This window comes from Salmo trutta, chromosome 27 (assembly GCF_901001165.1).
Source record: "Salmo trutta chromosome 27, fSalTru1.1, whole genome shotgun sequence".
NCBI classification, from domain to species: Eukaryota; Metazoa; Chordata; class Actinopteri; order Salmoniformes; family Salmonidae; genus Salmo; species Salmo trutta.
Window position 1 is genome coordinate 31,623,508 of NC_042983.1, and position 72,089 is coordinate 31,695,596.

Genomic DNA, 72,089 nt, shown 5'->3' on the forward strand with positions numbered 1-72,089 from the left:
GCTACATTGGTATAAGGTTGCCGTGACCCAGATCACACAGTTGGGATCTGCAGTCTGCTGGGGTGGCTGTGAGAGAAGGAAAAGGTGCAAGGGGGTGAGTTGAGCAGTCTGTTAAATGGCTCAAGATGAATAAATTAATTGAACAGTCATGTTTTTTGTAATCTGTAATGTGGCACCACCATAGAGATCAAATGAAATTACTATTCTAATTTTAATTGTACTACGGGCACCACTTGTCTTAGAATGACTTAGACCTAGTGTTTACAATGGCTATGCCTTCATATTAGCTCAACTAAAATATCAGAACTAACAGGCTAATTTATGAGGTGGTACAGTAGAATCCCCAATATCAGGTCACACGTACTACAGAATCAATATGAATACACTGGTTTTCTTTTCAACCATTGATTGAAATGTTGCATCCATAGTCCATCAGGCCACATTAGACCACAGGATACAGTACAACCCACTGTAGCACATAAGACAATTTTACATCCGTAATTAGCAAATACCAGACAATGTTCACCTCATGAACAAAATTGTTCAAAAACACTGCACATTCTCCAACTGTAGTTATAACATGTCAATCCTGCTGGGTTTCTTAACTGTTGACAGACCGGTGAAAAGAGCTTCTTCTTCTTCGTTGGTGGGGTTTAATGGCGGATGGCATCCAATATGTTGCATTACTGCCACCAACTGAATTAGGCTAGCTTTTTCAAACAGAAATTTGCTTCCTGTAGCACTACTTCCAAAAAGTTTTGGGACACTGTAAAGTCAATGGAGAGTAAGAGGAAACACTGTCACCACTGATAAATCTACGATTATCAATCATTTCAATAATCATTATTCCACGGCTGGCCATGCTTTCCACCTTGGCTACCCCTACCCTGGCCAACATCTCAGCACCCCCTGCAACTTGTAGTCTGGATGTAATCCGTGTAATCACCAAAGCCCCATATACTACCCACCACTGCAACCTGTATACTCTTGTTGGCTGGCCATCATTACATATCCGTCGCCAAACCCACTGTCTCCAGGTCATCTATAAGTCTTTGCTAGGTAAAGCCCCGCCGAATCTCAGTTCACTGGTCACCATAGCAACACCCACCCGTAGCATGCGCTCCAGCAGGTTATTTCACTGGTCATCTCCAAAGCCAACACTTCCTTTGGCCGCCTTTCCTTACGGTTCTCCAGTTCTGTCAATGACTGGAACGAATTGCAAAAATCTCTGAAGCTGGAGCCTTATATCTCCCTCTCTAACTTTAAGCATCAGCTGTCTGAGCAGCTTACCAATCACTGTACCTGTACACAGCCAATCTGTAAATAGCACACCCGATTACCTCATCCCCATATTATTACTTACCCTCTTGATATTTTGCACCCCAGTGTTTCTACTTGCACAACATCCTCTGCACATCTACCACTCCAGTATTAATGCTAAATTGTAATTATTTTCGCCTCTAGGGCCTATTTATTGACTGCCTCCCTACTCTTCTACATTTGCACACACTGTACATAGATTTTTATGTTTTTCTTTTATTTTGTGTTTTAGACTGTACGTTTGTTTATGTGTAACTCTGTGTTGTTGTTTTTGTCGCACTGCTTTGCTTTATCTTGGCCAGGTCACAGTTGTAAATGAGAACTTATTCTCAACTGGCCTACCTGGTTAAAAAAAGGTGAAATATATATTTTTTTAAAACAACTGTAGTATAAATCCATTATACTTTGTGATACAAAATGGGAAAAGGGGAAAATGTACTTTGCTGCAGCTGAACCACATTGACCACAACATCTATTTTTATGTAACTAACATTCCATCTCTATGGTACATTTGATAACCATTGCTATGAACGCTAACAAGCCAACCTTACAGAAGCATATATCACTAGTTGGCCTATCCCTCTGTGCTGGCATAGATCTACTACTCACAGGGATCCTCTCAGAATCCCTCCCCCTTCATCCATCCTTCTCTACTTTCTTCACTGCTTCAGCATACAACAACTTCTTGTCACCTCAACCTTCCTCTCCTGCACCGGACACCTCTGATCCCCAGCAACATGGGCACCCCAACAGTTGACACACACAACTTTTCCCCCCCAAAACTACACATTCCTTTGTCCCATGTCCTCCTGCACATTTCCCACATTCTGAAATCTCCCTCCTACACACTGCTGTGACATGACCGTAAATGTGGCACCTGTAACACCGCAGTGGTTTCAGCACAAAAACTTTAACAGCATAACTCAAATATCCTAACATGACTTTGTTAGGTAAGACTGATTCAATGCTCCAAAGAACAGACTGTGTCACTTCTGTTTCACCACGCTCCCCATAAGCGTCACAAACACCAGGAATCTTAATATTCAATTGCTTCACCTCCACACTTAACGCTACCCCAGAAATCACTCCCTTCAATGGTGCACTGTTCCTAAAAGCAAGATACAGATCAAGTTGCGTCACACAGAATGCCCACTCCCTCTGGACAGAGGAAACACAAACTAACATCACAAGTCCACTTCACTTCGGGTTACCTTCACCAACTCAACAGCGCCCAACATCTTTTCCACCCAACCTGATGCCACATATGGATCAGCCAAAAGATCTGGATCCACTTTCTCCAAAAATCTCATTCCCACTGGACCAAACTCATCTTTATCATAACCATGTCTACCGATGCAAGGCTCGGGCTCCAAGCTCCTCACCACACCTTCCACCTCACTTAAATGTCCCTCATTCAATTCCATTTAGTCTCCAGAACTCAGGTCTAGCACACAGCTCTCTATGTTTGTACTTAACCTCATTCTTCTTCGACACACCAGCTCCCCCTCTATCGCCATCCCCACCAGATTCAAACTCAACCTCTGCTTTCCTCACTCTCTTCTTCCCCTTCTTCCTCTTTTTCTTCCTTCCCTCTCTGAAATCCAACTTTCCGTATCCATGTCCCAGAACTAATCTTCTCCCGGCTTTGCTAGCATCCCAGTTTCCCATCTTAACTCCATGATGAAAGATAAATTCCCCAAAGCAAAACTAAATAGGATGTTTGAAGGAGAACAAAAATGATTGAATAATGAAACAGAAAAGACAAAACAGAGTATTATTATTCATATTTATGCCTTGGAAAGCTGTGGTGTCATTTAACAACAAGGAACCGATTTAATAAATGCACTTCATTTGCTGCTGCAGCTGCAGGGAGAATGTGGGATCAGTATCATGCCAAATGTATTCACAAATGTAAATCACCAATCCACAAAGGTAAATCACTTTCCACAAATGTAAATCACCAATCCACACATGTAAATCACTTTTCACAAATGTAAATCGCTATCCACAAATACATTTCACTATCCACAAACAAACACCTTTTGAGTTGTATTTGTAAATCGATATATAAAAAAATTATAACTACAGATATGCAGGTCATTTCCAAGGGCCTTAAGTAAAATGACTGCCATGAAGACAAACAAGTTCTCACGCATAGAAAGCATATTTTTAGTTGTAGAAAAAAAGTTGATCCCATAAAAGTTGAACCCATTGATGCTGTTGTTGACCCGGATCACTGCGGAAAAGGAGGCGGTTAAAGGGGTGAGTGTAACCGGTGTGAAATGGCTAGCTAGTTAGCGGTCAATGCTAATAGCGTTTAAATCGGTGACATCACTCGCTCTAAGCCCTTGAAGTCGTTGTTTCCCTTGCACTGCAAGGGCCGCGGCTTTTATGGAGCGAAGGGTAACAATGCTTCGAGGGTGACTGTTGTCAATGTGTGCAGAGAATCTCTGATTCAAACCAAGGTTGGAGCGAGAAGGGTGGAAGAAATACTGTTACAAAGTCTGATCCCATATCCCCTACATCTTCCTTCTACCTTTTGCATGCCTCTCCTGGGGAAATGGTTAGAGGCCTCAGGAATATTTATCTTAATGCTCGTGTGGTGAAATATGGAGTAATCTAGGGCTTCGATTATTTACGTTGGACATACTATGGTTACACATATTATGGTTACCATACTATAATTTCTGCAGCCTTGAAAGGCAGGCATCAACATGGCCAAACGAGACTACCAGCGATTTATATAAATCGCTTTCTGTGGGTACAAACCTTTTTTCTATGAATACAAATCGCTTTCTATGCGTGATAACTTCTTGTCTTTTTCTTGTCCGCAAATCCCTGTCAAGTCAGGTGACCTAAACGCTTCCAAATATGGAGTTGCAGGTTTGCCATATCTGTCAAGTTTGCGCATATCTCTCCTACGTGCAAATCTGTACGGCAGTCATTTTACTTAAGGCCCTTGGAAATGACCTGCATATCTTCAGTTATACAATTTTTTATAATATATTTGCAAATACAAATTAAAAGGTGTTTGTTTGTTTGTGGATAGTGAATTGCATTTGTGGATTGGTGATTTACATTTGTGGATTGGTGATTTACATTTGTGGAAAGTGTTTTACATTTGTGGATTCAAATCAAACTTTATTTGTCACATACTCTGAATACAACAAGTGTAGACTTTACCGTGAAATGCTTACTTACAAACACATAACCAAGACTGCAGTTCAAGAAGAGTTAAGAAAATATTTACCAAGTAGACTAAAATAAAACGTTATAATAAAAAAGTAACACAATAAGAATAACAATAATGAGGTTATATACAGGGGACACCGGTACCGAGTCAGTGTGCGGGGGTACAGGTTAGTCTAGGTAATTTGTACATGTAGGTGGGGGTGAAGTGACTATGCATAGATAATAAACAGCGAGTGGCAGCAGTGTACAAAAGGGAGGGGGAGGGGTGGTCAATGTAAATTGTCTGGTGGCTCTTATGGCTTGGGGGTAGAAGCTGTTAAGGAGCCTCTTGGTCCTAGACTTGGCGCTCCGGTACCGCTTGCCGTGCGGTAGCAGAGAAAACAGTCTATAACTTGGGTGACTGGAGTCTGACAATTTTATGGGCTTTCCTCGGAGTTCCTGGATTGCAGGAAGCTTGGCCCCAGTGATGTACTGGGCCATATGCACTACCCTCTGTAGCGCCTTACGGTCAGATGCCGAGCAGTTGCCATACCAGGCAGTGATGCAACCAGTCAGGATGCTCTCGATGGTGCAGCTGTAGAACCTTTTGAGGATCTGGGGACCAATGTCAAATCTTTTCAGAATTGGCGATTTACATTTGTGGTAAGTGATTTACATTTGTGAATACATTTGGCATGATATTGATTCCATAGAAAACCGGGAGGCGGTGGAAAGGCGCGCAAGTGACGTATGCACACACACTCAGCAGCAGCCGGCGGAGCTGCGAGCAGCACAGCAGAGCGGGCACAAACACAAACAGGGAAGTCGCTTCATCAAGCAAAAGTCGCTGGGGCAGCCTTATAAATTTGCTACATTTGTCGCTATACACTTTAACCAATAAAATTCGCTGGAGGCGTCTGAAAAATCGCTAAATCTAGCGACAAAGTTGCTAAATTGGCAACACCATCTCCCAGCTCTAAAATAAATGTCACGTGTACCTTTACGTTTTCCGTTTTAGGGTCCATAATGCCGTAATAAAATCAATACAATACAGTAGAAAGTATGCAGTATCTCACTGTTCTTGAATACGGTTTTAAATACAAAGCCAAGTGTTTTGTTTAAAGGAAAATAACGCTCACATCGGTCATACTGTAAACTGGCATATCCAGTGACGCCTATTAGCATGACCTCTACTCCAGTAGAATACGGTTTCCACTAGTTACCCCAGCCACAAAATATAAATGGGCTTTATCGTAAATATTTATGAAAACAACCATTTGCTTTTTGGTTCTAATTTTAGGGTTAGGCTTGAGATTAGCAGTCTGGTCAAGGTAAGGGTTAAGATCACATTTTAAGAAGATAAATTGTAGAAATAGTCGGGGTTTATGACTTTGTGGCTGTGTCACCTAGTGACGACCGTTCAAAACACTCGGGAACCGAGGTTGAATGAATGGATCATTTAAATATAATTGCAGCAACCGGGAAGCAGTTTGATTTACAAATTCATTACTCTTAAATATTACTAACTTCAGAAAGGGCTTATGTGCTCCGCGACGCTCGATTTTCGGCGTTGAGTCCTTTTCAGCACCACTGCATCAACATGGTGAGTATCCTGCTATGGCTACAGTAGCTAGCTATTAGGCGTTAGCTTGATATCAGAACTAATACAGCTGCACTTCAGCAATGGTTCGCAAATTGATATAGCTAGAACATGCTAATAGTGTTTCACAACCAGTTGTAATATTAGCAAAATGTGCAGTTCATGTGTTAGCTAAATTAGCGAACGTTAGCTTGGCATCTCCCTTGCTAGTTAGTAGCTAACGTTAACTAGCTAACGTTAGCTACTGTAAGAAGCAACCGACAGGTAGTAAAGCAAATTATCTAATATCACTAACCAATGTTTTTATCCATCGTTTTCTGACAACTGCTTAGATTGCTAATTTGGCGCTCGTGATGCGCAGCAAATAGAAACGTGCTGGTTTGCTGGCTTCACTTTGTTTATGTCGCTCATTGAGAACGTTCAAGTATGGAAAGGTGTTTTTCTCACATCTATAACACTCGTTTTGACCTCAGGTTGACCTCCGTGAGGTGGTATGCTTTAGGGTTATTTTCTACCTATTCAGAGCAAAATGTATACACTGTAAAACTGTTTTTTGATGAGCCATACACTGTCCCGCATTCTTGTATCTTATAATGTTAGGGTACTGGTAATGTTTGCAAAATCCCCAGGGCAACCTGTTAAGAAGACCTTTTGGCACTGGATGTTCAAAAGACGCAACATAAAAGCAGGAGCAGATGCCATAGCATCCCTTGGCTTGTTATAAACGTCAAATGCACTACCAAAGACCCAAACAGTACAATTAAAACATTTTGAATGGGAAGATGGGCCTACCCTCTCTGGTTTAAATGTAAATGGACTCTTGATGTCCATTTAATGTTTAGGTGAATTGGGTGTTATCATAAGGTCTCCTAGACTATAGGCCTAGGTTTGCTGAAAGAGATTAGATTTCTAATTTAGTAGGCTACACCAAAGCGGCCTCATCCTTTTCAGAAATGTCTGTATTTAATTTGCGGAATTCTTCCACTGCTCTACGATTCGTTACATACATCATTCTGAGACTGCGACCATTTGAAGTTGTTTGTGATAATGTCAAAATGAGCATTGTTGTACAACACAAAGTCATAAGCGATTGGATCATTTCTAACCAATCAGAATATCAAAGCCAATGACACATTTTCAAAATGCTGCTTCACCCATATGTGTTCTGGCCCAACCCATCGATTTCTGGACCAATCAGAATGGTTAGAATGTGTTTGCGTTCTAGAAATTGTCAGGGATGAACTCCGATCCAGACTCATTGCAGAGAAGAAACTAACGTCCGTGGGCGTGGCGTAGTTAGCCAGGCAAGTAATTCATGACAATTTTAAAAAGGGACTCGGAGGAAAGCACTCATGTTTTTTGTGTAATGGAAGCACAGGTGTGAGATATAGGAAACCTGTTCAGTGTCACTAAGGATGAACTCACTCACTAAATTTGGTGGTTAATATGCCAGTTATAAGAGGTTTATAACACAGCGATTGGAGATACCATTTCTAATGCAATTTGTGTCTTATGATGCCTAGGCTTTTCACATTGGACATTTAGATAAACTATTAGGCTAAATTGTAATCTGTGATGGTCAGTGGGACTGACTCAAAGTCACTGATTTGCCTTTTGTGAGCTCGCTGCTCTCAAGTTTGCTGTAGTAAGCTGTTTTAACGGGATGCACTATGGCTGCACAGTAGTAAATAATATGGATAATAGCCTAATAATAATCAATCAATGTACGTGTAGCACACCATGATTGTGTTGTTCAAAAGTGGCATACAGTGCCTTCGGAAAATATACAAATCAAAATATTTTTGATATTTGAGATTCTTCAAAGTTGGCTGCTTTTCCTTCCCTCTGCGGTCCAACTCATCCCAAACCATCTCAATTGGGTTGAGGTCGGGTGATTGTGGAGGCCAGGTCATCTGATGAAGCACTCCATCACTCTCCTTCTTGGTCAAAAATCCCTTACACAGCCTGGAGGTGTGTTGGGTCATTGTCCTGTTGTAAAACAAATGATAGTCCCACTAAGTGCAAACCAGATGGGATGGCGTATCGTTGCAGAATGCTGTGGTAGCCATGCTGGTTAAGTGCTTTGAATTCTAAATAAATCACACAGTGTCACCAGCAAAGCACCCCCACATCACCCTTGTCCTCCATGCTTCACGGTGGGAACTAGAGGTCGACCGATTAATCGGAATGGCCGATTAATTAGGGCCGATTTCAAGTTTTCAGAACAATCGGTATTTTTGGCCGCCGATTTGGCCGATTTATTTATATATATATATTTTTTTTACACCTTTATTAAACTAGGCAAGTCAGTTAAGAACACATTCTTATTTTCAATGACGGCCTAGGAACGTTGGGTTAACTGCCTTGTTCAGGGGCAGAATGACAGATTTTTACCTTGTCAGCTCAGAGATTCAATCTTGCAACCTTACGGTTAACTAGTCCAACGCTCTAGCCACCTGCTTTACATTGCACTCCACGAGGTTACGCGAATGCAGTAAGAAGCCAAGGTAAGTTGCTAACTAGCATTAAACTTATCTTATAAAAAACAATCAATCAATCAATCATAATCGCTAGTTAACTACACATGGTTGATGATATTACTAGTTTATCTAGCCTGTCCTGCGTTGCATATAATCTCTTAGGTACACGTTGCTCCAACCATAAACATCAATGCCTTTCTTAAAATCAATACACAAGTATATATTTTTAAACCTGCATATTTAGTTAATATTGCCTGCTAACATGAATTTCTTTTAACTAGGGAAAATGTGTCACTTCTCTTGCAAACAGAGTCAGGGTATATGCAGCAGTTTGTGCCGCCTGGCTCGTTGCGAACTGTGAAGACTATTTCTTCCTAACAAAGACAGCCGACTTCGCCAAACGGGGGATGATTTAACAAAGGCGCATTTGCGAAAAAAGCACAATCGTTGCACGACTGTACCTAACCATAAACATCAATGCCTTTCTTAAAACCAATACACAGAAGTGTATATTTTTAAACCTGCATATTTAGTTAAAAGAAATCCAGGTTAGCAGGCAATATTAACCAGGTGAAATTGTGTCATTTTGCGTTCATTGCGCGCAGTCAGGGTATATGCAACAGTTTGGGCCGCCTGGCTCGTTGCGAACTAATTTGCCAGAATTTTACATAATTATAACATAACATTGAGGGTTGTGCAATGTAACAGGAAAAACGTTTTGTTTTCGAGATGATAGTTTCAGGATTCGACCATATTAATGCCCTAAGGCTCGTATTTCTGTGTGTTATTATATTATAATTAAGTCTATGATTTGATAGAGCAGTCTGACTGAGCGGTGGTAGGCAGCAGCAGGCTCGTAAGCATTCATTCAAAATAGCACTTTCCTGCGTTTTGCCAGCAGCCCTTCGCAATGCTTCAAGCATTGCGCTGTTTATGACTTCAAGCGTGTCAACTCCCAAGATGAGGCTGGTGTAACCGATGTGAAATGGCTAGCTAGTTAGCCGGGTGCGCGCTAATAGCGTTTCAAACGTCACTCGCTCTGAGACTTGGAGTTGTTGTTTCCCCTTCCTCTACATGGGTAACGCTGCTTCGAGGGTGGCTGTTGTCGATGTGTTCCTGGTTCAAGCCCAGGTAGGAGCGAGGAGAGGGACGGAAGCTATACTGTTACACTGGCAATACTAAAGTGCCTATAAGAACATCCAATAGTCAAAGGTATATGAAATACAAATGGTATAGAGAGAAATTGTCCTATAATTCCTACAATAACCTCAACCTAAAACTTCTTACCTGGGAATATTGAAGACTCATGTTAAAAGGAACCACCAGCTTTCATATGTTATGAGCAAGGAACTTAAACGTTTGCTTTTTTACATGGCACATATTGCACTTTTACTTTCTTCTCCAACACTTTGTTTTTGCATTATTTAAACCAAATTGAACATGTTTCATTATTTATTTGAGGCTAAATTGATTTTATTGATGTATTATATTAAGTTAAAATAAGTGTTCATTCAGTATTGTTGTAATTGTCATTATTACAAAAAAAAAAAAAAAAAATCGGCCGATTTAATCGGTATCGGCTGTTTTTGGCCCTCCAATAAGTGGTATCGGTATCGGCGTTGAAAAATCATAATCGGTCGACCTCTAGTGGGAACCACACATGCAGAGATCATCCGTTCACCTACTCTGCATCTCACAAAGACACAGCAGTTAGAACCAAACATTTGGACTCATCAGACCAAAGGAAAGATTTCCACCGGTCTAATGTCCATTGCTCGTGATTCTTGGCTCAAGCAAATATCTTCTTCTTATTGGTGTCCTTTAGTAGTGGTTTCTTTGCAGCAATTTGACCATGAAGGCCTGATTCACGCAGTCTCTTCTGAGCAGTTGATGTTGAGATGTCTCTTTTAAATTTATTTGGGCTGCAATTTCTGAGGCTGGTAACTCTAATGAACTTATCCTCTGCAGTAGAAGTAACTCTGGGTCTTCCTTTCCTGTTGCGGTGCTCATGAGAGCCAGTTTCATCATAGTGCTTGATGGTTATTGCGACTGCACTTGAAGAAACTTTCAAAGTTCTTGACATTTTCCAGATTGATTGACCTTCATGTCTTAAAGTAATGATGGACTGTCGTTTCTCTTTGCTTACTTGGTCTTTTACCAAATAAGGCTATGTTCTGTATACCACCCCACCTTGTCACAACACAACTGATTGGATCAAATGCATCATGACTACCTCATGAAGCTGGTTGAGAGAATGCCAAGAGTGTGCAAAGCTGTCATCAAGGCAAAGGGTGGCTACTTTGAAGAACTTCAAATATAAGATATTTTTTGATTTGTTTAACACTTTTTCTGGTTACTACCTGATTCCATATGTGTTCTTCCATTGTTTTTGTTGTCTTCACTATTATTCTACAATGTAAAAAAATACCAAAAATTAAAATCCTTGAATGAATAGGTGTCCAAACTTTTGACTAGTACTGTATGTAAATGTGATATTTCAGTTTTTATATTTTTTATACATTTCCAAAAATGTCTAAACATCTGTTTTTTGCTTTGTCATTATGGGGTATTGTATGTGTGGATTGATGAGAAGAAAAAAAAGATATAATACATTTTAGAATAAACCTGTAAAGTAACACAGTTTGGACAAAGAAGGGGTCTGAATACTTTCCGAATGCACTGTAGGCCTACACAGAATTATTTGACCACTTTTGATGAGATTGTATGTTGTCTCTTTGAATCCATATTGCTAGTAGTGAGAAACATTTTCTGTGTGGAGAACCTTGAAGCTTCCCACAACTGCTAGCTTAACTAGAGAGCAGGGGGCACCCAGGGCTTCCCTCTCTGGGCTCTTGTTGTTTTCAGGGGCAAGATGGCAGGCCTTCAGTTGGGTGTTTGAGCTCTCAGGCGTTGGTTATCTCCCGTGTGTAATCGGAGCCAGACAGCTAGGTGAACGGAGAGAGAGGATGGATCTTGGTGGCATTTGGTGTCTGGCTCTGCTTTTGGAGGTGATAATTATAATTATATGGGAGAGTTATAGCTGCTATGCAATATGTTGTATGGGTTTCTGTACAGCTGATGTAAGAAGGGCATTATAAATACATTTCATTATTGCCTATGTAATATGCCCAACAAAAAACTCTGAAGTGTGCTATTCAAAGGCCTATATTCTCCAACACACGTGTGCTGATATCACTAAGCCCACTTACTAGGGTAAAAGTTGGACTACCCTACAGTGAGGGATAAAGTAGCAGCACAATTCTAGCCAAACTATAAGGGAATATTGATCTATAAGGGTTGAAATTGAACACCCTGTGCTAAAGCTGGCTATCACTGTCAGCTCTCCACTGTTGACTGCTGCTTGTTCTCAGCTGAGCATCACTGTCAGCTCTCCACTGTTGACTGCTGCTTGTTCTCAGCTGGCTATCACTGTCAGCTCTCCACTGTTGACTGCTGCTTGTTCTCAGCTGAGCATCACTGTCAGCTCTCCACTGTTGACTGCTGCTTGTTCTCAGCTGAGCATCACTGTCAGCTCTCCACTGTTAACTGCTGCTTGTTCTCAGCTGAGCATCACTGTCAGCTCTCCACTGTTGACTGCTGCTTGTTCTCAGCTGAGCATCATGGGTGCTGAGAGTCAGACACTATTTTTTTGTATTGCACTGAGGGCATTTTGTGCAAGTGCCTCAAACGTGCCAATAAAATGCTCTCACGTCTTTGTTACTGCAGTTGTATATCATAAGGGAAGAAGTAGGGCTGTGGCTGTCACGGTAATTGACCTTTTCATTTTCATAAACACGTTTAGCATCTCGTCTCTTCCATGCATAGCCTACAATCCACTGATGGAGACCGTTGGAACATTTAAAACATCTAATAAATCCATTTAATATAACCTAAACCTTCACAATAAATCCATTATTTATTTTAGACAGGTCTAAAGAAACATGATATGAAGAATAGGTAGCCTATTTCAGAAAAACAGAATAGCATATTCTGAGTTGTCCTTGTTAGGCCCTGATCTGGCTATGCCATATGGCTGTGGGCTACACTAGTTCATTTAGCAGACAAGATTTGTTTAGAATTCCATGGCATTATTTTACAGTATAGTTGAATAAAATAGAAAGGATTTTTTTTCTCCAAAAGATTTGAGGGAGTGTGCACATGCAGCTATTCTGTGTTGAGCGGTTAACAAAGAAAAATGTCCTCCTAGATGCTTAATTTAGAGTTATTTATGCAACTTTACTTGTGATACAAACCTTAGGCTATATGTTTTGATTTTTAAAACATTCTAAGGCTGCATGATGATTTGAAAATAGGACCATGCTCTGTTTCTTGTGCAGCCCGCGCACCATCAATCTCATTCACAATAATTTGACAAGCACTTGATGATAATCTCACCCATCAGACTATTCATAATTTAATCTGGGCATTACATATAGCCTATGAGTGGAATAATATTTTATTTAGAATGGACCACAAAAAAACAAAACTCATCCGTAGCCTGCAATTGAGGTTAGGTGGCAAAATTATATAGCCTACTCCTGTCTACACAGTAATAATAAAAAATACTAAAGCATGATTTGGCCACAGAGGCCCATTTACCTGTTTTAAAAAAATAAATTGTGGGTTGTTTTCAATCGTATGACCTACAGTCGGAAGGAACGCAGCGCTCTCAATATGGGTAGATTATTGTTGAGTTGTGACTGTCTGTGAAAAGTAGAGATACCAGGCATATCGCAATAGTTTGGAAAGCAAATGGTTATTGCTGTAAAGAGTAGACTGCTCCTTTGAACTATGGTATAAATGGATGAATTTTCGGACTTTGGGGGGAGTGTGCTCTTCTGTATTGTACAATGTATAAATCAGAGGAGGCTGGTGGAAGGTGCTATTGGAGGACGGGCTCATTGGAATGGTTCGAAGGGCATTAATGGAACGGCATAAAACGCATCAGGTGGTGACACGCATCTCTGCGTGCCTGGCAGATACAGTGGCAAGAAAAAACATGTGAACCCTTTGGAAATACCTGGATTTCTGCATAAATTGGTCATAAAATTTGATCTGATCTTCATCTAGGTCACAACAAAAGAGAAACACAGTCTGCTTCAACTAATAACACACAAACAATAATATGTTTTCATGTCTTTATTGAACACACCCTGTAAACATTCACAGTGCAGGGTGGAAAAAGTATGTGAACCCTTGGATTTAATAACTGGTTGACCCTCCTTTGGCAGCAATAACCTCAACCAAGCATTTTCTGTAGTTGTGGATCAGACCTGCACAATGGTCAGGAGGAATTTTGGACCATTCGTCTTTACAAAGCTGTTTCAGTTCAGCAATATTCTTGGGATGTTTGGTGTGAACTACTCTCTTGAGGTCATGCCACAGCATTTCAATCGGGTTGAGGTCAGGACTCTTCTGTTGAAGCCATTCTGTTGTTGATTTACTTCTGTGTTTTGGGTCGTTGTCCTGATGCATCACCCAATTTCTGTTGAGCTTCAATTGGCAGACAGATAGCCTAACAGTCTCCTGCACAATGTCTTGATAAACATGGGAATTCATTTTTCCGTCTGATAGCAAGCTGTCCAGGCCCTGAGGCAGCAAAGCAGACCCAAACCATGATGCTCCATCCACCATACTTTACAGTTGGGATAAGGTTTTGATGTTGGTGTGCTGTGCCTTTGTTTCTCCACACATAGTGTTGTGTGTTCCTTCCAAACAAATCAACTGTAGTTTCATCTGTCCAAAGAATATTTTGCCAGCAGCGCTGTGGAACATCCAGGTGCACTTTTGCAAACTTCAGACATGCAGCAATGTTTTTCTTGGACAGCAGTGGCTTCTTCCGTGGTGTCCTCCCTTGAACACCATTCTTGTTTAGTGTTGTACATATCGTAGACTCGTCAACCGAGATGTTGGCATGTTCCAGATATTTCTGTATGTCATTAGCTGACTCTCTAGGATTCTTCTTAACCTCATTGAGCATTCTGAGCTGTGCTCTTGCAGTCATCTTTGTAGGACAGCCACTCCTAGGGAGAGTAGCAACAGTGCTGAACTTTCTCCATTTCTACACAATTTGTCTTACTGTGGACTAATGAACATCAAGGCTTTTAGAGATACTTTTGTAACTCTTTCCAGCTTCATGCAAGTCAACAATTCTTAATCGTAGGTCTTCTGAGATCTCTTTTGTTCGAGGCATGGTTCACATCAGGCAATGCTTCTTGTGAATAGCAAACTCACATTTTGAGTTGTTTTTTTTTTTATACGGCAAGGCAGCTCTAACCAACATCTCCAATCTTGTCTCAATGATTGGACTCCAGGTTAGCTGACTCCTGACTCCAATTAGATTTTGAAAAGGTTATTAACCTAGGGGTTCACATGTTTTTTCCAACCTACACTGTGAATGTTTAAATTATGTATTCAATATAGACAAGAGAAATGTAATAATTTGTGTGTTATTCGTGTGCTTAAACTATGTTTGTCTATTGTTGTGACTTAGATGATCAGATCAAATTTGATGACCAATTTATGCAGAAATCCAGGTAATTCCAAAGGGTTCACATACTTTTTCTTGCCACTGTATCTCAGCTTGGATGTCAGCTCTCCACCTCAAACTCAACCTCGACAAGATAGAGCTGCTCTTCCTCCCGGGGAAGGCCTGCCCGCTCAAAGACCTCTTCATCACGGTTGACAACTCCACAGTGTTGCCCTCCAGAGTGCAAAGAACCTTGGCATGACCCTGGACAACACGCTGTCGTTCTCTGCAAACCTCAAAGCAGTGACTCGCTCGTGCAGGTTCATGCTCTGCAACATCCGTAGTAGAGGTCGACCGATTATGATTTTTCAACGCCGATACTGATTTATCGGAGGACCAAAAAAAGCCGATACCGATTAATCGGCCAAATTCTTTTATTTTTATATATATTTTTTCATTTATTTATTTGTAATAATGACAATTACAACAATACTGAATGAACACTTTTATTGAATGAACTGAATGAACACTTAATAGAATACATCAATAAAATCTTTTTAGCCCCAAATAAATAATGAAACATGTTCAATTTGGTTTAAATAATGCAAAAACAAAGTATTGGAGAAGAAAGTAAAAGTGCAATATGTGCCATGTAAAAAAGCAAACGTTTAAGTTCCTTGCTCAGAACATGAGAACATATGAAAGCTGGTGGTTCCTTTTAACATGAGTCTTCAATATTCCCAGGTAAGAAGTTTTAGGTTGTAGTTATTATAGGAATTATAGGACTATTTCTCTATACCATTTGTATTTCATATACCTTTGATTATTGGATGTTCTTATAGGCACTTTGGTATTGCCAGTGTAACAGTATGGCTTCCGTCCCTCTCCTCGAACCAGGAACACATTGACAACAGCCACCCTCGAAGCATCGTTACCCATCGCTCCACAAAAGCCGCAGCCCTTGCAGAGCAAGGGGAACAACTACTTCAAGTCTCAGAGCGAGTGACGTCACTGATTGAAACGCTATTAGCGCGCACCCCGCTAACTAGCTAACCATTTCACATCGGTTACACCAGCCTAATCTCGGGAGTTGATAGGCTTGAAGTCATAAACAGCTCAATGCTTGAAGCACAGCGAAGAGCTGCTGGCAAACGCACAAAAGTGCTGTTTGAATGAATGCTTACGAGCCTGCTGCTGCCTACCACCACTCAGTCAGACTGTTCTATGAAATATCAAATCATATAATTAAGTCTAACATAATAACACACAGAAATACGAGCCTTAGGTCATTAATATGGTGAAATCCGGGCAAATCCGGGAACTATCATTTCGAAAACAAAATGTTTATTCTTTCAGTGAAATACGGAACCGTTCCGTATTTTATCTAACATCCATATGGCATCCATATGTCTAAATATTGCTTTTACATTGCACAACCTTCAATGTTATGTCATAATTATGTACAATTCTGGCAAATTAATTACAGTCTTTGTTTTGAATAAATGGTCTTCACACAGTTCGCAATGAGCCAGGTGGCCCAAACTGCTGCATATACCCTGACTGCTTGCACGGAACGCAAGAGAAGTGACACAATTTCCCTAGTTAAAAGAAATTCGTGTTAGCAGGCAATATTAACTAAATATGCAGGTTTAAAAATATATACTTGTGTATTGATTTTAAAGAAAGGCATTGATGTTTATGGTTAGGTACACATTGGTGCAACGACAGTGCTTTTTTTCACGAATGCGCTTGTTAAATCATCACCCGTTTGGCAAAGTAGGCTGTGATTCGATGAGAAGTTAACAGGCACCGCATCGATTATATGCAACGCAGGACAAGCTAGATAAACTAGTAATATCATCAACCATGTATAGTTAACTAGTGATTATGTTAAGATTGATTGTTTTTTATAAGATAAGTTTAATGCTAGTTAGCAACTTACCTTGGCTTCTTGCTGTACTCGCGTAACAGGTAGTCAGCCTGCCATGCAGGCTCCTCGTGGAGTGCAATGTAATCGGCCATAACCGGTGTCCAAAAATGCAGATTACCGACTGTTATGAAAACTTAAAATCGGCCCTAATTAATCAGCCATTCCGATTAATCGGTCGACCTCTAATTTGAACGCCCCAACCTTGCCACCCGCTGCATTCCCAGACACGTTCATGGCTGAAAAGAGGTGGACCATTCAGAATCCCCCCACACAGTCTTTCGGAGCTGCATGCTGGATACTCACTGGTTGGAGTGTTGAGGTGTGGTCTGGGTTGGTGCTATATCAGTGTCTAGCTAAGCACGTCGCATAAGGATTGTCCACGTCTTATGGGCCAATAGTTTGACTACACCATCCATCCGTCCCGTTATGTTCCAATGCTGCTAGAGACGACTGCTTTTTCTGCAAAAACCCATAACGCCCTTTAGGTGAATCATTTTAGAAACAGTGGAATAAATTCCAATACTACTGTATTTTGCCGCTCTCTATTCTACAAAGTTATTCTCAATTTAGCTGTTACTTGATCACTGAAAATTTGAGTGATGGATTTCTGTGTTACATACATTTTAACTTTTTACAAAGAGGATGAAACACCATGATTTAATGACTCGTTTCCATTTGGAAGAGTGTATAATATGCGTGCTATACACTGAGTATACCAAACATGAGGAACACCATCCTAATATTGAGTTGCACCCCCTTTTGCCCTTCAGAACAGCCTCAATTCATCAGGGCAATGACTCTACAAGGTGTTGAAAGCTTTCCACAGGGATGCTGGCCCATGTTGACTCCAGTGCTTCCCACAGTTGTCATATTGGCTGGATGTCCTTTGGGTGGTGGACCATTCTTGATACACACAGGAAACTGTTGAACGTGAAAAACCCAGCGGTGTTGGCGTTCTTGACACACTCAAACTGGTGCGCCTGGCACCTTCTACTATACCCCGTTCAAAGGCACTTAAATATTTTGTCTTGCCCATTCACCCTCTTAATGGCACACACACACAATCCATGTCCCAATTGTCTCAAGGCTTAAAAGTCCTTCTTTAACCTGTCTCCTTCATCTACACTGATTTGAAGTGGATTTAACAGGTGCCATCAATAATGGATCATGGCTTTCACCTGGATTAACCTAGTCAGTCTGTCATGGAAAGAGCAGGTGTTCCTAATGTTTTGTACATATTAGAATATAATTTGATTTGTTTTCCCTCCCTTAGGGTGTGATCGGTGTGCAGCTGGTGGTTACCATGGTAATGGCTAGTGTCATTCAGAAGATCATACCTCATTATTCCTTCGCAAGATGGCTGCTCTGCAGCGGAGGGTAATGTAGAAGTCTGTACCTGCTGTTTCTGACGGTGTCTTTAAGAGCCATGATTTAATCTCCTCACTGGTTTACCCTTCAGAACAGTTCATTTCAAAGGATGCTTAACAATGTGGAACAGAGTGTTTACAAGTTGAGCAAACAGTCTCTCTGTTTACAAGTTGTCTGCTGAAAGCAAATTTTCTGAAAACACAAAAAGCAACAACAGAATTAGTCGTATTGCATAGACCAAAGGGTATCATCAGCTATTGGGACGACCCAAGAGGACTGGGAATTAAAATAAAGCGCCCGCCTCGTTTCATATAATTAGCGCCAGATGTGTTTTTGAGTAAACAGCTCCTCAGAACACACTTAATAATTCATGAGTGCTTTTTTCAGGGGGCTTTTGAAGCATAAAAAAATCTTTGACGCAAGCTGGTGGCCCATAGTGTCGCTCCAGAGAGATCCGCAATTAAGTTTCCCCTAATAAACAAGGCAGCAGTAAACATGTTGTGCCCCACAAATGATGCAGCACCCCCTTGGGCCAATTGAGGTATCCTGTGTGACTAAAAAATTTCAGTTATCGTGTGTAACCACAGATTATCCATTATTTTGACCAGATACTCAAGTGGCCACTCTAACAATGAAAATAAATGTCTCTAAAAATGGAAGGCAGTTCGCCTTGGTACAAGTCGCTTTAGCTAATCCTCTCCCTGTACGCCATGTGATGTGCCAAAGAGACTGGCCTTTCTGCCATCTTCAAATATGAACATTCTATCATTACTGTGCTCAGGGAGAACAGAGGCTTTGATCCTGATTCGATCACCCTCACAGCTATCGTCCAATCACAACAATTATGCAAATATTGGAACTCATCACTTTCTCCACAGAACAAGTTGTATATGGTTGCTAAGCAACCATTTTTTTTTTGGTCCAGATAACAGTCTGTCAAAAGTTGCTAGCTCAAGTCTAAAGTAAGTAAATACATCCTGCAATTCCAACCACAAAATGTTTTAGTTTTAAGACTCAAAATACATTTTGCCTAGCTAACAGCAACATTTTTTACTTTTCTTATAAATTCCAATTACTTTTTCAAGTCTCCACATGTTGTCATGGAAAATATGTTATTTCCAACAACCAATGAGAAACTTCACCATAAATCCAGGACTGGAATGTTAGCAAAAGAGACTGGGAGGAGGCAAGATCAGGTAGGACCATTCTAGCCAATGAGGGGCAGATACGTGTGTGAACAACAGGCACAACTCCGATATAACATATTTTTTCAAAAAGTTGCCAGGATGTGATGTCTTACTTATCAGTACACTCGTAATAACCTAAGTACTACGAAACTTCTATTCGATCAAATAAGCCACACGTAGCAAATAAGCCATTAAATGTTTTGTTAGCCAAATTCTACACTCATTGATCTGTGTGTGTGGAAAAACGCTCCCTGCTGGATAAGACCTATTTTGGGCCCAGTTATCCCTCTCTATCTTCGCCTCTTCCTCTCTGGTGTGACTCACAAATTTCAGTTAATCACTATAGCTCGTGCCTTGGGCCAAGTGTAATTTTATAAATGGCAAGATGCATCATTAGGGCTCCCGAGTGGTGCAGCGGTCTAAGGCACTGCATCTCAGTGTTAGAGGCATCACTATAGACCATGGTTCGATTCCAGGCTGTATCCCAACCAGCCGTGATTGGGACTCCCATGGGGTGGCACACAATTGGCCCAGCATCGTTAGGGCTTGGCCGGGGTAGGCCGTCATTGTAAATAAGAATTTGTTCTTAACTGACTTGCCTAGATAAAGGTTAAATAAAAAAATTCACCAAGTTTTCTGAAAATCAGGACAGTGGTGTTTTGAGATATTGTGTGTGTGACTAACGTATGAATGAACGGACAGACAAATGGATGGACGGACGTACGAAGACCGATCCACAGTCAGTTCCCAAGATGAAATCCAAGCCCTCCACCCCTCCTTCCCTTATGCCTCTCACAGCTTGTGACAAGTGGGTTTCTAAACAAAGTTAGAGGTTGTGTGAAATCTTAGTCTTCAAAAGGCTGCGCTTAAATTGGCTCTTTTTTATTTTTAAGTCCAGTCCTCAAGGAACACAATAACTAGCCTCTTTGCTATCAGGAGTGTATTAGTTGATTTTAATATGTTAAGATGATTTGAGGGTTGTCTTTGCCCTATGTGTGTATTTTGTTAGGTAAAGGATCTCAAAATCCAGCTCATTTGCTATGTGATGGTCCTAATCATGTTCAATCATGTAGGCCTGGAACGACAAACTGTTGTCCTATAAATCATAAACGCCTACTTTTTGAAGCCATTTTCCTTTTTTGAGTATGATGATGGATTATGTCACCAATACTGGGTCCTGGAGGGTCACAACCTATGTAGAATTGTCTATATTGTTATTGCACAGCACTAAAACCTCCAATCCACATTACTACTGTCATTGATGATTATTTTATTTAACCTTTATTTAACTAGGGAATTAAGTCAATTAAGAACAAATTCTTATTTACAATGACGGCCTACCAAGATGCAAAATGCCTCCTGCGGGGACGGGGGCTGGGATAAAAAAATCTAAATGTAGGACTCTCTGCTATTAATTGGTTAATAGATTGAGGTGTTTCCTTGCTAGGCTTCAGAGTAAAAGCCTGCCTACCCTGTATCCCTTCTGAACCAGGACTGGGGACCACTGGTGTAGTTCTAAAGCTACCTAGATTACTCACTTGTCTCCTTCCTTCCTCTGTCTCCTCTCTCCTTCCCCAGTCTTCGGTGGTACCAGCACCCGACGGAAGATGAGTTGAGGAACCTTGCTGGAAAACAACAAAAAACAAAGAGCAAGAAGGACCGGTAAGAAGGCAGACTGAGGAGGGTAGGGTTGAGGAGGGTAGGGTTGAGGAGGGTAGGGGTGAGGAGGGTAGGGGTGGGGGTGGGGACGGCAGTGGCACAGAGGGGAGCGAGTGGTGCCTTTTGGATCAGGCAGGAATTAAAAGAGGAGTGGCAGACGTTTGAGAAGGGTGGAGAACACAGTCGCGACAACGGAGAGATGAAGCGGATGTGTTTAGGAGGCTTGTTTAAGGCCTGAAGTATTTTTGTTGTTTGTTTTTGCCCGTGAGCAAAGCTAGCCTTTGCTTATCAGAATGGGCTCTGACTATCTTGTGGTAGTGAGTTAAAGGGATACTTCAGGATTTTGGCAATGAGACCCTCTATCTACTTCCCCAGAGTCCGATGAACTCGTGGATACCATTTTTATGTCTCTGTTAGGGTTGACCCCATTTAGTCGACTGGTCGAATGTTTGATCAATAAGCTGTTGGTCGACCGAGATTTCTTTAGTCGAGCAGTAGCAAACACCTGTCTGATTCGTCTGAGTGCACTAATCCATTGTGGAGGCCGTGGGGATGGCACATTCCATCAGTCTAAGACATTTGCTACTGAAATTGTATATGGTTATATTATGTAAAATGAAAAATATTTTATGACAAACACGCTTTCTCCCACGTTGGATAGTGGTCGCTGTGGTTCTGAAACACATCAGTGCGCTGTTGAATTTACACCTTTTCCTAGACCATGTTGCTATGTGCATAATAGCAAAGTTAACCAGCATATTGGTGTTGAGAACAATGCAGCGGAGTCAGCAGCGGAGTTAGGAGACGAGAAAACAGCCCTTGCCTTAATTGTATAAGAAAAGTGAGGAGAGCGGAAACCCCAAATGAATTAGGTCTATAATCAATAGCCTAACTGTTGAATGTGCCTAGCTTTATCAATCAACCATATTCAGTACCAGTCAAAGGTTTGGACACACCTACTCATTCCAGGGTTTTTCTTTATTTTCACTGTTTAAAAAAAACAGTGAGTGACTGTGTGACTAGCACCCGTTGTCTTTCTCTCCTCCCTCCTCCAGCGACCACCACAGAGCATCAACAGTGTGTATCTCGCTGTCAGTGTTGCTGAAGCGACAACCTACAGTAAAAAAAAAAGTTAAACAAATCCAAATATATTTTGAGATTCTTCAAAGTAGCTATCCTTTGCCTTGACGACAGCTTTGCACACTCTTGGCATTCTCTCAACCAGCTTCAGCTGGAATGTGTTTTCAACAGTCTTGAAGGAGTTCCCCCATATGCTGAGCACTTGTTGGCTGCTTTCCCTTCACTCTGCGGTCCAACTCATCCCAAACTATCTCAATTGGGTTGAGGTCGGGTGATTGTGGAGGCCAGGTCATCTGATGCAGCACTCCATTACTCTCCTCCTTCAGCCTGGAGGTGTGTTGGGCCATTGTCCTGTTGTAAAACAAATGATAGTCCCACTAAGCGCAAACCAGATGGGATGGCTTGTCATTGCAGAATGCTGTGGTAGCCATGTTGGTTAAGTTTCTTAAATTCTAAATAAATCACAAACAGTGTTACCAGCGAAGCACCCCCACATCATCACACCTGCTACTCCATCCTTCACGGTGGGAATCACACATGTGGAGATCATCCGTTTACCTACTCTGCGTCTCACAAAGATATGTCAGTTGAATCCAAAAATCTCTAATTTGGACTCATCAGACCAAAGGACAGATTTCCACCAGTCTAATGTTCATTGCTTGTGGTTTTTGGCCCAAGCAAGTCTCTTCTTCTTATTGGTGTCCTTCAGTAGTGGTTTCTTTGCGGCAATTCAACCATTTTAAAGCCTGATTCACGCAGTCTCCTCTGAACAGTTGATGTTGAGATGTCTGTTACTTGAACTCTGTGAAGCATTTATTTGGGCTGCAATTTCTTAGGCTAGTAACTCTAATGAACTTATCCTCTGCTGCAGAGGTAACTCTGGGTCTTCCTTTCCTGTGGCGGTCCTCATGAGAGCCGGCTTCATCATAGCGCTTGATGGTTTTTGCGACTGCACTTGAAGAAACATTCAAAGTTCTTGAAATGTTCCGGATTGACTGATCTTCATGTCTTAAATTAATGATGGTCTGTCATTTCGCTTTGCTTATTTGAGCTGTTTTTGCCATATCATGGCCTATTTGGTAAAAGACCTTCTGTTTACCACCCCTACCTTGTCACAACACAACTGATTGGCTCAAACACATTAAGAAGGAAAGAAATTACACAAATTAACTTTTAACAAGGCACACTTGAAATTGAAATGCATTCAAGGTGACTACCACATGAAGCTGGTTGAGAGAATGCCAAGAGTGTGCAAAGCTGTCATCAAGGCAAAGGGTGGCTACTTTGAAGAATCTCAAATATAGAATACATTTTATATTATACTTTTTTGCTTACTACCTGATTCCATATGTGTTCTTCCATTGTTTTGATGTCTTCGCTATTATTCTACAATGTAGAAAATATATTTTAAAAAAAAAAAAACCTTGAATGAGTAGGTGTGTCCAAACTTTTGACTGGAACTGTATGTTGTCGCTTCAGCAACACGGACAGCGCGATACACACTGATGTTCTGTGGTGGTCGCTGCAGGAAGAAGGAGAGAGACAACGGGTGCTAGTCACAGTCGCTCAGTTTTTTTGTTTTTTTTAACACAGCGCAGCAAATCTGAGCCAAGCCCAGCACAATCAAATCAATTGCGTCGGACCCATAGTCATTTGTCTTAATTATTTAATCAAACAGTTCGCTTAAAGCATCAGACAAGCTCAGTGCATATAGTTGATTTGATTTAAACACATAGGATGTGTCTATATATGGAAAAATACACATTTTTAGAGGTAGTTTTGCGAGCCAATGCTAACTAGTGTTGACCGAAAGTCTACGGTTATCTACTAGGATGGACACAGAGGAACTTAACTTGTGACTCTCTACTACAAATGTGGATTGGGGCATGTTGCCTCCTCTGCTTCCTGAAGTCACCAATCAACTCAGTAGTATATGAACAGCAGTTTTTTCAGACTCCAACAAAACAAGCTGTAACCCCACACATCAGGGGTCATGACGATGCTATGGCCAGTTCTGAAAATAGACATGCCATGTCATGTCTTTATTCATAATCTGTATGGCTGTCAGTGGTAAATGATCATATTCCATATCTACATTCTGTGTTACTGCCTTTAGCCTCACAGAAATCAAGGTGTGTCAATGTGAAATGTTCTGGAACATTTTGAGAATTGAAGTGTATGAAGTTGATGCTATCTAGATTCACGCTGGGGGCCACGAGTTAGTCCTAGACCATTCCTTAGGCTTCCATGAGGCAGGTCGTAGCTCAATGCCACACATTTGCTTATGGTTCAAAAGACGGATCACTGTCCTTTTGCCTACTTGTGCCATACATGTCCATTCCTTTTGTTGTGAAGCCCTTTTCTCCAGTCAGGTGCCACAGAATTGAAATGTGTCCAGGGCATGTTTGGCTCCAGTGTCTTGCCGAGGTATTGTCTTCTGAATCCAGCACACACAGAGCTGAGCAAACACTGCCCTGTGTCCCGAAGGCCCACTAGAAAGGTCAGTTGGTCCCAGGAACAGCTGGCCCAATCCCTGCCGTGTGCTACTCTTGCAGCCTCTCCTGCACGTCGCCCCCTTTAGCTCTATGACAAAATATTGGATTTATGAATTATATGGGCCCTAATCCGCACTACAAAAGAGAAAGCATCAGTGCTCAGTACCCCTTGGTTAGGTTGACAATAGAGACTAAGTTAAGGAAGACTCCCTCCATGACGCTAGCCAATTTGATGCTAGCAGATGCCCAAATGACCTTGTACTTGGGATGTGTAGTTATTTGAATATCTGAACGGACATTAGTATTTCAATACTTGTGAGTATTCGTTTATGTGTATATAGGCCTATTTTAACGTTGAAAAGGCTTTTTCTAAATTAAAATATCCATGTGACATTGTTACATACAAGAATATACCATGACATTTCAAATTATTAATTTAATAAAACAAAATTGTCACTATTTTTTTTTTAAATCACATGCACGTGAGCCCCATAAAAATACCGGTAGCTGACCACTAGCCTTCATGTGTTTAAGTTGGCCAATCAAAGAGGCTCAATGTGTAGCAAGTGGAGTGAGAGTTCACTAACGCAATGCCAGATGGAATAAATGATGTAATTAAAAGGGTGTGAATTGAGGAGTAGGCTACAACGAGCAACCAACAGGTAGGCTGTTTTTTTATTTGAATGGGGTTGGGCAGAAAGCACGGCATGTGGCCTCAATTAGCCTAACTACTATAGCTATCTTCTCTACTACTAGGCTACTCCAGTCAAGACGAGCACTGATAACGTTATGGGATGATAAATAACGTGGCTGTTACAAGGTATCTAGTTTTGGCTGTAGCCGAGTTGCCTTGGCATCTCTCTCCCTCCGTCTGCTCAGTGTTGCCTAACTATTTTTAAAGGAAAGTACCCTTATCTGTTGGTTGATTCATTTGTCGCTAGATGATATCATGCAGCAGTGCTCAGGTGAAATGCATGTATTTCGAATATCCCGATATCTGGCAAAATGATACTATTTGATCAGTGGAATTATTTCAAACCCCATCACTACCTTGTACACAGATCAAGTTTGATTTAGTCCAGGGTATAATGTATTGTTCTTTAGGGCAGCCAGTAAATGGACATGATAGCAGTATATTTGTATTAAGCAGTCTTTGCTGTGCACTTGATTAGAGGTGGAACAATGACCACGAAAAACATGAGTACACCTGCCTGCAACATGTCTGTCTGTCTGTCTGTCTGTCTGTCTGTCTGGTAATGATCTGGCACTGTCTTTTGTCCCAGGAGGAACAATGGCCACATAGATTACAAGCCTCTCACCATTCCCAAGGACATAGACCTGCAGCTGGAGACCAAGTGCATCACAGAAGTGGATACGTTAGGTATGTGGCCATATCTACAAACCCTATTCAATTATCATCTTATCTTTATGACCTTTGTTTTGTCTCTTAAACCTCAACAAATCTTCATAATTCAGTATTTCTGCACATCTACATTTCCCCCGAATATCAACATCCCAATCCAGAACTACTGTCATAAATCAACAAACTAATCCTCTTCCTGCTGCTCCTCCTCTTCCCCCTGCTCCTCGTCTCTGCAGCGTTGCACTACTTCCCAGAGTTCCAGTGGCTGGTGGACTTCACAGTGGCATCCACAGTGGTGTATCTGATCACAGAGCTGTACTACACTGTGGCCCAGCCCTCAGGAGAGATGAACATCAGCGTGGTGTGGTGCCTGCTGGTCCTTGCCTTTGTCATGTATCCTTCAGTCAATACATCGTTCAATACATCCTTCTATCTTTCAATCACTCTTTTTATATCAAATCAATTTGACATTTGTCTAGAGGATGTTGAAGGTTCAATTTGATCTCACCTAGTAGCACCGTCAAGCCAAATCAAACATTTTGGGGTTAAAGACCTAGTAAAAGCGTTTCAGTAGTATCCCCCCCCCCCCCCCCACACACACACACACACACACACACACACACACACACTGAGAATCATCCCTTCTGTTGCTGGTTAACAGAGAAAAACCTGAGAGAGAGCCTTGATTGTTTCCAGGCTCCATTTCAGTAGTCAGGGAGCATCAGGAGAGCAGGCAGTTAGTGGCCATAAAGTGACAGACACGGCTCCAACCACGGCCTGCCACCACCTGTCTCCCCCTACCTGTTACTTTCTTCCACCGACACGTCACTATATCATACGCATTATCCTTCGCCACAGTCAATCTTTCCCACACTCCCTGTCGGAACTGGCTGAGTGCGGTCGGAAGGCATGTCATTTCCTGCCTACCTGCTGAGGAAGATTGGATGCCCAATTTTCACAGCCCACCAGACTGATTTGCCTGGGAAAAGAAGAGACTTTGAGGAGGAGGAGGGGGGAGCACGGCTGGATGGATGATGAAGATGATGATGGGGATGCGATGGTCTGTGTGTTAATGCCACACTTGATTTCAGATTCCCATCTCCAGCAACCCTCTCGGGGTGGTCAAGAGCCAGAGGCTGCAGCCAGGCACCTGCTGTTAACCTCGACTTGACGCAACTCAGCCATGGAATGGAATCTTAAAACGGCTAAGTTTGAATGTATTTAGCAGATCAAATTTTTTTGTGCAAGTTAGGAAAAACACACAGGTTGCAGTGGCTCAGTATTAGAACTCATGATTGTTCCTGAGCTCTGAGTTTGCACCTAACAGAAAGGGTTTCTATAAATGTTGATGGCGTTGAATACCCACACTAATACACATCAAGTAGAAGTTAGTTAGCCTAGACTTATCAGGACAATCAGTGATGGTATAACTGGAATGGGCAAAAGCTACTCTTACAGAAATGCTGCTGCAATATTTGCACCTTACTTTCTGTGGCTGCTTCCCAGATAGTGTTTAGGGGTACGTTAGCAGCAGCCTCACCAACAGCTCTGTCAATGGGGCTGCATTGCTCTTTTGAGAGGCTAGGTCGAAGTTGTCAAGTAACTTTTTAAAATGCAGCCTTTAGTATCCCGGTTGTTACCAAACAGAAAAAAGTCCATTGGATTCCCCCATTCAGAATGGCCTGAGACATTGGTTTGTGAAATAAAGGCTGAGCTCCCCCTCCGTGGAGAGCCAGGCCAGCTCTAGAAACACGATGTGTCTTTACTTAGCCCACTATAATCACTACAGCCAGACATAGCAAAAAAATACCATTCAAGGTCTGAGGAGGCCTGGCCCATTGAACCCCAGGATAATGTATGACAGCTACTGTTGAGGAGGGAGACAGACGCTAGACTGTGTGTGTGTGTGTTGCGGGTCACAATGCAGTAGTGCTTCTGATACATCTGGTATATTATGTTAATGAGCCACCACCATTACTCCAGAAACATGTGTAGGATGCATAGTCACTTCACCCCCACCTACATGTACAAATTACCTCAACTAACCTGTATCCCCGCACATTGACTCGGTACCAGTACCCCCTGTATATAGCCTCGTTGTTGTTTTATTGTTACTTTTTATAATTGTTTGCTTTAGTTTATTTGTAAATATTTTCTTAACTCTTTCTTGAACTGCACTGTTGGTTAAGGTTTACACCTGTTGTATTCAGCACGTCACAAAGTTTGATTTTGATTTTTGATCTCTGCACAGCCTTGGTGCTCAGCAGTATGATTTGTAGGCTATATTTCATGAGGTGTGTGTTTCTGCTGGTGTGTTCCTTAACTCCCATGCCCCACAGTAAGACTCTGTTCTCCCTGACGGCCTTCTACTTCAAGCTTGAGGAGGGCGGTGAGCGCTCGCTCTGCATCACCTTTGCTTTCTTCTTCTTCGTCAAAGCCATGGCCATCCTCATCGTCACCGAGAACTACCTGGAGTTTGGCCTGGAGACAGGTGAGTGGGCCATGAACCGTCTGTCAGTACAGCTAGATAGCACTTCTTCAGTCCTGCGCCTGGAACCTATTCATTAGTGCAAAACGTTGCTTCCATATGAATATTAACCTTAGGACTGACAGGCTGGTCTGGCTGTTGTTCCAGCCCAGTGCTAACACATTCAACTCCCCAAGCTAGGTGTGTTAGTGATAGGATAGAATAGCATGTAAACCCTGTGGTTCCCCAGGACCATAGTTGAATCCGTTTTTCTAATATACTGTAATTGTTGTTTTTCTTGTATTGGTAGGACAACTTTTAAATATAGAGATGTTTTCATTTCCTTCTAGGTTTTGCAAATTTCTCCGAAAGTGCCACACATTTTTTAGAGAACCAGGGGTTGGAGTCCCAGTAAGTAAGAGCTTCTTCTATCAGTATGCATGGTGTCATGAATCTAAATGACTCCTGGACTGTGTGTTTTGACACATGAATGTAAAGTAGACTTTAACCCAGTATGACTGTCTCTCTGTTCTTTTCTGTAGGGGTCCCATATCTAAACTCACCTTTAAGCTGATCCTGGCCCTTCTCTGCTCTCTGATTGGTGCATTTCTCACCTTCCCCGGCCTACGATTGGCCCAAATGCACCTGGACGCCCTCAACCTGACCACAGCTAAAGTCACGCAGTGAGTTCCTTTCAGTCTTCCTTCCTCTTCATCCAGACCACAGTTCAACAGCTGCTGTTTTCCCATTCATCTATGAGTTTGCTGCAGTAGCTGTGTGATTGTTATGACGTTTTCAGATCAGTGCAGTTAACACATATTGGAGTGGGGAGACATCCAATGAGGACTCATTCACTTTTCTCAAGGACTCTTGGATAGGGCAAGGCTTTTGCTGACAAAAATGTGTGACCCATTTGTTATTCCTGTCTCCCAGGACCTTGCTTCATATCAACTTCCTGGCCCCTCTTATTATGGTATTGTTGTGGGTCAAGCCCATAACCAAGGACTACATCCTGAACCCTACCCTGGGGAAGGAGAGTGTGCCTTTGTAAGTTCACCTCTGGGTTGTTTCGTTTGTCATTTAATATTTTCCCAGTGCTTTTCAACCACATGTATGGTGATGACACGGCACACCCAAGGTCAAAGACACAGGCCTTCCCAAAGTTTGACATATTTGTAATAAGTTGCATCATGTAAAGCAGCTTCCCATCTCCTCTCTTTCCACCTCTCCCTGTCACCCCACCCCACTTCTCTTCTTTCCTTCTGTCTTCCTCTCACGCTATTGACTTGGGATGGCCAATCATTTTCCCTCACACTGACTCACACACTATTTCTTTCTCTCTCACACAGTGACTGTCTCTCCTCTCCCCACCAGGATGACTGAGGAGACGTACGATACGTTGCGTTTATGGACCGTCCTGCTGCTGTGCGTGCTGCGCCTGGCCATGATGAGGCACCACCTCCAGGCCTACCTCAGCCTGGCCCAGAAAGGCGTGGAGCAGATGAAGAAGGAGGCGGGACGCATCAGCACCGTCGACCTGCAGAAGATGGTGAGTGACACGTTGCAGATCTGAGCAATATGTAGAAAAAAAATCCATATCGCAATAAATTGACCAAAGTTCTTCGATAACAATAAATTAGCGATACATTATGCAAAAGTTTTTGGGTGGGAATTGTTAGATTTGGGCAATATGGACAAAAAGTAATATGATAAATGTAACTATTTGGCCCAATAACAAAAAATTTGTGTTAATATTTTTTTTATGGACAGTTATTAGTGGCAGGGCTCTAGACAATTTTTTCCCCAGTGCCAAGTAAGACAACTGAGATGGTAGCTTACTTTTTGACTCAGTCTTTTTCATCTAACATATCCAGGAAATGCATGATTTGATATTTCAATGTGCAACCTGTCAAAATAGGATCCAGAATGATCAGATTTATTTTTGGCTCTTCAGAGAAATGCCGACATCTTTGTGCATAGGCTATTAATGTTGACCAAATAATGGTTTTAGAACAATCTACAGGAACGTTATGTAGCAAATTTACAGACGTAAGAAAAATGCTTTGCTAACAAGGGAGGCAATGTCGGTGTCTAATTTTCAGTTTATCGTCCCAAGTCTAGCGCCTTGAATCGGACAATAATTTGGCCTTGACAGATGGGCAGGGTATGAGAAATCTAAAACCCCATTGTTTTTCTGGATGTAAAAGGGGCTTAACTGGTGTGTGTAGCAGGGGTGTGGTAATGGGCACGGTCGGCCCGTCTGTGCAGTTGAATTTCTGTAATAAAAAAAAAGGGAATTTTTAAGCCAATTTCCTGCGATTTATATACAGTACCATTCAAAAGTTTGGGGTCGCTTAGAAATGTCCTTGTTTTTGAAAGAAAAGCAGTTTTTTTTTTTGTACATTTAAAAATAACATCAAATTGATCAGAAATACAGTGTAGACATTGTTAATGTTGTAAATGACTATTGTAGCTGGAAACGGCAGGTTTTTTCTGATCAGTTTGATGTTATTTTAATGGCCAAAAAATGTGCTTCAAAAACAAGGACATTACTAATTGACCCCAAACGTTTGAACGGTAGTGTACAGTTGAAGTCGGAAGTTTACATACACCTTAGCCAAATGCATTTAAACTCAGTTTTTCACAATTCCTGACATTTAATCCTAGTAAGAATTATTCCCTGTCTTAGGTCAGTTAGATCACCACTTTATTTTAAGAATGTGAAATGTCAGAATATTTCAGCTTTTATTTCTTTCATCACATTCCCAGTGGGTCAGAAGTTTACATACAATTAGTATTTGGTAGCATTGCCTTTAAATTGTTTAACTTGGGACAAATGTTTTGGGTAGCCTTCCACAAGCTTCCCACAATAAGTTGGGTGAATTTTGGCCCATTCCTCCTGACAGAGCTGGTGTAACTGAGTCACGTTTGTTGGCCTCCTTCCTCGCACACGCTTTTTAAGTTCTGCCCACAAATTTTCTATAGGATTGAGGTCAGGGCATTGTGAGGCGAACTCCAATAGCTTGACTTTGTTGTCCTTAAGCCATTTTGCTACAACGTTGGAAGTATGCTTGGGGGCGTCATGATGCCATCTATTTTGTGAAGTGCACCAGTCTCTCCTGCAGCAAAGCACCCCCACAACATGATGCTGCCACCCCCGTGCCTCACGGTTGGGATGGTGTTCTTCGGCTTGCAAGCCTCCCCCTTTTTCCTCCAAACATAACGATGGTCATTATGGCCAAACAGTTCTATTTTTGTTTCATCAGACCAGAGGACATTTCTCCAAAAAGTACTATCTTTGTCCCCATGTGCAGTTGCAAACCGTAGTCTGACTTTTTTATGGCGGTTGTGGAGCAGTGGCTTCTTCCTTGCTGAGCGGCCTTTTAGGTTATGTCGATATAGGACTCGTTTTACTGTGGATATAGATACTTTTGTACCTGTTTCCTCCAGCATCTTCACAAGTTCCTTTGCTGTTGTTTTGGGATTGATTTGCACTTTTCGCACCAAAGTACATTCATCTCTAGGAGACAGAACGTGTCTCCTTCCTGAGCGGTATGACGGCTGCGTTGTCCCATGGTGTTTATACTTGCGTACTATTGTTTGTACAGATGAACGTGGTACCTTCAGGCGTTTGGAAATTGCTCCCAAGGATGAACCAGACTTGTGGAGGTCTACAATTTTGTTTCTGAGGTCTTGGCTGATTTCTTTTGATTTTCCCATGATGTCAAGCAAAGAGGCACTGAGTTTGAAGATAACCCTTGAAATACATCCACAGGTACACCTCCAATTGACTCAAATGATGTCAATTAGCCTATCAGAAGCTTCTAAAGCCATGACATCATTTTCTGGAATTTTCCAAGCTGTTTAAAGGCACAGTCAACTTAGTGTATGTAAACTTCTGACCCACTGGAATTGTGATACGGTGAATTATAAGTTAAACAATCTGTCTGTAAACAACTGTTGGAAGTTGGAAAAATTACTTGTGTCATGCACAAAGTAGATGTTCTAACCGACTTGCCAAAACTATAGTTTGTTAAGAAGACATTTGTGGAGTGGTTGAAAAACAAGTTTTAATGACTCCAACCTAAGTGTATGTAAACTTCCGACTTCAACTGTATATATCCTTTATTTTTGCAAATGTATTGAAAGTTAATTACAGAAATATTTATTTTACATAAGTATTCACACCCCTAAGTTAATTCTTTGTAGAAGCACCTTTGGCAGAGCTTTCCACACCTGGATTGTGCATCATTTGCTCGTTCTTTTCAAAATTCTTCAAGCTTTGTCAAATTGGTTGTTGATCATGCTAGACAACCATTTTCAGGTCTTGCCATAGATTTTCATGTAGATCAAGTCAAACCTGTGACTCGGCCACTCGGGAACATTCACTGCCTTCTTGCTAAGTAACTCCAGTGTAGATTTGGCCTTGTGTTTTAGGAAACAAAACACTTAAGAGGCCACCCTAAGAATTTCAATGGCACAAAAACAGCTGGGTTTGAAGAGTCTGTCTTTACTCTTTTCTTGTACTTTCCAGGTGGCCCGTATTTTCTACTACCTATGTGTAATCGCACTGCAGTATGTGGCACCCTTGGTGATGTTGCTGCATACAACCTTGCTGCTAAAAACCTTAGGTGAGTTTGGTACCATCATCAGAAATTATTGTCTGTACAGTATATTGAACGTTTTAACAGCAGTCTTTAGCCCACCACTCTGCTAACGTACCCCCTTACTCTCTGTGTTATAGGTGGACACTCCTGGGGGGTGTACCCTGAGGAAGACTTACCCTGTCCGCTGGACTCTGACCCTGCCATGGTGGCAACACCAACTGCAGCTCCAGGGCCGGAGGTGGAGGCACACCTGTCCGTGGCTCTCGGGGGCCTGCGGACAGTGTTCACCCCCCTGCTTTTCCGCGGCCTCCTCTCCTTCTTCACCTGGTGGATCGCTGCCTGCCTCTTCTCCACATCAATATTCGGCCTCTTCTATCACCAGTATCTTATGGCGGCATAGCAGCATTGCCCCAGGGTCAGAGGGGTGTCCCACAAGGCTCTGTTCCAGGCTCGTTCAGAAGTGACTGTGTGGGGCAGGTGCCCTAATGACAACTCCCCTCCTACAGCCCTGTCACTCATGATCCTATCAGCAGAGCTCCTCGTTCACCCCCAGTGCTTCCTCCATGGATGACTCTAAACCTTTTTTTACAACCTTATTTTTGAGAGCAGGATTCACAAATCCTTACCAAGAGACTAATGTAAATGAGAGTAATGATAATATACACTGAGTGTACAAAACATTAAGAACACCTTCCTAGGGGCTGTTATGGTGACCGTATTACCGCCACACTGGCGTTCATGACAGCAGTAAAATTCCATGTGACCATTTAGTCACGGTAACTAGGCTTCTCCAAGCTCTGGTGCTGATGGTCATTAGTAGCCAACCAAACTTGCTAACTGCCTGGTACTCAGCACTCTATTGTCCCTCTAGTCACTCTGACATCAATGCAAAGAAATCGAAAATCAAACACTCCATGTGAGCTCATGTGCAACATTTCTATAGGCTATGCAATTGCGTGAGAAAACAGAGTTTCGATGGCCTCTTTTTTTTTCTCACCTTTATTTAACCAGGTAGGCCAGTTGAACAACTTCTCATTTACAAATGGGACCAGGCCAAGATGGAGCAAAGCAGTGCGACACAAACAAGTCCCAGTTTGGACTTAGTTCTGGACACATGGGATAAACAAATGTACAGTCAATAACACAATAGAAAAATCAATATACAGTGTGTACAAATGTAGTAAGATTAGAGTGGTAAGGCAATACATAGACCATAGTGGTGAAGAAATTACAATTTAGCATTAACACTGGAGTGATAGATGTGCAGAAGATGAATGTGCAAGTAGAGATACTGGGGTGCAAAGAAGCAGCAAAATAAATAACAATATGGGGATGAGGTAGTTCGGTGGGCTATTTACAGATGGGCTGTGTACAGGTGCAATGATCGCTAAGCTGCTCTGACAGCTGATGCTTAAAGTTAGTGAGGGAGATAAGACTCCAGCTTCAGTTATTTTTGCAATTCGTTCCAGTCTTTGGCAGCAGAGAACTGGAATGAAAGGTGGCCAAAGGAGGAGTTGGGTTTGAGGATGACCAGTGAAATATACCTGCTGGAGCAAGTGCTACGGGTGGGTGCTGCTGTGGTGACTGGTGAGCTGAGATAAGGTGGGGCTTTACCTAGCAAGACTTATAGATGACCTGGAGCCAGTGGGTTTGGCGACAAATATGAAGCGAGGGCCAGCTAATGAGAGCATTGGTTGCAGTGGTGGGTAGTATATGGGGCTTTGGTGACAAGACGGATGGCACTGTGATAGACTACATCCAGTTTGATGAGTAGTGTTAGGGGCTATTTTGTAAATGACATCACCAAAGTCAAGGATGCCGAAGTCAAGGATCGGTAGGATAGCATGAGTGAAGGATGCTTTGTTGCAAAATAGGAAGCCGATTCTAGATGTAATTTTGGATTGGAAATGCTTAATGTGAGTCTGGAGGGAGAGTTTACAGTCTAACCAGACACCTAGGTATTTGTAGTTGTCCACATATTCTAAGTCAGAACTGTCCAGTGTAGTGATGCTAGATGGGCGGGTGCGGGCAGCAATCGGTTGAAGAGCATGCATTTAGTTTTACTTGCATTTAAGAGCAGTTGGAGGCCACGGAAGGAGTGTTGTATGGCATTGAAGCTCGTCTGGAGGTTTGTTAACACAGTGTCCAAAGAAGGGCCAGAAGTATACAGAATGGTGTCGTCTGCGTAGAGGTGGCACCCCCTGAGAGACTTTCAGAGGTCCGGACAACAGGCCCTCCGATTTGACACGCCTTGGCCAGGTCGATGAACACGGCTGCACGGTACTGTCTTTTATCGATGGCGGTTATGATATTGTTTAGGACCTTGAGCGTGGCTGAGGTGTACCCATGACCAGCTCGGAAACCAGATTGCAGAGCGGAGAAGGTATGGTGGGATTCAAAATGGTTGGTGATCTGTTTGTTAACTTAGCTTTCGAAGACTTTAGAAAGGCAGGGTAGGATAGATATAGGCCTGTTACAGTTTGGGTCTAGAGTTTCTCCCCCTTTGAAGAGGGGGATGAACACGGCAGCTTTCCAATCTTTAGGGATCTCAGATGATATGAAAGAGAGGTTGAACAGGCTAGTAATAGGGGTCGCAACTATTTTTTGCAGATAATTATAGAAAGATAGGGTCTAGATTGTCTAGCCCAGCTGATTTGTAGGTGTTAGATTTTGCAGCTCTTTCAGAACATCAGCTTTCTGGATTTGGGTGAAGGAGAAATGGGGGAGGCTTGGGCAAGTTGCTGTGGGGGGTGCAGAGCTGTTGACCGGGGTAGAGGTAGCCAGGTGGAAAGCATGGCCAGACGTAGAAAAATGCTTATTGAAACTCTTGGTTATTGTAGATTTATCGGTGGTGACAGTGTTTCCTAGCCTCAGTGCAGTGGGCAGCTGGGAGGAGGTGCTCTTATTCTCCATGGACTTTTTGGGGTTTGTGCTACAGGATGCACATTTTTGTTTGAAAAAGCTAGCCTTTGCTTTCCTAACTGCATGTGTATATTGGTTCCTGACTTCCCTGAAAAGTTGCATTTCGCGGGGGCTATTCGATGCTAATGCAGTACGCCACAGGATGTTTTTGTGCTGCTCAAGGGCAGTCAAGTCTGGAGTGAACCAGGGGCTATATCTGTTCTTAGTTCTAAAAATGTTTTTGAATGGGGCATGCTTATTTAAGATGGTGAGGAAAGCACTTTTAAAGAATAACCAGGCATCCTCTACTGACAGAATGATGTCAATATCCTTCCAGGATACCCGGGCCAGGTCGATTAGAAAGGCCTGCTCGCTGAAGTGTTTTAGGGAGCGTTTGACAGTGATGAGGGGTGGTCGTTTGACCGTGGACCCATTAACGGATGCAGGCAATGAGGCAGTGATCGCCGAGATCCTGGTTGAAGACAGCAGAGGTGTATTTGGAGGGCCTGTTGGTCAGGATGATATCTATGAAGGTGCCCGTGTTTACGGATTTAGGGTTGTATCTGATAGGTTCCTTGATAATTTGTGTGAGATTGAGGGCATCTAGCTTAGATTGTAGGATGGCTGGGGTGTTAAGCATATCCCAGTTTAGGTCACCTAACAGTACAAACTCTGAAGATAAATGGGGAGCAATTAATTCACATTGTGTGTCCAGGGCACAGCTGGGGGCTGAGGGGGTCTATAATAACAGTGAGAGACTTATTTCTGGAAACGTGGATTTTTAAAAGTAGAAGCTCGAGCTGTTTTTGCACAGACCTGGATAGCCTGCAGAGTTCTGTCATGCTATCTCTGCAGTAGATTGCAACTCCACCCCCTTTGGCAGTTCTATCTTGATGGAAAATGTTGGGGATGGAAATTTCTGAATTTTTGGTGGCCTTCCTAAGCCAGGATTCAGACATGGCTAGGACATTAGGGTTGGCGGACTGTGCTAAAGCATTTAATAAAACACACTTAGGGAGGCGGCTTCTGATGTTAACATGCGTGAAACCATGGCTTTTACGGTTACAGAAGTCAACAAATGATAGCGCCTGGGGAATAGGAGTGGAACTGAAGGCTGGGTTAACCTCTACATCACCAGAGGAGGAGTAGGATAAGGGTACGGCTGAAGGCTATAAGAACTGGTTTTCTAGTGTGTTGGGGACAGAGAATAAAAGGAGCAGATTTCTGGGCGTGGTAGAATAGATTCAGGGCATAATGTATAGACAGGAGGTAAACCTAGGCATTGAGTGATGATGAGAGGTTTCGTCTCTGGAGGCACCAGTTAAGCCAGGTGAGGTCTCCGCATGTGTGTGGGGTGGGACAAAAGAGCTATCTAAGGCATTTTGAGCGGGACTGAGGGCTCTACAGTGAAATAAAACAAAAACTAGCCAAGACAGCAGTAGACAAGGCATATTGACATTAGAGAGAGACATAGAGCAAACACAGATGTTGATTAGGAGATCTAAGACAACAATGGGTAAATGACTATGAATGGGCAGAGCTGGTCAGTTAGGTACTTACAGGACCTGAGTTTGGGGCTGGGGTCGACAGGTAAAGAAAATGAGGTACTGTGTTATTGAAACAGTCCAGGGGTCATCAGCTATGTAGCCGAGTGATCATAGGGTCAAATGAGCAGCAATAAGTGAGTAAGGGTGCCGTTCGGTAGTCACTACTACTCTAGGCGAGCAGGGGACACAGCGTTCAGAAAAGCTAGCGGGCCGGGGCTAGTAGATGGTTCTTCGGCGACATCGTAACAGAATAGCCTGTTGAGACCACATCGGGCGATCAAGTCGGCAGTCCAGTCGTGATGGATCGGCGGGGCTCAGTGTCGACAATAAAGGTCCAGACCAATTGACAAAGGAGGTGTTGTAACCCTAGAATTAGCCGGTATATGGGCCTAGCTCGAGGCTAGCAGGTGCTTGCTTCGGGACAGAGGCATTAGCTAACAGTAGCCACTCGTTTGCAACTAGCTAACCGCGATGATCCAGTGTAATGATCCAGAGCGGCAGGAATCCGGTGATTGGTAGAGAGAAGCAGTCCGATGTGCTCTGGGTTGATATCGTGCTGAGCAGACAGGCAGGTGTTGTCTGAGCCAAAGCTGGCTGGCTGGTGACTGAGAAAAAAGTGAAGACCGCTTGCCGTGGCTAACAAAGACTAGTAGCTAGTTAGCTGGCTAGCTCCTGATGGAAGTTCCAGTTATAAGGAATAAAAATAGCAGATCCGTACCACATTGGGTGAGGCGGGTTGCAGGAAAGCATATTTAGTTCGTAGATAGAAAGTGAGATTAAGATGTATACGAAAAAGACCGGCTATTTACACTGGATAAGACAAACACACATGTCCTACTGCTACGGCATCTTAGAATTGCACCATCCTATTCTCCTATTAAAAATAGGAGAATCCATCAGTTTTTTCTATAGGCTATGCATGCTATATTTATTTCTCAACTTCCCTATTATAAAGTACATTGCTTATCTTTACAACAGGAGTATAGCCTACCAGGCTGGCATGAAAATTAACCACGGGAAAAGCGTTTAAGTGCATAGATGACATGTAGTTTGTTCCCCCTGCCCCGGTTCCGAGACAGGTGCATAATAATGGTCCATTCTAAATCAAAACAAATTTCACACATATTACTTAGTATATGTAAAGATGAGATAAAATCAAGAATAGTCTGATAGGTGACAATATTAGCCTATCCCTTGTGAATGATGCCCAGCGTATGCAGTAAGGCAAATAGCACATGCGGGGGGTTTTTGCGACCTTTTCAGATTATAGTCGCACTGCTCATGTCGCCTAGCCCATAGGCCTGTATGTTTTGATAAGGTTTTATCACATCTAGAGTGGCCAGATAACTTCTTCAAATGAAGCATGTTAATCCTCTTTACAACCAGTGTAGTCCCCAAGTTTGGGGAAGATAATTTTCACCATAAAAATGCTACTTTATAATAAAGCATTACATGCATAATCGCATTTGCGGTCACTTTTGAGAACAGTGTTTTCCTGCTAATTGATTGATTGTATTTAGGAACATGTGCGCTTATAGGCTACTGCCGTGTGCACATTGCTCAGCTTATAATGTGAAGAAATAGCCTAATAATTGATCAACATTTTAAGTTAAACGTTCTGATCTGTTGCATCAGCCTCATTGCTTTTAAAATTAATTTTGAAGTGTGGCTGTATTAATTTGGGATCTATTGCATCCCACAACTGTCCCAGACTGTTTAGAATATTTATTTCTTGCACAGAAGGGCAAGTTGACCAATAGAATAGGTCAACCTTTGTGGTACGGTGGATAGTAGATTGACATAGGCTAGTGTTTTTGCTCTTCGTTCAGCCCACTCATCTTGTTGGCTGACGAAAAGTAAATGTGGACAGTTCTTCTAACATCTTCAATATGTGCCTCGGAATTCGGTAAGCGGGAGGAGCGCAGTTGTGTCCCCGATGTATCTGTCTTCACTTGTAGCCTACTTAGCTGAGATGCCTGTGAGAAGGACACGATCACATGACGGGCATTGGTTTAAAATAATTGAGATATCTGAGAAAGCCATGTGAGTGAGAGGTGCTTTGGAGCAAGGCGATTGGCAGCCGGGAGAAAATAATTATAATTATTATATTCAGCCCACGGGCATAACGTCCACTTTGGCTGCAAAAGGCATGTTTTTTTTTAGGGGGCATTACGTCCACACAAAGGGGATGCTGCTGGGAAATTCGAGGCCTGGTGATACATTTTATCAAGTGCTTGTCAAATTGTGAATGAGAGACTGATGAAGTGTGAGCAGCCTGCACAAGAAACAAAGCAGAGGTCATGCCTTTCATGACGTTTTTTTCAAATCCTCATTAGTCGCATCATGCAGGCTTAGAATATATTAAAAATCGAAACATATAGCCCAACGTCTATCACAACTAAGGTTGCAGAAATAACTCTAAATGAAGCGTATAGGAGAACTTTTCTTTGTTAAACTCTTAACACAGAATAGCCATGTGTGCGCTCTCCCACAGAAATCGTTTGAAGAAAATGGCCTTTGTGTTTTATTCAGCTATGTTCAATTGTATTCTTCGTACTGTAAAATAATACAACGGAATTCTAAGCAAATCTTGTCTGCGCCCAGAGCCATATGGCTAGCCAGATTCTGCTCTTCTGAAATAGGCTACCTATTCTTCATATCATGTTTCTTGAGACCTGATAATGGATTTATCGTGATGGTGTAGGCTATATTAAATTGATTTATTAGACTTTTTAAAATGTAGATGTTCCAAAGTTCTACATCAGTGGCTTGTTGGCTATGTGTGGAAGCCAGGAGATGCTAAACGTGTTTATGTTAATTGATGGCCAATTAGAGTGAGACCGGCAGTTATTTTCCCCAGCTGACAAAATTTCATGACCACCACAGCCCTACACCTTCCTAATATTGAGTTGCCTCAATTCGTCGGGGCATGGTGTCGAAAGTGTTCCACAGGGATGCTGGCCCATGTTGAATCCAGTGCTTCCCAAAGTTATATCAAGTTGGCTGGATGTCCTTTGGGGGGTGGACCATTCTTGATACAGACGGAACACTGTTGAGCATGAAAAACCCAGCAGCGTTGCAGTTCTTGACACACTCAAACCAGTGCGCCTGGCACCTACTACCATACCTCGTTTAAAGGCACTTCAATATTTGGTCTAGCCCATTCACCCTCTGAATGGCACACATACACCATCCATGTCTCAAAGCTTAAAACTCCTTTAACCTGTCTCCTCCCCTTCATCTACACTGATTTTGAAGTGGATTTAACAAGTGTCATCAATAAGGGATCATACAGTAGCTTTCACCTGGATTTCCTTGGTCAGTCTGTCATGGAAAGAGGTGTTCATAATATTTTATACACTCAGTGTGCGTACAGTCTTTAACAGAGCAGCAGAAACGACCTTGTCTCTGCATACTGTGGCGGGGGCTTGGGACCTGTGGATGGTGTGATGGGACATGAGAGCTAAACCGCTGCTCGCCAGTCACGGTTTGAGAAGGGACAGCTGGAAGCAATGCTATTCCTACTGGAGGAGGGGAACCTCACTGGGACATTCCCTGCTGAGATCTCATCACTTGAAACTGCAATGTGTTCTTATGATTTGTGATGTATGTTACCCCCCATTTTACTGACCCTGGTACAAACTGAGCCATACTGGAAGAGCTGAGAGAAACTTGTGCCCCTTCTGACAAATTGTGACAGCAGTCAGGTAGGGCAGCACACAGGGCCTGTTCAAGGGAATAGCTTCTGTAGATGTTTTATTTAATCTTTTAGTTTGACAGGGAAATCACAATGAGACCAATGTCTCTTTTACAGGTGAGCCCTGTAGATTAATACTCGTGTGTGCAGACTAAAGTAAACAGAAATTGTATCGTAGATCTGTAATGATGCAATGGGATGCGTGAGATAACGAGCAGCATTAGTTCCAGTACTTTGGACAAATCACGATTTCGCAGGTGTTTCGGAAGGAGAGGGGACATTTGGCCCATAGACTTGCCCGTAACCTGCAGAGAGAGAGAAGGGGGTCTTCGTTCCGGGTCCGATCCTCTTTCGATATCTTCTCTTAACGTGTGGAACCAGAACTTAAATGAGCATTTAGCCAATTACACAAGACTTTAGTTCTGGGTTAACTAAGATTGGCATGTGTGTATGTATCTATGTGAATGTGAGTATGATCCCTGCTGTCATGTTGGCATACATTATGCCCGTGGGCAGTAGGTAGCCTAGCGGTTAAAAACTAAAAGGGCATTTTGATCAAGAGGAGAAGAGTTAAGTCAACTGCCACTTATAAGCCACAGACTCTTTTCCTCCACTCTCACCTCCCCTCCTCCACTCTCCCCTCCCCTCCTCCACCCTCCACTCTCCCCTCCCCTCCTCCACTCTCCCCTCCTCTACTCTCCTCCACCCTCTCCCCTCCCCTCCTCCACCCTCTCCCCTCCTCCACTCTCCCCTCCCCTCCTCCACCCTCTCCCCTCCCCTCCTCCACCCTCTCCCCTCCCCTCCTCCACCCTCTCCCCTCCCCTCCTCCACTCTCTCCTCCACTCTCCCCTCCTCCACCCTCTCCCCTCCAATCCTCCACTCTCCCCTCCTCCACTCTCCCCTCCTCCACCCTCTCCCCTCCTCTACTCTCCTCCACTCTCCCCTCCCCTCCCCTCCTCCACTCTCCCCTCCCCTCCTCCACCCTCTCCCCTCCTCTACTCTCCTCCACTCTCCCCTCCCCTCCTCCACCCTCTCCCCTCCTCTACTCTCCTCCACTCTCCCCTCCACCCTCTCCCCTCCCCCACTCTCCCCTCCTCTACTCTCCTCCACTCTCCCCTCCTCCACCCTCTCCCCTCCTCGACCCAACTCCACCCTCCTCAACTCTCCCCTCCCGTCCTCCACCCTCTCCTCTACTCTCCTCCACTCTCCCCTCCCCTCCTCCACCCTCTCCCCTCCCCTCCTCCACTCTCCCCTCCTCTACTCTCCTCCACTCTCCCCTCCCCTCCTCCACTCTCCCCTCCTCTACTCTCCTCCACTCTCCCCTCCCCTCCTCCACTCTCCCCTCCTCTACTCTCCTCCACTCTCCCCTCCCCTCCTCCACCCTCTCCCCTCCTCGACCAAACTCCACCCTCCTCAACTCTCTTCTCCCCTCCTCCACCCATTGTAGAGCCAGTAGAGAAACTGATTTTCTGTGAATTTATGAATATTTTTTTTGAAAGAGATGGCAAGTAAGACTGACCCTTCCAGTGGGCTTTAGATTTGATGTTTGCTAATTTTGAACATACAGCACCTCTGCGGCCTTCTGTCTTCAGAGTCCCAGTGAGGAATCAATAGAGCACAAGTGTGTACTCATACGCTTGTGCATATCTTTTATGTACAGCAAGACTTTCACAGGCTTACTGACATGCATGCGCACACACACACACACAGTCATGTTCTTGAACACAGGGATGATTGTCCAGCCTGTTCAGGAATAAAAGACAGTTGTCTGGACACTACTCTGATTGTAGGCTTATGTCTACTTGAAGTCCAGAGGGGTATACTACATAGCAGGATCAATGAATTAGCCTGCTAACTGATAAACAACCAGATAACAATCCATTTTCTGGATCATTAAGAACGCTATACGTAGATATGTATTTTTGGTCAGTTATTCTATGCCCATTTCAAGCATATCTTTCTAAAAACAAATTTATTTCAGAATATTTAGGCAAGTAAGCTAGCTAACTCTTTCATCTAATTTTTTTATTTAACCTTTAACTAGGCAAGTCAGTTAAGAACAAATTCTTATTTACAATGATTACCTACGCCGGCCAACCCGGATGATGCTGGGCCAATGTTGCGACGCCCTATGGGACTCCCAATCACGGCTGGTTGTGATACAGCCTGGGTGACTGTAGTGACGCCTCTAGCACTGAGATGCAGTGCCTTAGACCGCTGCACCACTCGGGAGCCCCCTTGATCTTTGTAGTATACCCATCAGAGTTCAGAGAGAGGTTTGTTTTGGTCAATGGTTATCGTAACACTAACTCCGTATTGATATGTGGGCTCAGCGATGTGACGTAGATGCAGAAAGTAAACAGCATAGTTGGTCAATTTCCACAACAACTAAGATATAAACTTAAGAGCATTGAAGCGCGAAGCTCAACTTCTCCGCTGTTTTGGTGCCCTGGCTACCAAGCTGTGAACAGTGTGAAGCGAACCCATGCACAGATAATGTGAGAGTGAAGTCTTGCATCTCGCTCATCTCAATATCTGCGGTGCTGCTCGTGGCAACGTGGTTTCGCTGAGTCAACCTTTAACATGTTCACACAGCATTATATCGGATGACAAAATCATTGTTTTGTTTCCTGTGAAGGCTTTGTCATTCTTACCTTAACTTGTTCCTCTCTTGAAATGTGGGGAGTGTGCACACTATGAATGTATCAATCCTGCCTAATTTCAGCTTGTTCTTATGATGAAAGTGATTGGTGTCCGTGATTTAAATTGTTTGTTACCTTCAATGGTTAAAGGCTGCACATGGCTCTTATTACCAGCCCTATGCCTCGTGACTAGTTCAACAGAAGATTTATTGAACCTCTACGAACACCATGTTTTAAGTTAAATCATTTTTTTGTAGCATTTATTGTATACTGAACAAAAATATAAATGCAACATGTAAAGTGTTGATCCCACGTTTCAAGAGCTGAAATAAAAAAATCCCAGAAATGTTCTATATGCACAAATTTGTTTACATCCATGTTAGTGAGCATTTCTCCTTTGCCAAGATAATCCATCCACCAGACAGGTGTGCCATAACAAGAAGCTGGTTAAACAGCATGATCATTACATCATTACCTTCTGCTGGGGATAATAAAAGTCCACTATAAAATGTGCAGTTTTGCCACACAACACAATTCCACAGATGTCTCAAGTGTTGAGGGAGCGTGCAATTGGCAAGCAGACTGCAGGAATGTCCACCAGCGCTGTTGCCAGAGAATTTAAAGTCCATTTCTCTACCATAAACCGCCTCCAATGACGTTTTAGAGAATTTGGCAGTACGTCCAACCGGCCTAACAACCGCAGACCACTTTTAACCACACCAGCTCAGGACCTCCACATCCGGCTTCTTCACCTGTGGGATCGTCTAAGGCCAGCCACCCAGACAGCTGATGAAACTAATGAGTGTTTCTGTCTGTAATAAAGCTCTTTTGTGGGGAAAAGCTGGCTCCCCAGTGGGTGGCCCTATGCCCACCAATGGCTGGGCCTAATTCATTTATTTCAATTGACTCATTTCCTCATATGAACTGTAACTCAGTAAACTCACTGAAATTGTTGCATGTTGTGTTTATATTTCTGTTCAGTATATATAGTATTTGAGAGCTAATCTTTTCTAATCGTAACACCAAACAATGTGTTATTGGACTGTACAATATTTCACTTGAGGAATGTGTTCAAGACAAATCAATTGCAAATTGTATCTTTAATTTGTTCCCTGACATGTCAATCGAGGAGTAGCTGGGATACTTTTACAATGCATTGGCCAAAAAGGCATTGTTTGTCTTGTCTGTCACCATTTGCGTTTTTTTTTATTTATTTGTATTTCTTTATTTGGGTTCAAAAGTATTTCTACATTTGCATGTGTTTATTATTTCTGGTTTAGTTTCTCTTTAAATTAAAATGTGTTTTTTAGAATTTGTTTTCGATTTCAAGAATTTCCATTTACTGACTTACTAGTTGCTAATTGGCCAAGTTGAAGCGCAGTACAAGGAAAAGCAAATGTTTTATGTCTGAGGGTTCCTATCCCAGTGGCCAGGCTAGGCCAGCAGTGGCATGATTGAGTAACCATTACACTTAAACTGCATGAGAGGTTACAGTGGGGCAAAAAAGTATTTAGTCAGCCACCAATTGTGTAGGTTCTCCCACTTAAAAAGATGAGAGAGGCCTGTAATTTGCATCATAGGTACACTTCAACTATGACAGACAAAATGAGGAGAAAAAAATTCAGTAAATCACATTGTAGGATTTTTTATGAATTTATTTGCAAATTATGGTGGAAAATAAGTATTTGGTCAATAACAAAAGTTTATCTCAATACTTTGTTATATACTCTTTGTTGGCAATGACACAGGTGAAACGTTTTCTGTAAGTCTTCACAAGGTTTTCACACACTGTTGCTGGTATTTTGGCCCATTCCTCCATGCAGATCTCCTCTAGAGCAGTAATGTTTTGGGGCTGTCGCTGGGCAACACGGACTTTCAACTCCCTCCAAAGATTTTCTATGGGGTTGAGATCTGGAGACTGGCTATGCCACTCCAGGACCTTGAAATGCTTCTTACGAAGCCACTCCTTCGTTGCCTGGGCGGTGTGTTTGGGATCATTGTCATGCTGAAAGACCCAGCCACGTTTCATCTTCAATGCCCTTGCTGATGGAAGGAGGTTTTCACTCAAAATCTCGGTATACATGGCCCCATTCATTCTTTCCTTTACACGGATCAGTCGTCCTGGTCCCTTTGCAGAAAAACAGCCCCAAAGCATGATGTTTCCACCCCCATGCTTCACAGTAGGTATGGTGTTTTTTGGATGCAACTCAGCATTCTTTGTCCTCCAAACACGACGAGTTGAGTTTTTCCCAAAAAGTTCTATTTTGGTTTCATCTGACCATATGACATTCTCCCAATCCTCTTCTGGATCATCCAAATGCTCTCTAGCAAACTTCAGATGGGCCTGGACATGTACTGGCTTAAGCAGGGGGACACGTCTGTCACTGCAGGATTTGAGTCCCTGGCGGGGTAGTGTGTTACTGATGGTAGGCTTTGTTACTTTGGTCCCAGCTCTCTGCAGGTCATTCACTAGGTCCCCCCGTGTGGTTCTGGGATTTTTGCTCACCGTTCTTGTGATCATTTTGACCCCACGGGGTGAGATCTTGCGTGGAGCCCCAGATCGAGGGAGATTATCAGTGGTCTTGTATGTCTTCCATTTCCTAATAATTGCTCCCACAGTTGATTTCTTCAAACCAAGCTGCTTACCTATTGCAGATTCAGTCTTCCCAGCCTGGTGCAGGTCTACAATTCTGTTTCTGGTGTCCTTTGACAGCTCTTTGGTCTTGGCCATAGTGGAGTTTGGAGTGGGACTGTTTGAGGTTGTGGACAGGTGTCTTTTATACTGATAACAAGTTCAAACAGGTGCCATTATTACAAGTAACGAGTGGAGGACAGAGGAGCCTCTTAAAGAAGAAGTTACAGGTCTGTGAGAGCCAGAAATCTTGCTTGTTTGTAGGTGACCAAATACTTATTTTCCACCATAATTTGCAAATAAATTCATTAAAAATCCTACAATGTGATTTTCTGGATTTTGTTTCTCATTTTGTATGTCATAGTTGACGTGTACCTATGATGAAAATTACAGGCTTCTCTCATCTTTTTAAGTGGGAGAACTTGCACAATTGGTGGCTGACTAAATACTTTTTTGCCCCACTGTACATTCAAGACTATTATCTAAAACATTTGTATTTTCTAACCAGTTTGCTCTGAAATATTATTGAGGACCTTTAGACCGCTGATCACTTGAGCTCTATGTGCCAGAGTCGTGGGTACTGCAGGAATGATCCACTGCAGGGATGACCCACTGCAGGAATGATCCACTGCAGGGATGATCCACTGCAGGGATGACCCACTGCAGGAATGATCCACTGCAGGGATGATCCACTGCAGGGATGACCCACTGCAGGGATGACCCGCTGCAGAGATGACCCACTGCAGGAATGACCCACTGCAGGGATGACCTGTTGCAGGAATGACCCACTGCAGAGATGACCCTCTGCAGGGATGATCCACTGCTGGGATGACCCACTGCAGGGATGATCCACTGCAGGAATGATCCACTGCAGGGATGATCCACTGCAGGGATGACCCGTTGCAGGAATGATCCACTGCAGGAATGATCCACTGCAGGGATGACCCACTGCAGGAATGACCCACTGCAGGGATGACCCACTGCAGGAATGACCCACTGCAGGGATGACCCGCTGCAGGAATGACCCACTGCAGGAATGACCCATTGCAGGAATGATCCACTGCAGGGATGACCCACTGCAGGGATGACCCACTGCAGGAATGATCCACTGCAGGGATGACCCACTGCAGGAATGACCCACTGCAGGAATGACCCACTGCAGGGATGATCCACTGCTGGGATGACCCGCTGCAGGGATGACCCGTTGCAGGAATGACCCACTGCAGGGATGACCCACTGCAGGGATGACCCACTGCAGGAATGATCCACTGCAGGAATGATCCACTGCAGGGATGACCCACTGCAGGAATGACCCACTGCAGGAATGACCCACTGCAGGGATGATCCGCTGCTGGGATGACCCGCTGCAGGGATGACCCGTTGCAGGAATGACCCGCTGCAGGGATGACCCACTGCAGGGATGACCCGTTGCAGGGATGACCCGTTGCAGGGATGACCCACTGTAGGAATGACCCACTGTAGGAATGACCCACTGCAGGAATGATCCACTGTAGGAATGACCCACTGTAGGACGGAATGAAGAGTGCCACTAGAGGCATGGCATACATGTATGTACCTCTTCTCGAAAGCTCTGATAATGTTGCCAGTTTCTGACTCAATAATGCAGCAATTTTCCAGTGGACATGTGTTAAAATAGTGAGTCATCATTGGTTGTGGATGAGGTGAGTTTCCTACTTACTATGTAAAGTGCTTTCAGTACCTCGGTAGAAAGGCTCTATATAAATCCAATCCATTATCATCATTATTATTATGATGACATCTGTTGTAGTATTTGACTTTATAACTAAATTGATCATACCTTCAGGCAGCTGTTGGATGATGATTAGAAAGAGTTAGGCCATGTGAGAATAGTGTCCAGACTCATATTAATCTATATGTTACCAGTGAAAAACATTAGCTTCAATTTGAATTCTTTCCTAGTGTTTCAGTATTGTCTGATACGTGTGTTCAGTACAACACAAAATGGTAAAAACTTCAGAAATGATGCCTTGCCAAAGACTCCCTGTGTAAATGGCTGAGTTACCCTGCTCAGATGTTGCATGGGTTAAAGGAAAACTCCACTCAAAAACTATAATTTGGTATTTTTTTCCCTTAGTCCACTGTTGATACAGTCCCAAAGTGTTTTGCTTGTCAGCAGTAAAGTTTTCAAGATATTGGACTTTTAAGAAGACAAGTGTCACTTCATCAAGAAGTTTCAAGTGACAACTTTGCTTCTTGAAAGTCCAATATCTTGAAAACTTTACTGTTGACATGCAAAACACTTTGGGACTTTATCAACAGTGGACTAAGGAATAAAATACTGAAGATAGTTTTTGAGTGGATTTTTCCTTTAAGTGCCATGTCATCAACTGTGGAGTCTAGCACCAGATTTCTATAACATGGTTAGCTGATAAAATACCAATCCAGGAATTGTAAGATTGGCATGCATCAACAACACCTGAGCAGGGGAACACAACCATGTGTCCTTATATTGTCCCTCTCGCCGTGTCGACACCTCTGTGCTCTCTTCTCAAAATCATAACAGGAGAACCATTCTTTCCTGTTTGAATGTGGTTTTGACAACAGTGAGCTTATACTGTTTGGCACGCTATGTGTGTGTATAGTGAAATTATTCCCCATGATTTAACAGTTCTCTGTAGACTATAACAGGCAAGTAATTACTTATTTTTACTGAGAGGAAAAAGAGACTGATTTTATACATTGTCTGAGTCTTGAATTTAAATAAGGTGGCATTTGTTTTGTAATTTTCTTTGTCATGTATTATTATGACCTATGTTTCATTTATTTGGTTTAATGTGGAGGAAAGTTAGACTCACTCTCTGATATGGTAAGCAGGAATCTGACGCATGCAAGATCTTACAACACCTGGATAGGTATTTTACGTATCAGCTAACCACATCATGTTATAGCAATCTGGTCCCCGATGGCACAGTTGATGATGTGGCATGCAATCATTGGTTGATGCATGTAACGTCTGAGCAGGGGAACACGATGTGTTGAAAAGCCCACCATGTTATTTACAATCCAAAATGGCTGCCGTGCATCACCCAGGTGGATGCTACATATTGGCAGTGGATGGGATGAGTTAACCCCATGCAATTATGAGTGTTTTAAGACCTCAGTGAAAAGTGCTGCTTGAATGTAATACATAACATTGCTGTTTGTTTACATTATGACACTACACCACTGCTTTTGTTTATTTCAGGAGTTACAGTAGCATGTGTAAACTGGCTACAGGCAACAGCATTTTACAGTTCCAAAGTTAAACAGAAACAAATAATGAAATTAACTTTAGTAACTGGCCTTTTCATTCCTGATGTCTTCCTCACATTTGTCTCTGTCCTGGTTGTGCTCCTAACAGGGTGTGGTGTAGCATCAGCCTGTCAAGTACACTGATAATGTAATTGCTCTGATAAGCCCCTCACTGTAAATTACTTGTGTTCATTTTGGCTTTCCAAGGCCTCCGTCTAGTCACTTTTGAGGACACATTTTCGGCTTCATTGTAAACCAGAGGCTCAAGATAGCGTTCAATATTGTTTTACCGTCATATCTTTTTATTTAGCCTCGAGTGACACTTTAGACTAAATGGAAGTCCTTATACCAACTGAAATTAATTTAGCCATTCTCTATTGATTTGCTTTGCCTGTCCTCTGATGCCCTTGTATGTTGGAGTGAGGTGATGAGTTGTACGACAGGGGAGTCATACTCAAACTCAGGCATTATAAGGCATTCCTTGAATAGTACAGCGCTATAATAAAAGCTGAGTGCCATTGTCCATACTCCCTATGAACAGGGGAAACTGGGCCAATACATTCATTTCAAAGGCAGCTGGATCAATGAGACAGATCCCAAAACCAACCTCTGGTGAGGCTCTTTTCTTTCCCTTGAAATGGGCCCATTCAGACCAGTCTGTTCACCACAGAGGGCCACAGAGCACCCCTTTGGGGGGTTGGCGTACCCCTCCAGACCCCCATCTCACATCAAGAACGATGGAATCTTCTGGAGAGGTGTCCCTTTAATCATTAGGTCTCTGAGGGAGAATAGGAATTCAACCATTGTGTAATTGGGACTGGGAGAAGTAGCAATAAAGAGGAGCTACACCCTGACTGACCTGACCTTGTAGAATGAATGGCTCAAAAGAGGACACTTCGGTTCTCCTGGACCCCTCTGACCTGTTTTATACATGTAGATCATTTTTGCAATTCTACTTCAGATTTGAGAAAAGGAAAAACGTGGCCTGCTTTGGTACTATTTTCTCAAGTATGCGGTGGCGTGTATTCATGGATGCCAAGAGAAGCCAGGCTTCCCCAAAAAATGTACCAATAAAACATTTGAAAAACATACATTTTATCTTTTGTCTCTCTGTGTTTCATAATTTCCCTTCAATTCACAAGAGGATAAATGTATCTCACAGGAGAAAGCATCCGAGCGAGTGAAACAGCATCCCTCTGTCTCTACGTGTCGACCATCTATCTGATGCTGACTGGTCCAAACGAATTTTGACATTGTTGCCGCCCGTAGCATTGAAGGCAAGGGAAGCCAGCGAGTACTTGGCCACCCTTGACAAAAAAAGTATTAGCCAATCAGTGTTGAGCTAAACTGAGCGAGCTCAACTGTAAATGGTCCTGGCTCACCAAAAAAAAGTGTCAAGGGAAGCCAGCTTGGATTTGGAGTCACTCCTATCAAACCCCGTTGGGAGCATATGTCTTTAACAGAAAAACTTGAATTGTTGCATCTCGTTGTGTTGTTGTCCTCGGGTGGCTAGCTAGCCAACTAGCTAAAATTGACTCTTTCCTAAATTAGCCATGGATGGAGATTTGGACTTGTGGTTTTACTTAATTCTCTGTACTGGCCAATGATTGGAACGGCAATTCTGATCCAACCATTAATTCATAGATTGTTGTACCCCTGGCCTGAGAGGATGGAAGTTCAATATGTAGCTAGATGTAGAATGCTAATGTTAACTAGCTAACTTTGCCCATGAATGGAAGTTAGCCTAGCGAGCAATCATTTTAGCCAGGTAGCCTAGGACAACAAAAACTAAAAGCGTGTTCTGTTTGACAGAGTCATGGACTGTTTCGTCAACATGAAAGAGGAGAGGATGGCATTGGCTTTTCTCTACAAGTACTGTGAGCCAACACGTTTTTTTTACTTAAACAAATACACACACACACACACACGCACACACACACACACACACACACACAAATCCAAACCATGGACAGCCACATCATATTTAGCTTACTTGATTGGACTCAATTGTTTTTGGTATCTTTTAGTTTGTACTGTATTAGACTAAGCAGAGGTGATTTAATGATGTTGAAGTTGAAATGGTGCTGGAATAGCGGAGGCAGCTCCTGTTTTCTTGGCGACTTCTAAATCAATAGTGTTTAGTGATCTGAAAATGTCTGAAACATTAACTTGCTTGGCCATACTGTAGGTCATGTAACTGTACATGCAATATGCTTTGTGGACTTTACTGGACAGAGGTTGCTATCCGGTTTGGTGATAAAAACAAGTTGTGGTTGAATTTATTCTGCCACTGTGTCTTCTTATTGTCTCTGCCTTTGGCCTATATATCACGGCATATGAACTAAGGGGGGGGGGGGGGGGGGGGGGCTTTGCTTCCCAAGTGATTTTACTCACATACTGCAAGTATGTGGTACATTTTCACAACTAGTACAAAACTACAAACTGGTCACACTTGTAATGCCTTTCATTCAAACCTGTCACTGTTCATTCATTTGGATTGTAAACATGTTTCACCACACAACCATTTATTCAAAAATCTAAGTTTGTGAAATGTAATGAGAACATTTGTTTAATCACCAAAACACAACATAAATGTTTTCAATTTAGTCATTTTAACTACCAGTCAAGCCAATAGTAAACAATGCAAGATACGTGTTTCAAATCTACTTTAGAAGTGCTAAAAGTAATATGCTACAGTACTGTAAATTACAGTACATTACTCAGTTTTCACATTAGGCAATACACTTACATTACCCAACAAAATGTACAGAAATTCTATAATTTCCATAATATATATCCAATGTTTAATGAAAGCTGTGATTAATGAAGACATCCTCTACAATCATTAATGCCAAAAATATACAGTACCAGTCAAAAGTTTCGACACACCTACTCATTCAAGGGTTTATCTTTATTTTTACTATTTTCCACATTGTACAATAATAGTGAAGACATCAAAACTATGAAATAACACACATGGAATCATGTAGTAACCAAAAGAGTTGTTACTTTTTATATGTTTTATATTTTAGATTCTTCAAAGTAGCCACCCTTTGCCTTGATGACAGCTTTGCACACTCTTGGCATTCTCTCAACCAGCTTCATGAGGAATGCTTTTCCAACAGTCTTGAAGGAGTTCCCACATATGCTGAGCACTTGCTGGCTGCTTTTCCTTTACTCTGCCATCCAACTCATCCCTAACCATCTCAATTGGGTTGAGGTTGGGTGATTGTGGAGGCCAGGTCATCTGATGCAGCACTCCATCACTCTCCTTGGTCAAATAGCCCTTACACAGCCTGGAGGTGTATTTTAGATCATTTTAGGTCATAAGCGCAAACCAGATGGGATGGCGTATCGTTGCAGAATGCTGTGGTAGCCATGCTGGTTAAGTGTGCCTTGAATTCTAAATAAATCACATACAGTGTCACCAGCAAAGCACCCCACACCAGCACATCTCATCCCCCATGCTTCACGGTGGGAACCATACATGCAGAGATAATTCGTTCACCTACTCTGCTTCTCACAAAGACACAGCGGTTGGAACCAAAAATCTCAAATTTGGACTCACCAAAGGACAGATTTACACCAGTCTAATGTCCATTGCTCATGTTTATTGGCCCAAGCAAGTCTCTCATTATTATTGGTGTCCTTTAGTAGTGGTTTCTTTTCAGCAATTTGACCATGAAGGCCTGATTCACGCAGTCTCCTCTGAACAGTTGATGTTGAGATGTGTCTGTTACTTGAACTCTGTGAAGCATTTATTTGGACTGCAATCTGAGTTGCAGTTAACTCTAATGAACTTACCCTCTGCAGTAGAAGTAACTCTGGGTCTTCTATTCCTGTGGCGGTCCTCATGAGAGACAGTTTCATCAAAGCACTTGATGGTTTTTGCGACTGCGCTTAAAGAAACGCTCAGATTTCTTGAATATTTCCGTATTGAATGAGCTTCATGTCTTAAAGTAATGATAGACTCTTGTTTCTCTTTGTTTATTTGAGCTGTTCTTGCTATAATATGGACTTGGTCTTTTACCAAATAGGGCTATCTTCTGTATACCACCCCTACCTTGTCACAACACAACTGATTGGCTCAAACACATTAAGAAGGAAAGAAATTCCACAGATTAACTTTTAAGAAGGCACACCTGTTAATTAAAATACATACCAGGTATCTACCTCATGAAGCTGGTTGAGAGAATGCCAAGAGTGTGCAAAGCTGTCATCAAGACAAAGGGTGACTATTTGAACAATCTCAAATATAAATATATTTTGATTTGTTTAACACTTTTTTGGTTACTACATGATTCCATAAGTGTTATTTCATAGTTTTGATATCTTCACTTTTATTCTACAATGTAGAAAATAGTAAAAATAAAGAAAAAACATTGAATGAGTAGGTGTTCTAAAACTTTTGACCGTTAGTGTACTTTTGAAAGAAAGAAAACGGTAAATCGTATGCACCATTCTAATAGCTGTAGTCCAGCAATAGCTTTTTTCCTCAAACATGAAATCTATTTTCAAAATCTTTATCAGTTGAACAAGGGTAAACTGTAAAACAAATCCCCCAAAAATCTGGTTGTTTCAACTAAATATAATTACGTAACTGGTTCCACAGCCTTTTTTTTGTTTACTCAATTTTTCGATCAAAGTGCTACCTGAAGTTTACATTTTTTGTTGGTCACAAAACTTAGCTCTAACACGAGAAAACATTGGCAAAAATTTGATCAACTTAAAGTGTTTGCTCAATTTGACCAACAAAAACAAGTATACGGAACTAGTTATACGCACACCCAGTGCTTTTATCATACAATGTTTTCAACCTTTTGGCACACTAACATTCTTGATGACATTGGGCATGTTAATTTATACAGTTATTAATATTCAACATGTCTGGGATTTGAACTCACAACCTCACAGTTCACAGCATTCCAACATTCTTGCTATGCCAACCTTCCTGCTAACATTTGCCATTCCTTCATCATCACTGTCAGAACATGTCAGAAGTTTTTTACTTGGTTTATGAACATCTCCAGTCAAGCCCCCTCTCCTACCGCCAGAAGTCACCTGAAATAGAAAAACTTGTTATGCTATTTTCAGTCATGTTACAATGCTTGTCGGATTAACATGACAGTTCCATAGTGGCTGAATATTGAGATATTCATTGATTATGACAACGGAGACATTTAAGCATTTTATTGTTATGAATAAACAAGAAAACAAAGTTTTAGTTAGTGGCAGTGTTTCTCTACCAAATGTTCATGATATCATTGGTCTACATAAATGTACAGCACCATCTGATCTTACATAAATTCTGTACAGCAAAGGGGCCCACATTGTATTTGTACAACATTTAATATTTCAGTCAATCACATTTTACTAAATATAGACAAAATATTTTGGCCAGAATAATTACAGTGCTTCAGAAAATATTCCTAAAAAATGTTGTATGATTAAATATGGAAATATGAATACTACAGTCATCAGCTATGGCAACATCAGTACCTACAACAAGCCATGATAAAAAAATGTTTTAACTAGGCTAGTCAGTTAAGAACAAATTCTTATTTACAATGACAGCCTACACCGGCCAAACCCGGACGACGCTGGGCCAATTGCGCACTGCTCTATGGGACTCCCAATCACAGCCAGTTGTGATATAGCCTGGACTCAAACCAGGGTGTCTGTAGTGACACCTCTAACACTGAGATGCAGTGCCTTAGACCGCTGCACCACTAGGGAGCCCAAACATGATCCTGAACAGTGCTCATAGTAACATCTATTCATGGACAAATTGGGGTGTGCTTGCTCCTCATAGCCATATGAAATGTCTTGCTGCCCTCCTCGTAATCACCAGTACTCTTACATTCATTCACATTGAGATGAACATGGCTCCTCTGGGGTCTCTACGGTGCATTCTAGCATGGCCTTTAATTAGAAGCTTCCTGATAGTCTGAGCTCTCTCTCTCTCTCTGTGTGTGTGTGTGTGTGTGTGTGTGTGTGTGTGTGTGTGTGTGTGTGTGTGTGTGTGTGTGTAATCAGTCAAGTAATATAATGATCATTCATAGTAGTTTATAAAACACAACTACAGTAAATGTGATTTTAAAATGAAAACACAATAGCTGTTAGATTTGGTAGTTGACCCTTCTGTAGAACATATTCTAAACATAATTGAAATACAGAAGGACAAAAATGGGGCTTTCATGAGACTTCTACACTGAAAAGGAACAAATTGGGAAATGTATTTGAATTGTTACAGCATGTAGGAAAACACCATCAAAGTCAATGCCAATCAACTGATCATTTTAAATAGATAGTATTTTATTTTGTTTATAAAATTTAGATTTGATCAATTCTAGGGATTGCCTCATTGAGGTGAATTAACAGGGTTGACTTCCCCCTAGTGGTCTTTGGGCAGAACTGCACTGTAGGCCTGAGAATCAGCAGCAGAATCCTCACTCTTCAGACTGTCCAATGAGAAAGCAGCTTATTAAAGTGTGCATATCCAATGGAACCAGGTGAAGAATGCAAGTACATATTTTTTTCAGCCTAAGAATAAGATCAAAGTTTCTCCTTGGCAATGGTAGGGCACTTCTATTTCTTTCAAGTTCCAATCATGATAATAACAAGAACGTTTGGAATACCCTGAAATTCAGCTATTTAAGGATGGGCAATGAGGGTGTATTTGTCATGAGATATTAGTGTCCCACATGGAACAGCAGGATGATTGACAGACTGTTATTGTGATCACGGAAATAGTTCTGCTGTCATCATCCATAAGCCTATTGTGTGCTATCATTACATTGCATCGAAGAGAGTGGGGGGGGGGGGGGGGGAATCTACCCAATGAGTAATTTGTCCTAATTCAATTAAATATCGGTCCCTGGATTGCATTTTGGTTGTATAGGATTTAGACTCTGTCATAGATTGATATAGTGTGTAACACTAATACTTGAACATCCAGAACCCAGGGCCTCTGTGCATTCCCTCCTCCTCCACACACACCCCCACACACACACACACACACACACACAGCCGACCGATGCCTGCATTATTGTGCTACAGGGTACGTTTCCTGCATGCCTTAATTCTAATAAGAGTTCATTTGCAGCACTGTATTTCATTAAGGCTGACAATGAACAATACATTCCTGGAGTGGTACATGCCCAGTCCTTTCACACAGTTCCTGAAAATCAACCTATGTTCCTCATGACGGCAATTTAACACTGTACTATACATTCAGGAAATGTCATTTCAATTCTGATTAGATTGAGAACAATATAATGTCATCATACAGAGGATAGTAACTCTTTCATGTTTCGTTATGAAGTTATTCATCTGGGCAATTATGCTGAACACAGAGAATTCTTACAGTATGTGTCCATATTTATAGCTCTATTCAATCAGATATGCTTTAGCCGACATCCACATAGTGGCATTATACCTAAAGCGAGTAGTGCCATTGGTTTCACGGATTCGCAAGAAGAGAAATCCAATGCAGCCTTGTTTACAAGTTTGAACATTTGGATGTGAGATGTAATCTACACCTCGATTAGGCTGATAGAAATCATAATTATTTTGTTTAATGATTTTAAATTTGAGCGTCATTATTTCTATATAGGATACGCTTTCTCGTTCTGAACTTCTAACGCGAGTGAGACGGGTGTGGCTGCGTGACAATGATCCCAAGAGCAGCTGCTCAACTCCAACGCATTTCCACCTCCGACACCACCTAAGCATCAGCTATGCGGGTGTCGGCTACCTTCAGCTAACGCCTGATCTGATTGAATCTAGGCTTTCATTTCTACACCATAGTGTAAAAAAACATGTGGGGTCCAAACCCCATGCTCTGTGTACAGCATGGTTGAGCTCTTATTCTGATTACTGTATTTGTTTGGTTTTATCCATTCATTTTCAGTAAGGTTGACTTGACCTAACGAACCAAAATAAACACATACGAATGTCATTTCTGCAGAGGTAATTAATGTCATTGAAAATACAACTTGAAATTAGTCCGTTTGACTAAAGTGAATAAGGTCATGTTTTAGAGTCCATTTACTGCTTTGATTGTGTCTCTGTGTTAGGTAACATATTGACACACACATTGACTTGATCTTTCACCCCTGCATGCCACCTGTTAGAGCGTTGGCCAGCGGCCTGGGAGCAGCTCAGGTCATTAGGGCCATTCAGAAGAGTCAATGGAGGTTCCCAGGGGAGACTGTGGAGACTGGCCAGAGGACAGACACTGGGATTCCTGCACTGCACACTCCACTGTCCGCAAGGCTGATCCTCTGCTATAGCACGGAGCTGGCTGATGCATGCAGAACCAAACCACTCTAGCATTTTGGGGGCCCTAAACAAGCGAGCAAACATTTTTAGTGGCCCACCTCTTGACTGGGGAGAGAAATGTACGTTTAAAGTGCATTTCCAATTCTACACATTTTGCCATGGGGTAGAGAAAAGCTTTTGTTGTTGTTGCAGTTTTAAAGCAAGTTTTCTACAATTATACACATTTTGCCATGTTAATGATACCTGAGTGAAAGTGACTAACAAAATCAATGGTGGCCCCTTGGAGGTCAGGGCCCCTGGGCACGTGCCTTGCGTGCCCGGTCCCTATTCGGCCATGACTACTACAAGTTTAGATAACTGGCTAGACTAACTTACCAATCTAAAAATGGTTAGCTAATTGAGTGACTGTCAGTGGCCCTGAAACCACTGTTGTGGATCTGCTGTTGACCTCTGTGTGTGTGTTCGTGTGTGTGTGTTTCAAATTATATCCAGTGTTTCTTTACAGCCAGTTTCACACATGTATACACTCAGGAGAATCACAAACAGTCATAGAAATGGGAAAAGCATTGCCTTACTGTCTATTCTCCACCATACTTTAACCATGAATATGAAAAATAAAAGCAAGGTACCTTTGAAAAGAAGATTGATCAGTGTACTTTGATCAGTAGCAACTTTGAATCTTATGAAAGAATAGGAATTATATAACATTTAGAACATCAGGGGAAGAATATGACCAAAAAATGAATTCCTTTTGAAGGTATTTCTTTGTTTTCCTCTTACCAGTAGGCTATTATCTGTTAAAGGCTAATGTGTATTAAGTCTAAAAAGCAACTGTCATTCATCTTCCATAATGCTTGGCTGTAAATTACAGCATTATCTCTGTAGACATGGACGAAGAGAAGAGAGTGGGGGTGGAAATAAAGAGAGAGAAGGATATAAAAAATAAGAAAAGGAAAAAACCTTAGTCTGGGAAAGATTAGGCCTGGCCCTTTCCAGTAGGGCCTGTCAGATTTATTTCTAACATCAAGGGCTTTTCTTCTCTCTCCAGCCCCATCCATCAGAGGCCTGTCTGGGGTTTATGTGTGGCCAGAGCCCTGGACTGGGGACGCTGGGTGAAGGGATGGAGTGGAGGGGTTAGGGGGTGGTGGTTTGGAGAGTGGAGCTGTAGGCTTCAAGAACGGTTGCCAGGGTACGTGGGCTAGAGGCATCCTCCATCGTTTGGTATCCCAGGGTGCAACAGGAGCACCGGCCCCCAGTAAGTCACCAGTGGAGGTGAAAAGCGGTGTCACCAAGATAAAAGGTTCCCCTTTTAGGACTTCCCCTTCTTCTGATCTGTGAGAGAAATGAAAGAGAGAGAGAGAGAGAGATGGAGAGAGAGAGAGATGGGAAAGAGGGTGAGAGAGAGAGAGAGATGGGGAGAGAGAGAGATGGGAAAGAGAGAGATGGAGAGAGAGAGATGGGGGGTGAGAGAGACAGAGATAGAGAGATATGGGGAGAGAGAGAAAGGGTGGAAGGAGGGAGAGAAAGAGAACACTGTATTACATGTCAATACGTCTCATTTGAAATTATTATTATAGATTCGGTTTGTAAAAAGGGATGTGCGTTCATTGTTCGGGGACACGTCCCCTCCTCAAACAAACCCCTCCCCATCCCCCACCTCTACCACCCCCCTCGCCATGCGCCTCTGCCACCACTCACCCCTTGCCGTCTTGCTCTGTGTAACCTAGCAACTATTTAATTAAAATAGCATCAGCAAGGATAGGGCTTTTTTTTCTTCCAAGCCCAGGATTTCCTCCAATCTCAGGGCTTTTCATCACAACGTGAATCAAAACCGTGAGACGTCTGCAACTGTATAATACCGTTCATATTCCCTGCCTTCTTTGTTGCTTTGTTTTACCTTTGCCATTCTAACATGGCCACAGTTCGTCTTCTTCCACCGTCTGTCTATACTTGCGTCATTGACAGGCCTATCTGATTGACTGCAGATGATGTCATACCCACACCAACAGCACATTAGTGGTGCAGGAGGCTTTAACAGTGTGTGTGGGACGTTGAGCCACAGAGAACTACAAACAAGGCCTTCACCTCTCTTTCCTTTACTTGTGTATATCAAGAGCAATGTGGCACCTACCCATCCTCTTTTACCTCTATCTCTCTTTCTCTCTCTCTCTCTCTCTCTCTCTCTCTCTCTCTCTCTCTCTCTCTCTCTCTCTCTCTCTCTCTCTCTCTCTCTCTCTCTCTCTCTCTCTGCATGCCAAATCACTGTGCCGTCTCACTTGACCCCTAAAAGAAATGCCTTTCACCACCTTCTACAAACGTGCCAGGCTCGAGCAAGGCGGAGCAAAAAGTAAAAATGTAAAGCAGGTCCTCACGTCGCCGTTCATCGCCCGCGATCTCATTCAAACAGCCACTTCTATTCAGAGAAATAAAACAATGGGGCAAAATGTGGCTCAGGGCTGCCAGTGTGAACATCTCCATCTTCTTTTCCCTTCTTCTCTACAGAGCCCATAGAGCCTACAGATATAATGGAGACGCCTATGCATTCCATAGTGACGTAATAACAGCCCAGGCTGTCTCTCTGAAAGTATTGTATTGTAAGTGTGCTTTCGTAGGATTTCCCTCATTTTCTTCGAAGCACTTGAGAGGAACCTACAGTGTGATTACTAGGGTGTAGGGAAAAGTCATGGTAAATGGCTCTAATGATGCTCCCTCCAAATTGGTATATTATGGGGTTGACCTGCTCTCCAGGTTCACGCCTACTTTCTACCTTCTCCACAGTCTAATCTTCCCTCTTACTGTGTTTCCCACTCTCACCTCCTCCCACACTCGCCCTGCTTCCAATTTGACCTCAAAACCTATTCAGACATTTTGATTCAAACACAGACACTTCAGACCAATGAAAATGGAGAGAGTTTAAGAATTGTAAGGGATAAAGCTACATAATGCTTTTATATCTAGTATGCTCTGTGAAAATCTTTTAAAAACCAAATTCAGAGGTTAAGTCCATGCAAGGACATGTCTATTGATATTTCTGAGAGCTGGTATCAATGGATGAACATTCTCTTATAGTGAAGCATATTCAAAAAGCAGGGGAGACATGGCTCTGACTTGTGTATGGTTACTTGTATAATTGTACAGTAAGGACAATGGACACGCTTTGTAATTGTGTAGCGATTTTTGATTACTCCTGATTTCCGTTGTCATTCTCACTCTCTCTGATTCATACACACACACACACACACACACACACACACACACACACACACACACACACACACACACACACACATACACACACACACACACACACACACAATCACGCACACAAAATATCACACACACACACACGCACAAACGCAATCACATACACACGCAATCACGCACACACACAATCACGCACACACAAACACATAAGCGAGAGCAGACAAACACAATCACACACACACACATCCATTAATTAGGCAATAAAACACTCATTGCATAGGCGTAGAAAATCTGTTCTGAGGTAACATTTGAGTTCTTGCCCTCAGAGCATCATAATACATGTAGGCTTTTAATTGATTTGAAAATAACAAAATAGCATCATAGATTATTATTGTTGACCGTTGTCATTAGAATTACACACCGATATACTATTGCTATGTTGACACACAATACAAATACACAATTCAATTGATTTAAAAAATAAATGCATTATAATGCGCAACATCAAGGCAAATGTCATGTGAAATGTTTTTGGCATTTGTCCTTTGTTGTGTCACAGTGTAAATAATTATAGCAGGTCATGATGATGTAACGTCATATATTAAGATTTTATATATATTGAGGATGTGTGTCTTATTTTCCCCCAAATACTACAATACTTATTGAACATTGATGATGACCATTTTTATGTGAATTGAGTGTTTTGAGCTTTGAAAGCAAATGCACAGTACTCACTGTATTTCATACATGTATAGACGTATGTATTTGCTATACGCCTGTCTGGTTTGTATCATTGTATCACCATGGCCACAATGCATGTCATCATCAGTTACATATGTTAATCCTTCACCAGAGTTTATGTTCACAAAACCATTTGGCATAACGGCATGGGGTTTTGACAGGAAAGAGGGGAAAAGGAAAGCCCTTAACATTTTATAATGGCACATTACATAGGAGGAAGAGCAAGAACAACATGTAAGTTCTTCAAAATGGGTCAGCATCATCCAAAACAGACACCTGTGATAGGTTATGCTATTCGGTACATGGACAACATGTACAGTAGGTGGAAAAAGCTACCCCTAGCCTGTATGACCATGGACACAACTACATGGGCAATACTAAGACCATTTAAGACTATGGGAAAATGTATTTGTGATAAATCTGATGTTTGTATGTATATTGAATGGCGAATAAAACATTTACATGAAAATCTCTGTGGTCCAAGAAGGGAGAAGGGGGTGGATATTTACAGTACCAGTCAAAAGTTTGGACACACTGACTCATTCCAGGGTTTTTCTTTATTTTTACTATTTTCTACATTGTAGAATAATAGTGAAGACATCAAAACTATAAAATAACACATGGAATCATGTAGTAACCAAAAAAGTAGCCTGTTACATTTTTGTAAATGTTATTTTTTTTTTACAATTTTAACCTTTATTTAACCAGGTAGGCACAGTTACACAGAAAATTATTGCAACCCCTATTACTAGCCTGTTCAACCTCTCTTTCGTGTCGTCTGAGATTCCCATAGATTGGAAAGCAGCTACTGTCATCCCCCTCTTTAAAGGACGGGACACTCTTGGCCCAAATTGCTACAGACCTATATCCATCCTACCCTGCCTTTCTAAGGTCTTCGAAAGTCAAGTCAACAAACAGATTACCGACCATTTCGAATCCCACCACACCTTCTCTGCTATGCAATCTGGTTTCAGAGCTGGTCATGGGTGCACCTCAGCCACGCTCAAGGTCCTAAACGATATCGTAACCACCATCGATAAGAAACAAAACTGTGCTGCTGTATTCATTGACCTGGCCAAAGCTTTCGACTCTGTCAATCACCACATCCTCATCGGCAGACTCAATAGCCTTGGTTTCTCAAACGATTGCATCGCCTGGTTCACCAACTACTTTTCTGATAGAGTTCAGTGTGTCATATCCGAGGGCCTGTTGTCCGGACCTCTGGCAGTCTCTATGGGGGTGCCACAGGGTTCAATTCTCGGGCCGACTCTTTTCTCTGTATACATCAATGATGTTGCTCTTGCTGCTGGTGATTCTCTGATCCACCTCTGCGCAGACGACATCATTCTGTATACTTCTGGCCCTTCTTTGGACACTGTGTTAACCTGTTTAGGATAGGGGCAGTATTTTCACGGCCGGATAAAAAACGTACCCGATTTAATCTGGTTATTACTTCTGCCCAGAAACTAGAATATGCATATAATTGTTTGATTTGGATAGAAAACACCCTAAAGTTTCTAAAACTGTTTGAATGGTGTCTGTGAGTATAACAGAACTCATATGGCAGGCCAAAACCTGAGAAGATTCCATACAGGAAGTGCCCTGTCTGACCATTTCTTGTCCTTCTATAGCCTCTTTATCGAAAATAGAGGATCTCTGCTGTAACGTGACATTTTCTAAGGCTCCCATAGGCTCTCAGAAGGCGCCAGAACGGGGAATGATGACTCTGCAGTCCCTGGGCGAAAAACAGTAGGTTTTGGAAAGTGGTCGTTCTGAGAACAATGACACGGGCGTGCGCGCGTGCATGTGAAGACCGGGAAAACAAGGTCTCCCGGTCGGAATATTATCGCTATATTACGAGAAAAATCGCATAAAAATTGATTTTAAACAGCGTTTGACATGCTTCGAAGCACGGTAATGGAATATTTTGAATTTTTTTGTCACAATACGCGCCGGCGCGTCACCCTTCGGATAGTGTCTTGAGCGCAAGAACAAAACGCAGCTATTTGGATATAACTATGGATTATTTGGAACCAAAACAACATTGGGTGTTGAAGTAGAAGCCCTGGGAGTGCATTCTGACGAAGAACAGCAAAGGTAATCCAATTTTTCTTATAGTAAATCTGAGTTTGGTGAGTGCCAAACTTGGTGGGTGTCAAAATAGCTAGCCATGATGGCCGGGCTATCTACTCAGAATATTGCAAAATGTGCTTTCACCGAAAAGCTATTTTAAAATCGGACACCGCGATTGCATAAAGGAGTTCTGTATCTATAATTCTTAAAATAATTGTTTTGTTTTTTGTGAACGTTTATCGTGAGTAATTTAGTAAATTCACCGGAAGTTTTCGGTGGGTATGCTTGTTCTGAACGTCACATGCTAATGTAAAAAGCTGTTTTTTGATATAAATATGAACTTGATTGAACAAAACATGCATGTATTGTATAACATAATGTCCTAGGAGTGTCATCTGATAAAGATCATCAAAGGTTAGTGCTGCATTTAGCTGTGGTTTTGGTTTTTGTGACATTACATGCTAGCTTGAAGAATGGGTGTGTGATTATTTCTGGCTGTGTACTCTCCTGACATAATCTAATGTTTTGCTTTCGTTGTAAAGCCTTTTTGAAATCGGACAATGTGGTTAGATAAAGGAGAGTCTTGTCTTTAAAATGGTGTAAAATAGTCATATGTTTGAAAAATTGAAGTTTTTGGATTTTTGAGGTGTTTGTAATTCGCGCCACGCTCTATCATTGGATATTGGCGAGGCATTCCGCTAGCGGAACATATAGATGTAAGAGGTTTTAACAACCCTCCAGACGAGCTTCAATGCCATACAACTCTCCTTCCGTGGCCTCCAACTGCTCCTAAATACAAGTAAAACTAAATGCATGCTCTTCAACCGATCGCTGCCTGCTCCTGCCCGCCTGTCCAGCATCACTACTCTGGACGGTTCTGACTTAGAAAATGTGGACAACTACAAATACCTAGGTGTCTGGTTAGACTGTAAATTCTCCTTCCAGACTCACATCAAACATCTCAATCCAAAGTTAAATCTAGAATTGGCTTCCTATTTCGCAACAAAGCATCCTTCACTCATGCTGCCAAACATACCCTCGTAAAACTGACCATCCTAACGATCCTCGACTTCGGCGATGTCATTTACAAAATAGCCTCCAATACCTTACTCAACAAATTGGATGCAGTCTATCACAGTGCCATCCGTTTTGTCACCAAAGCCCCATATACTACCCACCACTGCGACCTGTACGCTCTCGTTGGCTGGCCTTCGCTTCATAATCGTCGCCAAACCCACTGGCTCCAGGTCATCTACAAGACCCTGCTAGGTAAAGTCCCCCCTTATCTCCGCTCACTGGTCACCATAGCAGCACCCACCTGTAGCACGCGCTCCAGCAGGTATATCTCTCTGGTCACCCCCAAAGCCAATTCCTCCTTTGGCCGTCTCTCCTTCCAGTTCTCTGCTGCCAATGACTGGAACGAACTACAAAGATCTCTGAAACTGGAAACACTTATCTCCCTCACTAGCTTTAAGCACCAGCTGTCAGAGCAGCTCACAGATCACTGCACCTGTACATAGCCCATCTATAATTTAGCCCAAACATCTACCTCTTCCCCTACTGTATTTATTTATTTTATTTATTTTGCTCCTTTGCACCCCATTATTTCTATTTCTACTTTGCACTTTGTTCTACTACAGATCTACCATTCCAGTGTTTTACTTGCTATAATGTATTTACTTTGCCACCATGGCCTTTTTTTGCCTTTACCTGCCTTATCTCACCTAATTTGCTCACATGTTATATAGACGTATTTTTCTACTGTATTATTGACTGTATGTTTGTTTTACTCCATGTGTAACTCTGTGTTGTTGTATGTTGTCGAACTGCTTTGCTTTATCTTGGCCAGGTTGCAATTGTAAATGAGAACTTGTTCTCAACTTGCCTACCTGGTTAAAATAATAAATAAATAAATAAAATAAATAAAATTGTCTAGGCCTGCTGATTTGTAGGGGTCCAGATTTTGCAGCTCTTTTAGAACATCAGCTATCTGGATTTGGGTGAAGGAGAAGTGGGGGAGGTTTGGGCAAGATGCTGTGGGGAGCGCAGGACTGGTGACCGGATAGGGGTAGCCAGGTGGAAAGCATGGCCAGCCGTAGAAAAATGCTTATTGAAATTCTCTATTATAGAGGATTTATCGGTGGTAACAGTGTTTCCTAGCCTCAGTGCAGTGGGCAGCTGGGAGGAGGTGCTCTAATTCTCCATGGACTTTTTTGAAATTGTGCTACAGGATGCAAATTTCTGCCTGAAAAAGCTAGCCTTAGCTTTCCTAACTGCCTGTGTATATTTGTTCCTAACTTCCCTGAAAAGTTGCATATCGTGGGTGTTGTTCGATGCTAATGCAGAACGCCACAGGATGTTTTTGTGCTGGTCAAGGGCAGTCAGGTCTGGAGAGAACCAAGGGCTATATCTGTTCCTGGTTCTACATTTTTTGAGTGGGGCATGCTTATTTAAGATGGTGAGGAAGGCACTTTTAAAGAATAACCAGGCATCCTCTACTGACGGGATGAGGTCAATATCCTTCCAGGATACCCGGGCCAGGTCGATTAGAAAGGCCTGCTCGCTGAAGTGTTTTAGGGAGCGTTTGACAGTGATGAGGGGTGGTTGTTTGACCGCAGACCCATTACGGATGCAGGCAATGAGGCAGTGAACACGGAGATCTTGGTTGAAAACAGCAGAGGTGGATTTGGAGGGCAAGTTGGTTAAGATGATATCTATGAGGGTGTGTTTACGGATTTGGGGTTGTACCTGGTTGGTTCATTGATAATTTGTGTGAGATTGAGGACATCAAGCTTAGATTGTAGGATGGCCGGGGTGTTAAGCATGTCACAGTTTAGGTCACCTAGCAGCACGAGCTCTGAAGATAGATGGGGGGCAATCAATTCACATATGGTGTCCAGGGCACAGCTGGGGGCAGAGGGTGGTCTGTAGCAAGTGGCAACAGTGAGAGACTTGTTTCTGGAAAGATGGATTTTTATAAGTAGAAGATAGAATTGTTTGGGTACAGACCTGGATAGTAAGACAGAACTCTGCAGGCTATCTCTGCAGTAGATTGCAACACCGCCCCCTTTGGCAGTTCTATCTTGTCGGAAAATGTTATAGTTAGGGATGGACATTTCAGGGTTTTTGGTGGACTTCCTAAGCCAGGATTTAGGCACGGCTAGGACATCCGGATTGGCAGAGTGTGCTAAAGCAGTGAATAAAACAAACTTAGGGAGGAGGCTTCTGATGGTGACATGCATGAAACCAAGTCTTTTACGGTTACAGAAGTCAACAAATGAGAGCACCTGGGGAGTAGGAGTGGAGCTAGGCACTGCAGGGCCTGGATTAACCTCTACATCACAAGAAGAACAGAGGAGGAGTAGGATGAGGGCACGGCTAAATGCTATCAGGACTGGTTGTTTAGTGCGTTCAGAGCAGAGAGTAAAAGGAGCACGTTTCTGGGCATGAGAGAATAGATTCAAGGCATAATGTACAGACAGAGGTATGGTAGGATGTGAGTACATTGGAGGTAAACCTAAGCATTGAGTAATGATGAGAGAGATAGCCTTGATGACAGCTTTGCAGACTCTTGGCATTCCCTCAACCAACTTCACCAGGAATGCTTTTCCAACATTCTTGAAGAAGTTCCCACATATGCTGAGCATTTGTTTGCTGCTTTTCCTTCACTCCACCATCCAACTCATCCCAAACCATCTCAATTGGGTTGAGGTCAGGTGATTGTGTAGGCCAGGTCATCTGATGCAGCACTCCATCACTCTCCTTCTTGGTCAAATAGCCCTTACACAGCCTGGAGGTGTGTTGTGCCATTGTCCTGTTGAAAAACAAATGATTGTCCCACTAAGCGCAAACCAGATGGGATGGCGTATCGCTGCAGAATGTTGTAGTAGCCATTCTGGTTAAGTGTGCCTTGAATTGTAAATAAATCCCATACAGTGTCACCAGCAAAGCACCCCCACACCATCACACCTACTCCATGCTTCACAGTTGGAACCACACATGCAGAGATCATCTGTTCACCTACTCTGCATCTCACAAAGACACGGCGGTTGGAACGAAAAATCTCAAATTTTGACTCAACAGACCAAAGGACAGATTTCCACAGGTCTCATGTCCATTGCTCGTGTTTCTTGGCCCAAGCAAGTCTCTTCTTATTATTGGTGTCCTTTAGTAGTGGTTTCTTTGCAGCAATTTGATCATGAAGGCCTGATTCACACAGTCTCCTCTGAACAGTTGATGTTAAGTTGTGTCTGTTACTTGAACTCTGTGAAGCATTTATTTGGGCTGCAATTTCTGAGGCTAGTAACTCTAATGAATCCTCTGCAGCAGAGGTAACTCTGGGTCTTCCTTTCCTGTGGTGGTCCTCATGAGAGCCAGTTTTATCATAGCGCTTGATGGTTTTTGCGACTGCACTTGAAGAAATTTTCAAAGTTCTTGAAGTTTTCCAGATTGATTGACCATGTCTAAAAGTAATGATGAACTGTCATTTCTCTTTGCTTATTTGAGCTGTTCTTGATATAATATGGACTTGGTCTTTTACCAAATAGGGCTATCTGCAGTATACCACCCCTACCTTGTCACAACACAACCGATTGGATCAAACGTATTAAGAAGGAAAGAAATTCCAAAAATGTTACTTTCAAGAAGGCACACCTGTTAATTGAAATGCATTCCAGGTGACTACCTCATGAAGCTGGTTGAGAGAATGCCAATAGTGTGCAGAGCTGTCGTCAAGGTAAAGGGTGGCTACTTTGAAGAATTTGTTTAACAATTTTTTGGTTACTACATGATTCCGTATGTGTTATTTCATAGTTTTGATGTCTTCACTATTATTTTACAATGTAGATAATGGTAAAAATAAAATAGATTACAACAGTTTCCAGGTATGGACTGCAGAAGAGGAACATAATTTGTTAGCACAGAACATCAGCACACTGGGTAATTCTCTGAGAGATATTCATTTTGATGTGGTTGAGCTTCAACCTTTAAACATTATTTCCATTGATCAAAGTCAGCAATTTCAAATTTCAAATAAAATGTCCCATGACAGACCAAAGAACCTAAGCATTTAGCCCATTTTAGTAATTCTACCTATATTTGTACAACGTTTATGGACACTATTTACACTTACTTGATAGCCATGATATTGAGATCAATATCAAGCTCTGTAAAAAAAAAATATATATATAATAATTACCGTCTATTCTATAGACAAAGATCCGTACACTCGTGTATTTGTGAAGTGGGCGTTTCCAGGCGACACAGAGGTATGTGGGAGAGAGCTTGGGCAGTTAAGAAGGTCCCGCCCCCCATAGGCCATCTCTTTACTTTGACACACGTCTAGTCTTGATGACACATGCAACAATGCTGTCCCTCCACTCCACAAACCTGACACGACTGGCTCAGACAATGTTGTGGCCTACAGACCATATACTGTGCTTGCAGCCAGAGATGTGTCCTCTGCCCAAAGGTCAGTGGGAACAGGGAGCAGCCAGACCAGGTCGTCTAGGGTGAGCCTTGCTCAGAGCTCCAGGGGGAATCTTTCAGAGACCCAGACATAACGGCCTGGAGAGGATAAAAAAGGAGAAGAGAAGAGAAGAGAGGAGAGATGGTCAAAAGCTCTGTTTTTGGTGGCAAGTTGTGTCTCGGCTTGTCAACAATTACACAAACAACTGTCACATCAGAAATATTGGTTTATCACCCTGTGCACTTGGGCCACTATTCCCACCCAATCCTCTCATCCCACTCAGCCCCATGCTTCAAAACCCTTCCACCACCCGCATACACGCAGACTCTCATATCCCTCATTAAAATGCAGAACCCCTCACACCCCTGCCGCATACATTAATTAGCACTCTGGTAACAAGCTAGCTCCATTTATTCAAACCCAGAGTCCCTTACCATTAGCCTGACAGTGGTTAACAGCAGCTGAAGGCCCACAGGCTGCAGTGCTCTCTCCTCAGGGCCCCTGATTAAAAGGAGAACCCCTCGGACACAAACCTTCTGACTCCTTTCATCATCTCTGCCCCTCAGATGATCCCTTGACCAGACCGCCAACTGTCAAGTGTTCCTGTTTCCACGGGCTCCACCCCCATCCCATCTCTGTCCTCTCCAGTCGCCATCCCTCTCACCTCACGCCAGTCTAATCCAGCCCACCACCTCCCGCTCAATCTAATTGACATCTGATATTCCCCACTAGACCCTTGTGGTTTTTATTTTCAGCTTAAGCCCTAATGTACACCGAACAAAAATATAAACGCAATTTCAAAGTTTTTTCAATTGAAATAAATTAATTAGGCCCTAATCTATAGATTTTACATGACTGGGAATACAGATATGCATCTGTTGGTCACAGATACGTTTTTTTTAAAAGGTAGGGGCATTGATCAGAAAACCAGTCAGTATCTGGTGTGACCACTATTAGCCTCAGGCTGTTGATTGTGGCCTGTGGAATGTTGTCCGATCCTCTTAAATGGCTGTGCAAAGTTGCTGGATATTGGCGAGAACTGGAACACGCTGTTGTACACATCAATCCAGAGCATCACAAACATGCTCAATGGGTAACATGTCTGGTGAGTATGCAGTCCATCAAAGAACTGGGACATTTTTAGCTTCCAGGAATTGTGTACAGATCCTTGCGACATGGGGCCATACATTATCATGGTGAAACATGAGGTGATGGTGGAAGATGAATGGAACGACAATGGGCCTCAGTATCTTGTCACGGTATCTCCGTGCATTCAAATTGCCATCGATAAAATGTAATTGTGTTCGTTGTCTGTAGCTTATGCCTTCCCATGCCATAACCCGTTGCACACTGTCTGCCATCTTCATGGTACAGTTTAAACCGGGATTCATCCATGAAGAGCACACTTCTCCAACGTGCCAGTGGCCATTGAAGGTGAATATTTGCCCACTAAAGTCAGTCACAACGCTGAACTGCAGTCAGGTCAAGACCCTGTTGAGGATGATGAGCAAGCAGGTGAGACGGTTTCTGACATTTTGTGCAGAAATCCTTTGGTTGTCCAAACCCAGAGTTTCATCAGCTGTCCGGGTGCCAGACAATAACCACAGGTGAAGAAGCTGGATGTGGAGGTCCTGGGCCGGCGTGATTACACGGGGGGGGGGGGTGTCTACTAAGAATTGTTTTAAGAAATGTTTTAATTGTTTTAAGAAGTTCAAAATACAGATCACTTAGCTATTTGATTTAGAATTTTAAGACACGTTGAAGTACATACATATATATATATATAAACTCAGCAAAAAAATAAATGTCCTCTCACTCTCAACTGCATTTATTTTAAGCAAACTTAACATGTGTAAATATTTGTATGAACATAACAAGATTCAACAACTGAGACAGAAACTGAACAAATTCCACAGACATGTGACTAACAGAAATGGAATAATGTGTCCCTGAACAAAGGGGGGTCAAAATCAAAAGTAACAGTCAGTATCTGGTGTGGCCACCAGCTGAATTAAGTACTGCAGTGCATCTCCTCCTCATGGACTGCACCAGATTTACCAGTTCTTGCTGTGAGATGTTACCCCACTCTTCTATCAAGACACTTGCAAGTTCCCGGACATTTCTGGGGGGAATGGCCCTAGCCCTCAACCTCCAATCCAACAGGTCCCAGACGTGCTCAATGGGATTGAGATCCGGGCTCTTCTCTGGCCATGGCAGAACACTGACATTCCTTTCTTGCAGGAAATCATGCACAGAATGAGCTGTATTGCTGGTGGCATTGTCATGTTGGAGGGTCATGTCAGGATGAGCCTGCAGGAAGGGTACCACGTAAGGGAGGAGGATGTCTTCCCTGTAATGAACAGCGTTGAGATTGCCTGCAATGACGACAAGCTCAGTCCGATGATGCTGTGACACACAGCCCCAGACCATGAC

General features: G+C 42.5%; 1 protein-coding gene across 3 annotated transcripts; it reads left to right on the plus strand.

The window, feature by feature from the left end:
* Positions 1-5,671: 5,671 nt before the first annotated feature.
* Positions 5,672-34,505, plus strand: LOC115164900 (transmembrane protein 161B). 3 transcript variants are annotated; one of them, XM_029717808.1, is made up of 12 exons: positions 5,674-6,094; positions 18,244-18,347; positions 21,104-21,187; positions 26,043-26,140; positions 26,377-26,515; positions 28,462-28,613; positions 28,940-29,000; positions 29,132-29,272; positions 29,523-29,636; positions 29,964-30,138; positions 33,124-33,220; positions 33,334-34,505. In XM_029717808.1, exons 1-12 carry the CDS (start codon positions 6,092-6,094, stop codon positions 33,594-33,596), a joined length of 1,431 nt encoding a protein of 476 aa, XP_029573668.1. In that variant the 5' UTR covers positions 5,674-6,091; the 3' UTR covers positions 33,597-34,505. The 3 variants fall into 3 exon arrangements, with proteins under 3 accessions (XP_029573671.1, XP_029573668.1, XP_029573667.1); XM_029717807.1 differs by having other exon boundaries at positions 5,675-6,094; positions 26,359-26,515; XM_029717811.1 differs by lacking the exon at positions 29,523-29,636 and having other exon boundaries at positions 5,672-6,094; positions 26,359-26,515.
* Positions 34,506-72,089: the final 37,584 nt, after the last annotated feature.

Bases quoted from the DNA above. Each gene is read 5' to 3' on its own strand.
- LOC115164900 (XM_029717807.1), top strand. The intron at 21,188-26,042 runs GTAAGAAGGCAG...CTTTTGTCCCAG, and splicing joins ACAAAGAGCAAGAAGGACCG to GAGGAACAATGGCCACATAG. The intron at 28,614-28,939 runs GTGAGTGGGCCA...ATTTCCTTCTAG, and splicing joins GGAGTTTGGCCTGGAGACAG to GTTTTGCAAATTTCTCCGAA.